The sequence below is a fragment of the Bufo bufo genome, chromosome 7, assembly GCF_905171765.1.
Source record: "Bufo bufo chromosome 7, aBufBuf1.1, whole genome shotgun sequence".
In the NCBI taxonomy this organism is placed as follows: Eukaryota; Metazoa; Chordata; class Amphibia; order Anura; family Bufonidae; genus Bufo; species Bufo bufo.
In genome coordinates this window covers 26,449,639-26,521,727 of record NC_053395.1, presented here as the reverse complement: position 1 = coordinate 26,521,727, position 72,089 = coordinate 26,449,639, and the positions used below count along the sequence as shown (strand labels likewise).

At 45.5% G+C, this 72,089-nt stretch overlaps 1 protein-coding gene and 1 long non-coding RNA gene across 4 annotated transcripts; one reads left to right on the top strand and one right to left on the bottom strand.

Moving 5' to 3' along the window:
- Window positions 1-24,419: 24,419 nt before the first annotated feature.
- On the bottom strand, window positions 24,420-62,530 carry RBBP6 (RB binding protein 6, ubiquitin ligase). 3 transcript variants are annotated; one of them, XM_040440705.1, is made up of 18 exons: window positions 61,734-62,530; window positions 53,658-53,757; window positions 52,072-52,108; window positions 41,747-41,791; window positions 37,976-38,064; window positions 37,774-37,870; window positions 37,490-37,629; window positions 36,578-36,750; window positions 35,358-35,461; window positions 34,605-34,942; window positions 34,220-34,322; window positions 34,072-34,132; window positions 32,096-32,159; window positions 31,489-31,857; window positions 30,547-30,648; window positions 28,836-29,902; window positions 28,112-28,805; window positions 24,420-27,238 (listed from the first exon to the last, which is right to left on the bottom strand). In XM_040440705.1, the coding sequence occupies exons 1-18, from the start codon at window positions 61,897-61,899 to the stop codon at window positions 25,546-25,548; spliced, it is 5,442 nt and encodes a 1,813-aa protein (XP_040296639.1). In that variant the 5' UTR covers window positions 61,900-62,530; the 3' UTR covers window positions 24,420-25,545. The 3 variants fall into 3 exon arrangements, with proteins under 3 accessions (XP_040296639.1, XP_040296637.1, XP_040296640.1); XM_040440703.1 differs by having other exon boundaries at window positions 28,112-29,902; XM_040440706.1 differs by lacking the exon at window positions 30,547-30,648 and having other exon boundaries at window positions 28,112-29,902.
- LOC121008266 lies at window positions 55,277-58,518 on the top strand. Its single transcript, XR_005780543.1, has 2 exons — window positions 55,277-56,262; window positions 56,311-58,518. It is a non-coding gene; the product is annotated as an uncharacterized LOC121008266 (long non-coding RNA).
- Window positions 62,531-72,089: the final 9,559 nt, after the last annotated feature.

Below are 72,089 nucleotides of genomic sequence, written 5' to 3'. Positions count from 1 at the left end.
GGAAATGAAAAACGCTAGTGTGAAGTACCCTAAAATATTAAGTTTAAATCCCCCCCTTTCCCAATTTTACATATAAAATATATAAACAATAAATAAACATATTACATAGCGCTGCGTCTGAAAAGTCCAAACTATTAAATTATTAAAAAATATCTCCTATGCGGTGAGCATTCGCCATTTTTAGTCACCTTGTCACCCCAAAAAATAGGATAGGACTGTTCTATTATGGGCCGAACGTTTCATACATTGCACGGTATTGAGTATCGCAATACTTTTTTATGGTGACGAAAGCGAATCAAAACTTTGGTATCGAAACAACCCTACGCCAATCTGATCGGCGTAGCGTTGTCACGATACCAAAATTTTGATTCAGTTTTGATTTGGCGACTAAAAATGTAATTTGGCTCCTAAATTTTTCAGTTCAGGAGCCAATGGCTACTAGGTATTTTTTTTAGTCTGGAGCACTGTGCCCAGCACCCCGATTCCGAATGTTATGCTGGCCTGGTAATGGCAGCGGGGCCCGGTGCAGTCACTGTATTCTATTACACCGGGCCTCGCTCACTGTAATACTAATATTCCGATGTGAACAACTTGAAATCCTCTCCCTCTCCCTCTCTGTACTCACAACCTCAGTAGCAGGCCAGGCGGCAGCGCAACTCACTGACGTCACGCGCCTGCTCCTCCCACTTTATGAATGAAGCAGGAGGAGCAGGCGCGTGACGTCAGTGAGTTGCGCTGCCGCCCGGCCTGCTACTGAGTTTGTGAGTGCAGAGAGGTAGAGGATCGCAGAGGATTTCAAGTTGTTCACATATGAATATTAGTATTACAGTGAGCGAGGCCCGGTGTAATAGAATACAGTGACTGCACCGGGCCCCGCTGCCATTACAGCATCAGATGCCGGCCCCCAGACCCTGTATTGGGGATCATTCACTCACAGGGACACTGTTATGGGGGGGATCTGTGGATGACACATATATAGCATTAGGTGCTATATATGTGTCACCCACAGATCCCCCCCCCCCCACAACTGTGTCACCCACAGACCCCCCCCCCACAACAGTGCCACCCACAGAGCCCCCACAACAGTGCCACCCACAGAGCCCCCACAACAGTGCCACCCACAGAGCCCCCACAACAGTGCCACCCACAGAGCCCCCACAACAGTGCCACCCACAGTGCCACCCACAGATCCCCCCACAACAGTGCCACCCACAGAGCCCCCACAACAGTGCCACCCACAGAGCCCCCACAACAATGCCACCCACAGAGCCCCCACAACAGTGCCACCCACAGAGCCCCCATAACAGTGCCATCCACAGAGCCCCCATAACAGTGCCATCCACAGAGCCCCCATAACACCTTTTGGTTCAAAATATTTTTTTATTTGGCTATTCCCCACCCCTCTTGTAATTGTTCCGCTACTTGTGGGCTGCGCGGGAATGAGTTCAGTCACTTCGGTGCGCAATCCCGTCCTGCAGCGCGTGATCCCGCGAGACCTGCCGCTGTAGGTCACGGGTCTCGTGGGATCACGTGCCGCAGGATGGGATTGCGCACCGAAGTGACTGACATTGAATCAATGCTTTCCTATGGGGAAAAATCTGTCCCTGGAGGTCATCATGCAGAGTGTGAGGACTTCCAGCGTCAGATACCGGACCAAAGGTCTGTTTTACTCCAGGAAGCCCTCAGGTGGCTGCCAGCGACTAGAGGCTGACTTATTGCTGGAACGTAAACAATGCAGTTTCTCTAGAACATTGGAGCTCGATTTGCAAAAGGGACACTGTACCCAGACCACGTCAATGAGCTGAAGTGGTCTGGGTGCCTTTTGTGTCACTTTAACTTTGAAATCTTATTAAAGATTGTGTAGGGTGTGGCTGGAGGCGGGGCATGGAGGCGGGACAAGGGTGGGGCTTGCAGCAGAACATGGGTGGGGCCTGTAAGGGGGGCCCTTGATTTATTTTGCCCGGGGGCCCTGAGGGTTCTCAGTCCGCCCCTGGCCCTATATGTCAAAGTGGGAGGAGGACATCCATTGCTCAATGTCTATTGCTAAGGCTATGTTCACATCAGCATTCAGCCTTTCCGTTCTCCTGCTCCGTTATAGGAGCAGGAAAACGGAAAGGACGGATTCGGCTCATAACTGAGCCGAACGGAGCCTACGGACCTCATAGACCCCCATAGACTATAATGGGGTCCGTTAGGTTTCCGCTCAAGAGATGATTTTGGAGCGGAGACAAAGGTCCTGCATGCAGGACTTTTGTCTCCGCTCCAAAATCATCTTCTGAGCGGAAACCTAACGGACCCCATTATAGTCTATGGGGGTCTATGAGATCCGTAGGCTCCGTTCGGCTCAGTTATGAGCCGAATCCGTCCTTTCCGCTTTCCTGCTCCTATAACGGAGCAGGAGAACGGAAAGGCTGAATGCTGATGTGAACAAGGCCTAAATGGCATGCGTGTTGTGAAACTGTCACCAGGGGCAGTTGGCCAGTATCCCTGGTGGAGACTTCTCTCAAAGGGAACCTGTCACCTCTACTATGCTACCCTCACTGAGCATTTCTAAATGTTCATTGTGTTACCCTAAACATATAAATTACACTTTCAACCACTTCCCATCTGGGCCATTTGCCCCCTTCCTGACCAGGCCTAATTTTGCAAATCTGACATATCTCACTTTATGTGGTAATAACTTTGGAACGCCTTTAAGTCATTCAGAGATTGTTTTCTCGTTACACATTGTACGTCATAAATTAGAGTCAATATATTTCACCTTTATATATGAAAAAATCCCAAATTTACCCCAAATTTTGAAAAATTCGCAATTTTCTAAATTTTAATTTCTCTGCTTTTAAAACAGAAAGTGATACCTCATAAAATATTTATTACTTAACATTCCTCATATGTCTACTTTATGTTGGCATCATTTTGGAAATGTCATTTTTTTTTTTTTTAGGACGTTAGAAGGCTTAGAAGTTTAGAAGCAATTCTTCAAATTTTTAAGAAAATTGCCAAAACCCACTTTTTAAGGACCAGTTCAGGTCTGAAGTCACTTTGTGGGGCCTACATAGTGGATACCCCCATAAATGACCCCATTGTAGAAACGACACCCCCTCAAGTTACTTAAAACCGATTTTACTAACTTTGTTAACCCTTTAGGCATTCCACAAAAATTAAAGGAAAATGGAGATCACATTTTTAAATTTCACTTTTTTGGCAGATTTTCCATTTTAATCCAATTTTTTCTTTAACACATCGATGGTTAACAGCCAAACAAAACTCAATATTTATTACCCAGATTCTGCGGTTTACAGAAACACCCCACATGTAGTCATAAACTGCTGTATGGGCACACGGCAGGGCGCATTAGAAAAGGAACTCCACATGGTTTTTAGATGCCATGTCCCATTTGAAGCCCCCTGATGCACCCTTACAGTAGAAACTCCCAAGAAGTGACCCAATTTTGGAAACTAAGGGATAAGGTGCCAGTTTTATAGGTACTATTTTTGGGTACATATGATTTTTTGATTATTCATTATAACACTTTATGAGGCAAGGCGACCAAAAAATTGGTTGTTTTAGCACATTTATTTATTTCTTTTTACAGCGTTTACCTGAGGGGTTCGGTCAAGTGACATTTTTATAGAGCAGATCGTTACGGACGTGGCGATACCTAATATGTATACTTTTTCTTATTTATTTAAGTTTTACACTAATAGCATTTTTGAAACAAAAAAATTATGTTTTAATGGGTCCATGTTCTGACAGCTATAGTTTTTATATTTTTTGAGAGATTTTGTTATGTAGGGGCTAATTTTTTGCGGGATGAGGTGATGGTTTTATTGGTACCATTTTGTGGGACATACGCCTTTTTGATCACTTGGTGTTGCACTTTTTGTGATGTAAGGTGACAAAAATTGCTTGTTTTAACACCGTTTCATATATTTTTTTTGTTACGGTGTTCACCCGAGGGGTTAGGTCATGTGATATTTTTATAGAGCTGGTTGTTACGGACGCGGCAATAACTAATATGTATACTTTTTTTATTTATTTCACTTTAACACAATAATAGCATTTTTGAAACAAAAAAAAATTATGTTTTAGTGTCTCCATGTTCTGAGAGCTATAGTTTTTTTTATTTTTTGAGAGATTTTCTTATGTAGGGGCTCATTTTTTGAGGGATGAGGTGACGGTTTTATTGGTACCATTTTGTGGCTTTTTTTGACAGTTATTTTATTTAATTTTTATGGTGTTTATCGGACTGGGTCGATCATGTGATATATTTATAGAGCCGACCGTCACGGACGCGGCAATACCAAATATGTCTATTTTATTTTATTTTTTCTATTTTTAACATTTTTTTTTATTCCTTACTTGGGGAATTTTTTTTTTTGATGTGAAACCTTTCTATTATTATTTTTTTTTAACACTTTATTTTTATATTTTTTTATTTTACACTTTTCGTCCCCCATAAGGTCATACAAGACCTCTGGGGGACATTTACTTCACTTTTTTTTCTTTTTTTTTCACTGTTGATTTCTCCTGTAACTGGGGCTGTGTATGCAGCGATCCAGAAGGCAGGGACACCTGGGCACTGTCCTTGCCTTCTCTCTGGGTTGCCCTGCTGTCACTGACAGCGGGCAACCCGATCAGCAGCTGCACGATTAGCGTGCAGCTGCAGTTTCTGAATGGACGTTCTGGAACGTCCATTCAAAAATAGAGAACCACCTCCCGGACGTTTTTAGTCTATGGGCAGACGGGAGGTGGTTAATTTAATTTGCAGATTAACATAAAAGAGTCATATCTTACTTGTGTGACAAGAGAAGAGTCATATTTTCAAGCTCTGACTCATCTCAGATTAATTTGCATATGTAACAAATCGTTTTTTTTTACACAATAAAAGCACACAGAGCTATGGGGACTGGGTATTGCGGATGTGCTAGCGGCCATCTAGCAACCCATATCCTCAGCTCTATACCCAAAATCCAGGTGACAGTTTCCCTTTAAGGTCCTCCATAGGGCCTATTTAGTACCCGACAGGCTACATCGTATCTATCCATTGGTTTCACCCCTTTGTTTTCGGGGCTGCAGTGCTATTGGATCAATGTACCATATATTGTGGGCATGCCCTGTAGCAAGCTCTTTTTGGTCAGGAGTATGCGCAATCTTATCAAATGTTCTGGGCACCACTTTTCATAAAGACCCCATCGGTTTGTCTCCTTGGAGATAAGCCTGTAAGCTTAAAATACGTCCCATTTAAGTTGGCCCAATACTTTTTGCTTGTGGCACGTATACACATCGCGGCTAAATGGCGATCCAACGCCCTTGGTCTTGCTGAGGTTGTGCAACGGATGGATAGAATGGCCATATATGAAAAGATTACAGCTACTATGGGAGATACGGTCAAATCATACTTAAAACTCTGGCAGCCGTGGCTGGCCTCCTCCCACACTTCCCATAGGATACCCTACTTGTCAATGTAACTTTGGTGAGAGGTTATTGGCTTCTTCTACAGTCTATTTCGGGATGCATGAGACAGTCTATGTCCGTAACACCTGCCCTCTACCTTTATCTGAGAAATCCAAAGCTTTGCACTCATAGGGATACCATGTTTTTGTTCCTTGATGTATATGAATTTTTTTCTTTTACTTGCTTGTTGGCTACTTTCACACTAGCGTTTTAAACGGATCCGTCAATAAACTGACTAAACGGAGACAAACGGAAGCTATTCAGACGGATCCGTTCAAACGGATCCGTCTGTTTTGCGGATCCGTTTGTCACGTTCGTTTCCGTTTTGCCATCCGTTTAGCGGATCCGTTTTGGAATAAGTAGCATCTCTAGGTTCCATCTTCATGTATTCAGAACCCCAGGGTTGACATACTCCTATATTTCTCCAGGGCTATCTTGTTGAAATTCAAAGTTGGTCCGGCTTTGATAATGGACCACACCTTTCGGACTCTTGCACACGACTACATGACCTTAAAGATGTATAGTGTTCGTTAGTGGGCAATATGTCCCTGATCGTCCTTGATCGTGCGTACGGGAGTACCGAGCATCATGATGCTGATCATGTTGTGCCGCAAACTATATCCCCGCGGGCGGCTCGACTTGCACAGAATCATTGTACACTATGATGCTGTGTACTCTTGTGCGCACGATCAATGCTACTACGGGACATATGGCCCGCTCAGGGACCGTATGTCTCTTGGGGCATACAGTCGTGTGCAAGAGGCTTTAAAGGGGTTTTCTGATATCATACAATGGGGGCATACCACAAAAATATGCCCACATTGTCTTATAGGTGCGGGTCCCACTGCTGGTTAGCTCACATATATTGAGAACGGAACCAAGAAAGTGGGTGAGGTCGCACTGCGCCGCCGCCCTCCATTCATTTCTATGGGAGAGGCGGGGATTAGCGCTTGGTGGTGGACGTACCACGGGAAATTTGTTGTCGTCCAGCCACAGTACTCCCCGCTCCGTTCTCGATATAGGTGCGGGTCCTACCAATGTTACCCACACCTATCAGACAATGGGGGCATATTCAAGCGAAATCCCCCCATTGTCTATGTGAATACCCCTTTTAAAAACTGTATGTCCCTTGCGTGTCCCTTAATCACACTAGTTATATTAGAGCGTCATCGGGAAATCATTAAACGGTAAAATTACAATTTATTAATGAATTCCTGATGATGCTGATGGACCGTGACTCCCACAAGGGCTCATATGAAAGGGCACAAGATTGAACAATGAACAAGCATTTGCTTGTTCATGTGCCAATCATAGGGTCTACGATCAATAAAGAGCCAAAAGATAGCTCAATATTGATGGTCATGTTAATTACAACATCGGCACTAAAGCTGTTTTGATATAAAAACTACCAAGGGTGTTATAATAAACGCACACAGTAGTTTTTATTTCAACACAGCTGTAGTGCCAAGGTTACTGTACAGGACAATAAAAAGACAGACACAGTTTGTATAGTAAAAAATAAATAAAGTTTTATTTTTTTAACAATAAAAATCTAAAATAAATATAAACAAAAAATCTATAATTGTTGAAAATGGTGAGGGGAGGTGGACTGTCGTGGCCTTGATGGTCTGGGGCTGGCGATGGTAGCCCCCCTGTCCTGGCGATCTACCGAGGTGAAACTACGGGCCACAGGAAAGGATGCAGGGCGTAATTGTGGGGTGTGGAGAAAGGAAGGGTCTGAGGAGGAGGGGACCCGAGCATGTGTAGAGGTGGAGGGAGTTTGAAAAGAAGTAGGAGGAAAATACTGAGAAGGAGAAGAATAAGAAACAGAAGGTAACACATGCTCGGGGGGGTGGGAAGGGAAAAGTTGGCGGTACTGTCCACTGGAGTGGGATGGGGAATAGGTGTGGGGTGTGGGGTGTGGGATGGGGGTGGGGGTGGGGGTTGGGGGCGGTGCATAATTTCCCATGACCCGTTCTCTAGCATGATCTTGAACTCATGTAACTGCTCGGGCGTCATTGAGTCCATCAAACTGATCATGCTTAGCCCATAATGGTAGTTTGGGCTTCGTTGAAACGCCGACTCCGCCCCCTCCCAGCGGCGAATCAAGTCAGCACCAAACTCCATCTGATCTTGGGCAAAACCTTCTAGAGCGTCGGAAACGACCTCTACAAGGTTTGCATAATCAGCTCGATTTGGCACACCGGATCTCTGCCTGCTCACCAGGGCTCTCAAATTTTGCCGAAAACCTAAGAGCCTCTGATGAGCGGAGGGATTCGGTAGGGGACCCGGATTATCCTGAGCCGATACATGAGGGACAGGAGGGCTGGCGCTGGTGATCTGTTCCGGTTCCGTCTCAGGAGGTTGTTCAGGCTCCCGAGTGACGGTGGCAGTTCTGTAGGAAAAAAATAAGGAAAGTTAGAAATTGTTCTTTAAATAAAACATCCATGTTCTATGCTATGTCTACCGTATACCATAGGGGACTGGCCAAAACAGGGGAGCCAAACACTCCGCTGTCTCAGACAGCCCCTTTACAAAAAAATGTTTAACAGTTGTTAAAAATATTTACCTTCTTGGTGCCATCGCCCTTCGTAGGAACCCCAGGGCCGCCGTATGGATGTATGGGGTCCCTGAGGTTCCTCCGGAGACACCCGGGGCCTGAACCTCCTTGTTATAATCCCTCCTGAAGCGGTCCCGGATAGATCGCCAACGCGTTGTAACCTGTTTGACTTTAGAAAAAAAACATAAAAAATTAAATCAGCATGATGAAAGGAAAAGAACAATATTAATGTATTAAAATACATATTGCTTTACTTACCATATTTTTCCTGAGCCGCCGCATTTAGATCCCCCCAGGTCTCAAAAACTTCCGCACAGATGTCCCTCCAGAGCCGCTGGGTATGATGATGATCAGCGTGGTGGCGGTCGGAGTGGTCCCATAATGCTGGACGCGCCTCCACCAGTTGGATGAGGAGCAGGTTATCTATGGTCGGAACCCCGAACTCCTCATCTTCCCTGGTGGAGCCTACGGAACCCTGAAAAAAAGGAAATACAAAATTAAATGTAAATCCTAATACAAAATGCAAATTAAAATTACTTAATTCAAGACTTACACGTCTACGACCGCCACGCTCATTCCCGCGGACTCTGGAGGCGACTGGGGGATCCTCGCTGGCGGCTCTAGGTGCAGATTGATGAAACAAACATTATTTTTTATTTAATTAAATATTTTTAACTAACTAAAAAAAAAATTATATATATATATATATACTTACTTCTTGACAGCCCCGGTCCGGGCTTGGTCCACCTCCCCTGGACGCTGGTGATGCAGCTGCAGCAGGTGAGCCGGCCCCAGCAGGTGAGCCGGCCACAGATGGAGAGCCCGCACAGATGATGATGAAGAAATCTATAATAAGAGCACATACTGATTAATGCAACGAATCAAACAGTACAAACTCCAAGCGTTGATTTTATACTTACCGGCCACTCAATACACCGGCGCCTTCTGGGTGGGTTTTTCCAATTAATTTTGGTCTTCTTTGATGACATCTGTACGCAACAGAATACCAGACAAAATGCAGATAACGTTAAAGGAACTTGTTTAGAGCACTATTTCCACATATATCAACATTTATTTTTTATTTTTTTTATAATACTTACTTTTTAAAATATGGTTTGGTGCTTGCCCACCGCAGAACTTTCTATTTCCAATGAAATTTTTTTTGGAACGACCCTAATAATAAAATGATTTAAAAAATTAATCCGACAGGAGCCATAATCCCCCCGAGTGCCAAAAACACCCCCAAAGACAGCAGCCCCGCATAGTGCCAGCAGCCCCCCCATGGTGCCAGCAGCCCCCCACAGTGACATCAGCCCCCAAGTTCCAAACAACCTTCCCACAGTGCCCTCAGCCCCGCCAATGCCAGCAGCCCCCACAGTTCCAGCTACACATACCCCCGCCAGTGCCGGAAGCACCGCACAGTTCCAGCCACAAACACCCCTGCAGTGCCAGCAGACCCCCTAATTCCAGCCACACACACCCCCGCAATGCCAGCAGCAACCACAGTTTCAGCCACATAAACCCTGCCAGTGACAGACGCACCGCACAGTTCCAGCCACAAACACCCCTGCAGTGCCAGAAGCACTGCATGCACAGTTCCAGCCACAAACACCCCTGCAGTGCCAGAAGCACTGCATGCACAGTTCCAGCCACAAACACCCCTGCAGTGCCAGCAGACCCCCCAATTCCAGCCACACACACCCCCGCAGTGCCAGCAGCAACCACAGTTCCAGCCACATAAACCTCGCCAGTGCCAGAAGCACCGCACAGTTCCAGCCATAAACATAATCGCAGTGCCAGCAGACCCCCCCAGTTCCAGCCACCCCCCCCCCAGTGCCATCAGCCCCCCCAGTGCCAGAAGCCCCCCATAAAGGCAGCCCCCACCACCAGTGCCAGCAGCCCCCACTGTTCCAGACACACACACCCCTTGCCAAGTGCCAGCAGCCCCCCCCCCTAGAAATGGATAGATAGATAGATATATAGATAGATAGATAAAAAAGAAAGATAGACAAACAGACAAAACTTCACTTACCAGTCTCACCAAGTCGACAATCCAAAATGGCCGACGATGAGGGGAGGGACAGGAAGTTACTGGGCATGTGCAGAGACGTGAACGGTTTCTAACGGATCCGTGTCAAAGCGGAGCCAAGACAAACCGATCCGTCCCCATCGGTGTCCGCTTGCTGAGCGGAGCGGAGGCTGAACACCGCCAGACTGATGCATTCTGAGCGGATCCGCATCCACTCAGAATGCATTGGGGCCGGACGGATGTGTTCGGGGCCGCTTGTGAGAGCCTTCAAACGGAGCTCACAAGCGGAACCCCGAACGCAAGTGTGAAAGTAGCCTTATAGAGGTTACATTCATTAAACTGTGTATCTATCATTAACCACCTCCTGCGTGAGGTGCACTTCTATAATAATGTTTTTGGTTTCTGTAACCTTGCCTTATTATATGCCTTAAGAAAACTAACTATTTCAAACTATAAAAGGTCAACCCTAACAACAATATACATATAATTAAAAACTGCTGTTCTGATCTATGCATTATGGGAGACCAGATAACTGCAGAAAAAAAAAACCCTGCATCAAGAAGTTGTTGGAATGAAACTTTCTACAGGTGAAACTCAAAAAATTTGAATATCGTGCAAAAGTTCTTTTATTTCAGTAATGCAACTTAAAAGGTGAAACTACTATATGAGACTCATTACAGGCAAAGCGAGATATTTCAAGCATTTATTTGTCATAATTTTGATGATTATGGCTTACAGCTTATGAAACCCCAAAGTCACAATCTCAGAAAATTAGAATATTACATGAAATCAATAAAAAAAAAAAAAAGGATGCTAAATAGAAAAATGTAGGACCTCTGAAAAGTATAATCATGCACATGTACTCAGCACTTGGTTTGGGCCCCTCAATGCGGCGTGGCATGTATGCTGTCAGTGTATGGCACTGCTGAGGTGTTATGGAAGACCAGGATGCTTCAGCCTTCAGCTCTTCTGCATTGTTCGGTCTCATGTCTCATCTTTCTCTTGGCAATGCCCCATTCTCTATGGGGTTCAGGTCAGGCGAGTTTGCGGGCCAATCAAGCACAGTAATCGCATGGTCATTGAACCAGGTTTTGGTACTTTTGGCAGTGTGGGCAGGTGCCAAGTCCTGCTGGAAAATGAAGTCACCATCTCCATAAAGCTCGTCTGCAGAAGGAAGCATAAAGTGCTCCAGAATCTCCTGGTAGACGGCTGCGTTGACTCTGGACTTAATTAAGCACCAACACCAGCAGAAGACATGGCTCCCCAAATCAACACAGACTGTGGAAACTTCACACTGGACTTCAAGCATCTTGCATTGTGCGCCTCTCCATTCTTCCTCCAGACTCTGGGTCCTTGGTTTCCAAATGAGATGCAAAAGTTGCTCTCATCAGAAAAGAGGACATTGGACCACTGAGCAACAGACCAGTTCTTTTTTTCTTTAGCCCAGGTAAGACACTTCTGACGTTCATTTTTCAGGAGAGGTTTGACAAGAGGAATACGACATTTGAAGCCCATGTCCAGGATCCGGCTGTGATGCACTAACTCCAACCTCAGTCCACTCCTGGTGAAAGTCCCCAACACTTTTGAATGGCCTTTTCCTGACAGTCCTCTCCAGGCTGCGGTCATCCCTGCTGCTTGTGCACCTTTTTCTTCCACACTTGTCCCTTCCACATAACTTTCTATTAATGTGCTTTGATACAGCACTTTGGGAACATTCAACTTCTTTTGCAATTACCGTATTTTTCGCCCCATAAGACGCACCCCCCTCCCCTTCCCCCCAAAGTGGAGGAAAAATGTTAATGCATCTTACGGGCAGAATACAGTGCATGGGGGGAAAAAATGGCCAGTGCACTGCATGTTGCCTGCACATCGCAGGCTGTGCAGTATAGGGATAGCAGCCTTCGATGTATTGGACATCCGTCTTTTCACTGACTTTAGGGCTCTTTCACACCTGCGTTCTTTTCTTCCGGCATAGAGTTCCGTCGTCGGGGCTCTATGCCGGAAGAATCCTGATCAGTTTTATCCTAATGCATTCTGAATGGAGAGAAATCTGTTCAGGATGCATCAGGATGTCTTCAGTTCCGGACCGGAACGTTTTTTGGCCGGAGAAAATACTGCAGCATGCTGCGCTTTTTGCTCCGGTCAAAAATCCTGAACACTTGCCGCAAGGCCGGATCCGGGATTAATGCCCACTGAAAGGCATTGATCCGGATCCGGCCTTAAGCTAAACGTTGTTTCGGCGCATTGCCGGATCCGACATTTAGCTTTTTCAGAGTGGTTACCATGGCTGCCGGGACGCTAAAGTCCTGGCAGCCATGGTAAAGTGTAGCGGGGAGCGGGGGAGCAGTGTACTTACCGTCCGTGCGGCTCCCCGGGCGCTCCAGAGTGACGTCAGGGCGCCCCAAGCGCATGGATCATGTGATCGCATGGATCACGTCATCCATGCGCATGGGGCACTCTGACGTCATTCTGGAGCGCTCCGGGAGCCGCACAGACGGTAAGTATACCGCTCCCCCGCTCCCCGCTACTACTATGGCAGCCAGGACTTTAATAGCGTCCTGGCTGCAATAGTAACACTGAACGCATTTTGAAGACTGATCCGTCTTCAAATGCTTTCAGTTCACTTGCGTTTTTCCGGATCCGGCGGGCACCTCCGGCAAATGGAGTACACGCCGGATCCGGACAACGCAAGTGTGAAAGAGCCCTTACTCTGCAGAGTGAATGCGGTGGGAGGCTGGAGGAATGTGCTGCTGGAGAGCCCGGCGGGGGTGGGGGGTATGGCTGAAGGAATGTGCTGCGCTGGAAGTAGGAGAGCATGTGTGTGAGCCGGCAGATGCACAGTAGCAGGGAGACCAGGGGCTGGTGCGCTGGAGCAGGCAGACGATGGGCGGGAGCAGCCTTTCCTGTCACACACGGCTGCTCTGCCCTTACGTCTTCCTACGTGCCTGGCTCCTGTGTACCTGTGTCCCCTGGTGACTGTGCTGCTGTCTGGAGTGCAGCTAAACTACTGGCAAAAGGTACCTACAATGTCCCCCTAATAAAGTGTCCCCCAAAAGCCTATCACTGGACATCCCCCTCCCACAAGTGTGTCAGCAGCAGATCCCCCCCCCCGCCAAAACAGTGCCTCACAGCAGATCCCATCATAACAGTGCGCCACAGCAGATCCCCTAATAACAGTGCGCCACAGCAGATCCCCTAATAACAGTGCGCCACAGCAGATTCCCTCCCATAACAGTACATCACAGCAGATTCCTCCCATAACAGTGCGCCACAGCAGATCGCCTCATAAGTGCGCTACAGCTGATCCCCCCCCCCATAACAGTATGTCACAGCAGATCCCCCCCCCCCCCCATAATGTGTCAACATTATTTTAACTAGGGTTGAGCGTACCGAACTTTAGGATTTTTGGACCCCGAACATTTTCGTAAAAGTTCGGGTTCATTGTTCGGCACTTTTTTTTTGGCGCTTTTTGAAAGGCTGCACAGCACCCAATCAACAAGCGTCATACTACTTGCCCCAAGAGGCCATCACAGCCATGCCTACTAATGGCATGGCTGTGATTGGCCAGAGCAGCATGTGACCCAGCCACTATAAAAGCTTGGGTCACGTAGCGCTGCACGTCACTCTGCTGATACAAGTGTAGGGAGAGGATGCTTCTGGACTTGTGATTTCAGGGAGAGAATAGGAGAGAATCTAACTCAGCGATCTACAGACAAATAGTTGTGTGGGTGCAGGGCACTATCGTTTTACCCTGCCCTGAGCTCATTGACCAAAAATACTAACTTTTATAATTCTGTTAGTTAGGTGGGTGGCGGCGGCTATTTTATGCATGCTCAGTGCACCAGCACTGCATCTGAGCTTTTGGGACATTGCAAATCACCATTTTTTTGGGGCAAACTACAACATCTGGATTAGTCAGTGTGCAATATAAGGTAGAAATACACCCATCATTTTCTGGGGTTTGAAAAAGACATTTTTTTTCTTCAAAAAACAGTATTTGCCAGATCTGCAAGTGTTAAATTCAAGTTTAATATATACAGCATTCATATTCTGTTAGCAAAAAAAGACTTTTTGTGCAATCTACAACATCTATATTAGTCAGTGTGCAATTTAAGCTAGAAATACACCCATCATTTTCTGGGGTTTGAAAAACACACTTATTTGACAAAAAACACTATTTAGGCCTTGCAGCATCAGCACATGTGAAATTACAGGCTTATATACTGCTGTCAAATTCAGTTGTTAAACAAACAGTTGTTTGGGCGCCAAAAATGTAGTTGGCAGCCTTTGATGCAGATGTCATTGTGAGATACACCCTTAATACATTTGGGTTACATTCAGAGATTTAAAATACCGCCATTTGGTGCACCAATATTGAATTCAGGCCTACACTGGTTCAGGCCCTGTGAGATACACCCTCTACATACAGGGGTTTGAATCAGGCATTTGAAATACAGCCTTTTTGTGCAAAGATATATTTACTTCAGGCCTACAGAGGTTCAGACCGTGTGAGATACTCCCTCTACATACAGGGGTTTGAATTAGGCATTTGAAATACAGCCTTTTTGTGCAAAGAAATCTTTACTTCAGGCCTACACTGATTCAGGGCGTGTGAGATCCCCTCTATACATACAGGGGTTTGAATTAGGCATTTTGAAATACAGCCATTTGAAATACAGCCGTTTTGTGCAAAGATATATTTACTTCAGGCCTACACAGGTTCAGACCGTGTGAGATACCCCCTCTACATACAGGGGTTTGAATCAGGCATTTGAAATACAGCCATTTAAAATACAGCCATTTTGTGAAAAGAAATCTTTAATTGAGGCCTAGTCTGGTTCAGGCCGTGTGAGATGCACCCTTTACATACTGTCGTTCTTTTTTACTATTAATTAAACACCCATTTAGGGCAAGATCCTAAATTCAAAAAATATGAGGAAAGCGTCAAATAAGGGACGTGGCCCAGGTCGTGGTGCTGCTGGTGGAGCTCCTGTTGCAGGGAGAGGACGTGGTCGATCTGTGCCAGCTACAAGCAAAAGTGAAACCCCTTTCTCAGGTGCGAGTAGGCGACAAAACCTGCAGCGGTATTTGGTCGGGCCTAATGCTGCTCTATGAATGGTGAGGCCTGAACAAGTACAGGCGATAGTAGATTGGGTTGCTGACAGTGGATCCAGTTCCTTCACACTGTCTCCCACCCAGTCTCCTGCTGAAAGACCACAGTTGGCACCTGCAGCCGATGTCCATCAGTCTTTCACCTCACCCCCTTGCAAATCAGCCAAGCCGTCTGAGCCCCAAGTCATGCAGCAGTCTCTTCTGCTTTTTGATGACTCTGTTAGCAGGGTTTCCCAGGGCCATCCACCTAGCCCTGCTCCAGAAGTGGAAGAGATTGAGCGCACCGATGCCCAACCACTTATTTTTCAAGATGAGTACATGGGAGGACCATCGCAGCACGTCTCGGATGATGACGAAACACAGGTGCCAACTGCTGGGGCTTTCGAAAGCGTGCAGACCGACAAGGAAGTCAGGGGTGAAGACTGGGTGGAAGATGATGTGAAGGATGATGAGGTCCTCGACCCCACATGGAATCAAGGTCATGCGAGTGACCGATGTAGTTCGGAGGAAGAGGCGGTGGTCGCACAGAACCACCAGCAGAAGAGGGAGCAGGGTGCAAAAGCGGAACGGCCATCCTCTAGACAGTACGCCTCCTACTGCCCACTGCAGCACGGGACCGAGCACACCAAAGCCAGCTCTAAGGAGTTCCCTGGCGTGGCAGTTCTTCAGACAATGTGCTGACGACAAGACACGCGTGGTTTGCACGCTGTGCAATCAGAGCCTGAAGCGAGGCATAAACGTTCTCAACCTGAGCACAACCTGCATGACCAGGCATTTAAGTGCAAAGCACGAGCTGCAGTGGAGTAGACACCTCAAAAACCAAGAAAGGTCTCTGGCTCCTCCTGCTTCCTCTTCTGCTGCAGTCGCGGCCTCTTCATCCACCTCTGGAGTGACAGTGCCACCTGCCACCCCGCAAACAGAGGATCTGCCAGCAACACTACCACCTGGGTCACCAAGCATCTCCACAATGTCCCACGGAAGCGTTCAGCTCTCCATATCCCAAACGCTGGAGAGGAAGAGGAAGTAACCCCCTACCCACCCGCGATCCCTATCCCTGAATGCCAGCATTTCTAAATTATTGGCCTTTGAAATGTTGTCATTCCGTCTGGTGGAGACGGATAGTTTTAAAGGCCTTATGGCGGTGGCTGTCCCACAGTACGTCGTGCCCAGCCGCCACTACTTTTCCAGGTGAGCCATCCCTTCCCTTCACAACCAAGTAGGGGACAAAATCAGGTGTGCACTGCGCAACGCCATCTGTGGCAAGGTGCACCTGACTACGGATACGTGGACCAGTAAGCACAGTTAGGGCCGTTATATATCTCCATAACAGCACACTGGGTAAATGCAGTGGCGGCTGGGCCTGAGGCGGATAGCAGTTTGGCGCATGTCCTTCCACCACCGAGGATTGCAGGGCGCTTCAGTTTGCCTCCTGTTGCTTCCTCCTCCTACTCTGCTTCCTCATCCTCTACCAGCTCCTCATCCGGTCAGCGTAACACCTTCACCACCAACTTCAGCACAGCCAGGGGTAAACGATAGCAAGCAGTTTTAAAACTTATCTGTTTGGGGGACAAACCCCACACTGCGCAGGAGCTGTGGACGGGCCTTGAACAACAGACCGATGAGTGGTTTGTGCCAGTCAGCCTCAAGCCCGGCCTGATGGTGTGCGATAATGGGCGAAATCTTGTAGCAGCTCTGGGACTAGCCGGTTTCACGCACATCCCTTGCCTGGCGCATGTGCTGAATTTGGTGGTGCAGAGATTCCTTAAAAAGTACCCCGACATGTCAGAGCTTCTGCATAAAGTGCGGGCCGTCTGTGCGCGCTTTCGGCGTTCTCACCCTGCTGCTGCTCGCCTGTCAGCGCTGCAGCGTAACTTCGGCCTTCCCGCTCACCGCCTCATATGCGACATGCCTACAAGGTGGAACTCCACCTTGTACATGCTGGCCAGACTGTGCGAGCAGCAGCAGGCGATAGTGGAGTTTCAGCTGCAGCACGCACGGGTGAGTCGCTCGGCGGAACAGCACCACTTCACCACCAATGACTGGGCCTCCATGCGAGACCTGTGTTCCTTGTTGCGCTGTATCGAGTACTCCACCAACATGGCCAGTGCCGATAACGCCGTTCTCAGCGTTACTATCCCACTTCTATGCCTCCTTGAAAAAACGCTCATGGCGATGATGGAAGAGGATGTGGCACAGGAGGAGGAAGAGGGATCATTTCGTAGGGTTTCCGGCCAGTCATTCCCAAGTGGCTCCGAGGGTGGGTTCCTGCACCCACAAACCCAAGGTACACAATTGTCCAGCCAGGGCACAGTTCTGGAGGAGATGGAGGAGGAGGAACCATATTCACAGCAGGGTGGCAGCCAGACCAGCTCATGGCCATCACTGGTGCGTGGATGGGGGGGAAACAGAGGACACAGATGATACACCTCCCACAGAGGACAGCTTTTCGTTGCCTCTGGGCAGCCTTGCACACATGAGCGATTACATGCTGCAGTGTCTCCGCAACGACCGCAGAGTTGCCCACATTCTAACTTGTGCTGATTACTGGGTGGCCACGCTGCTGGATCCCCGTTACAAGGACAACGTACCGTCCTTATTTCAGTCACTGGAGCGTGATCGTAAGATGCGCGAGTACAAGCGCACGCTGGTAGACGCGCTGCTGGTGGCATTCCCACCTGACAGCGGGGGCACAGTGGAAGCACAGGGCGAAGACAGAGGAAGAGGTGACCAATGCAGCTGGGGCACCGCCAGCACCTCAGAAGGCAAGGTTAGCATGGCCGAAATGTGTAAAAGCTTTGTCAGCACGCCACAACAACCAGCACCACCAGCTGATATGGAATGTCTTAGCAGGAGGCAGCATTTCACCAACATGGTGGAGCAGTATGTGTGCACACGCCTACACCTACTGAATGACGGGTCTGCCCCCTTCAACTTCTGGGTCTCCAAATTGGGCACATGGCCTGAGCTTGCCCTTTACGCCTTAAAGGTGCTGGCCTGCCCTGCAGCCGGTGTATTATCTGAATGTGTGTTTAGCACGGCAGGGGGCGTCATCACAGACAAGCTCACGTTCATTAAAATGAACCAGACTTGTCTGTACCTTGTGCAGAATAGACATTTACTCCACCATCAAACATACATTCTTGTACTCAAGTCAAGTGCAATGATTCTTTGTTTTCTTTTTGTCACAATATTTTGGGGGCTACCTAAATAATAAATAAAAAAAACATTGTTGGCTACCTCCTCCTCCATTGCTGCGCCTCCTTAACCTCCGACTCCATATCCACCTCCTTCTCTGAGTTGCAGGTTAATAATTTGTAATTTTTAGTTATTTTATTTTAAGTTAGGGTACTTTCACACTTGCGGCAGAGAGATCCGGCAAGCAGTTCAGTCGCCGGAACTGCCTGCCGGATCAGGCAAAACGTATGCCAACTGATGGCATTAGTAAGACTAATCTTAAGTCTTAAAAATGCCTGATCAGTCGAAAAAATGCTTTGAAATGCCGGATTCGTCTTTCCGGTGTCATCCAGCAAAAAAACGGATCCGGCATTTATTTATTTTTTCAGTCTGCGCATGCGCAGACCGGAAGGACGGATCCGGCATTCTAAATGCCGGACCCGACACTAATACATTCCTATGGGAAAAATGCCGGATCCGGCATTCAGGCAAGTCTCCAGTTTTTTTCGCTGGAGATAAAACCGTAGCATGCTGCTGTTTTCTCTTTTGCCTGATCAGTCAAAATGACTTAACTGAAGACATCCTGAACGGAATACTCTCCTTTCAGAATGCATGGGGATAAAACTGATCAGTTCTTTTCCGGTATAGAGCCCCTGTGACGGAACTCTATGCTGGAAAAGAAAAATGCAAGTGTGAAAGTAGCCTTATTTCCCTTTCCACATTTGTTTGCAGAGCAGTTGCCATGCTCTTAAGCACATTTTACTGCCTTTTACATCCCTCTAGCCCTTTCAAGGACTATTTTATAGCCATTTTAATGCAAAAAAGTGCCAATTTTAGTGCCCTAAATTGAAAAAATTCTTATTTTCAATTGTCGGGTGACATTTTACCATTTTTGGCATATACAAACCCCTGCTGTGTCTGGGTGACAGGGGCCTAAATCTCTCAAAATCCTCTGTTCTATTGCAGGGTGACATGAACCCCTGCTCTGCATTGCTGACAGGGAACTGAATTTAGTGAAAACATCTGTTACTGATCGGAAGATGCGCGACTGCAAGCGCACGCTGATGATAGCATTCCCACCTGACAGCGGGGGCACAGTGGAAGCACAAAGCGAAGGCAGAGGAAGAGGTCGCCAACGCAGCTGGGGCACCACCAGCACCTGAGAAGGCAGGGTTAGTATGGCCCAAATGTGGAAAAGCTTTGTCAGCCTTGGAGGTGCTGACCTGCACTGCAGCCAGTGTATAGTGTGAACGTGTGTTTAGCACGGCAGAGAGCATTATCACAGGCCGCAGCCAATGTGGACAAGCTTACGTTTATTAAAATGAACCAGTCATGGATCCCACAGGACTTGTCCGTAGCTTGTGCAGAATAGACAGTTATACCAGCCTCAACCATCCATTCTTGTACTCAAGTGCACTTATTCTGTGTTTTATTTTGTTATATGTCCCAATATTTTTGGGGATACACCAATTAAAAAAAAAAAAAAAAAAATACACAAATCAGTGTTGGCTACCTAGTCCACCTACACCGCCACGTCAACCCATCCACCACCTCCTCAACCTCCTACTCCTAGATCCAGATTGTTATTTTTAATTTTTCTGTATTTTGTTATTTTAAGTCATTTCCCCATCCATATTTGTTTGCAGAACAGTTGCCATGCTCTTAAGCACATTTGTATGCCTTTTGCAGCCCTCTAGCACTTTCCAGGACAATTTTAGAGCCATTTTAGTGCCCAAAAGTTCGGGTCCCCATTGACTTCAATGGGGTTCGGGGTCAAGTTCAGGACCCGAACGCGAACTTTTTTTTTCAATTTCGGTCGAACCTGAACATCTAGATGTCCGCTCAACTCAAATTTTAACACCTTTGGTTAAAAAAAAATATAATTCTTATTTTCCTCCTCGGTGCATCTTATGGGCAGGTGCGTCTTATAGGGCGAAAAAATACAGTACCTTTTGAGGCTTTCCCTCCTTATGGAGGGTGTCAATGATGGTTTTCTGCACAGGTCAGCAGTCTTTCCCATGATTGTGATTCCTACTGAACCAGACAATTTAAAGGCTCAGGAACCCTTTGCAGGTGTTATGGATTAGTTAGCTGACTAGAGTGTGACACTTTGAGCCGAGAATATTGAACCTTTTCACAATATTCAAATTTTTTGAGATTGTGGATTTGGGGTTTTCACCATAATCATCCAAATTAACAAATAAAGGCTTGAATATCTCGCTTAGTCTATGTCATATATTAGTTTCACCTTTTAAGTTGCATTAGGGTACTTTCACACTAGCGTTTTTCTTTTCCGGCACTGAGTTCCGTCCCAGGGGCTCAATACCGGAAAAGAACTGATCAGTTTTATCCCCATGCATTCTGAATAGAGAAAAATTCAGGATGCATCAGAATGTCTTCAGTTCAGTCACTGAACGGCGTTTTGGACGGAGGAAATAACGTGACCAAAACTCGGGATAAGTTGCCGGAATCGGCATTAATTTACATTGAAATGCATTAAAAATACCGCAATGCCGGATCTGTCCTTCCGGTCTGCGCATGCGCAGACCGGTAAAAATGTGAAAAAAAAACATATAGAACGGATCCGTTTCTCCGGATGACATGCGGAGAGATGGATCCGTTCTTGCAATGCATTTGTAAGACGGATCCGCATCAGGATCAGTCTACAAATGCTGTCTGTTTGCAGCGCCGCAAGTGTGAAAGTACCGTTTACTGAAATAAATTAACTTTTGCACGATATTCTAATTTTTCAAGTTTCACCTGTATATGCGGATGTAATGCGTTATGGAAGTGATTACAATATTAGAGCAAATAGAGAAGTTTATTGGTGGAAACTGGACAATTTGAAGGAGGCCCCTAGACCCTGTTGGGCCGTCTCTAGCCTGGATACAGGATGGGATAACGGCCCCCAGCCTGGATACAGGATGGGATAACGGCCTCCAGCCTGGATACAGGATGGGATAACGGCCTCCAGCCTGGATACAGGATGGGATAACGGCCTCCAGCCTGGATACAGGATGGGATAACGGCCTCCAGCCTGGATACAGGATGGGATAACGGCCTCCAGCCTGGATACAGGATGGGATAACGGCCTCCAGCCTGGATACAGGATGGGATAACGGCCTCCAGCCTGGATACAGGATGGGATAACGGCCTCCAGCCTGGATACAGGATGGGATAACGGCCTCCAGCCTGGATACAGGATGGGATAACGGCCTCCAGCCTGATAAATCTGGGGACCGGGCAGCCAAGGAAGTGTAATCTGGAGGAGACATTCCTGGGAAACCCTTGCTGTGTGTGGGCGAGCATTATCCTGCTGAAGAATACCAGTTGTCAGCCCGGCCATGAGAGGAACACATGTGGAGGCAGGACGTCCTGCACATATCGCTGAGCTGTTAGTGTCCCTCGTATCACTACTAGGGTTGATCGGCTGTCATATGTAATGGCTTCCCAGATCACCACATCAGCAGTGTGTCACTCCACATCAGAGACTGGATTGAAGCGCTAACCACAAGGCCTCTATACTCGCATCCCAAACAGAACCTGGATTGGTCACTAAAGAGGATACGGTTCCAGTCTGTATGAGTCCAGGTTCACTACACATCGGCTGGCTGTCAATGGCAGGATATGTAATGAGTGCCATGACACCACATTTCCCTCTGCTAAGCGCCCTGGGCAAAGACAGGGGTGTATAATGAAAGTGGACAACAAAACTGTGGGAGCTGCTCGTGCTTGTCGGTAAATCAAACGATCCTCTACTAATGGTCTGTCAGGAGCCCGTTCGCCATGTGTGTCCTCACGTAACCACTGCTCCCAACATCTCCTAACAGCTAGGCAGGGCGTTAAAACATATTGGACTGGCACTCATATGGAATATGAACATGGTTTATTAAATAAAATGAATTAGGGATATTGTCACCTGTCACAAATAAATTTTCAATAAAATACAATATTAATACAATAAATCATATATTAAAATCTTAAAACATCAAAAATATCCAATGGTGCAGGAGCCGATGGCACTTGATGTCTCTGGACCTGTGAGGTCCTGGCTGTTAAATTCAGTAGACAATAGTGCCGTCGGTTTCTGCAGCCCTGAATGGTATTCCCTTTAAACAACAATTTCCATGTGCTACTCCAACACTCGCTGATTGGAGTCCCGTATATTGGAAATATCCCAGATCCACAGAATTCAGTGCTTTCAATGCGCTGATGTTTTTAATAAAGCAACTTTCACCTGTGGGGAAACATACAGGAGGTGTAATATCCCTCTATAAAAAGTGAAACCGATCACGGCAATTACTGCTGTTGTTACATGAGGAATGAACTGAGTTATCAACTTTTATATGGCAGTACACTTGTGTGCAACAACACACAGTGAATTAGCGGTTAGCCCTCTATTAAGAACTTACTTTGCCGGCAATTACAAACAGCAGACAACTAGTCTGCAACAGTGTTAACTGCGGACATAGTTACACTGTCCTATTGGAAAGTCGCTTTGGAGGAATTATTGGTCTATTCAAAGCGCTGATTATTAACATTGGTTTGCAACAGTGTTAAGATATTGTGGACAAAGATACACTGCCTTATTGAAAGTTGCTTTATTAAAAACATCAGCGCATTGAAAGCACTGAATTCTGTGGATCCGGGATATTTCCAATATACGGGACTCCAATCAGCGAGTGTTGGAGTAGCACATGGAAATTGTTGTTTAAAGGGAATACCATTCAGGGCTGCAGAAACCGACGGCACTATTGTCTACTGAATTTAACAGCCAGGACCTCACAGGTCCAGAGACATCAAGTGCCATCGGCTCCTGCACCATTGGATATTTTTGATGTTTTAAGATTTTAATATATGATTTATTGTATTAATATTGTATTTTATTTTAAATTTATTTGTGACAGGTGACAATATCCCTAATTCATTTTATTTAATAAACCATGTTCATATTCCATATATGAGTGCCAGTCCATTACATTTTACCATTTAGACTTTTCTTTCAGGGGTGTCTCAATTTCTGGACTAGAGCACCTACCTTGAGGGGACAGTGGTGAGCGGGTCCCTTTCTTGATCTATTTTAGGGCGTTAAAACAACCTCAGTTGTCCTATAATGTGCCTTCTCTCAAAGTCTGTCAACTGGGCAAAATGTTTTCAAGTGCGTCATAGAGGCATGTCTAAGTCAGCAATCCCTCATCAGGAGGTACACTACCCAAAAGTAGCCCCTGAAAGCATTTGTATATGGCAGCAGGGGAAGCACTTTTACACCCTCTTGTGGCAAGACCCAGTGTATAATCAGACGACACCTGTAATCATTTACATACCTGTCGGAGGTATAACTGCATGCTGGGTTTTCTATCTGGGTGCAGTATTTTTCTGTCAATGAACGCATATTCAACAGGCTGCACCACCGAAGTGAATATACTGTAGAGCCCTGCTGGTCAGCCTACAATTCAGTGAAATCAGGAGGCTGACCACTCACAGATGAAAAATGCAGACGATTGGCATGGATAATGTTAAATTCATTGTCATTTATTCACAGAAGAAAAAAAAAATTATTTTACACGGCTTTATCTGAGGTAGGGTCGCTCATTCTCTAGTTTACAAATCGTTTCAAACAAGGGGACATCACATTTCTTTACCTTCCCTGCATAGTGCCAGTTCTTATGAGGATTAAAAAAAAGGAAAATGCACAAGATAGTAAAAAAAATCAAACCAAAAGCTGTACAGCTGGTAAAAAGTGCAAAGAAAGCCATGGATAGCAGCGCCCGCAGGGTTAGATATAAGGACTTGTCCCTTGGTCTGTAAAGTAAAATCCAATTTACTGTTTCTTCCACATTCATGATATGATCCCTGCATCGTGCAGCGGTCACTTTGAAATAAAGACATTGCCCTAAATCTGTTACCAGCCTATCTCCACCTGGTACCTATGCCTAATGCACTATGCAGGAGATACTGATTAAATTGCCCTGTGTAGTAGGGCCCCTGTCATTATAAAGTGTTTATGTGCAACCACAGGAAGATTACCCTGCAGTAAAACGGACGCCGCTAACAAGCCGATTAGAAGGAAATAGGCACTAATTTTTATTACTTTACAGTAGATGGTATTATAACGTATCCTTCAAGTGTAGTTTGCATAAAGTGTTGCTTTTACTCATTTTGTGTCCTATTTTGATTTTCTTTGCCATTTACATCCAAAGCCTCATTCCGAATTCTCAGGGTGTTGCGCGAGCTCTGATGACGGATAGACTCAAGCAGCCAGGTCACACGCAACTCAAAATCAGCACAAAGTATGTCATTTCAGCAAACAAACTTTTTATGTATATTAAAAATAAAAGTCGAGGTTAAAAAATAAAAAATAAAAAAAAAAAGTGGGCAAACCATAGTGAATGTCCTTTAACACAATGACATGCCCACGTCTGCACGGATGAAAAAAAAATAAATTCTCCCATAGACTGCTTTGTTGATCGCTCTTAGAACAGATTAGGAAATGTATAAAAAAAATTGGAATCACTATATACAGTACAGATTTGGGGAGAGGTCACGTCACACTCCTTCCCACTCATGCCCAGGAGGGTAAAGTTACTAAAGTGCAGACTCATGCTTTGGAATTGACAGCAGTCCTTGCTCCTAATTTGTAAAGTGTAGTAACATATGGTTTGGGCCATACAGGCAGAGTTCAGGAGACTGGCGCCTGTAGTCGTTTGCCATGTTAACCCACCAAGGCAGGCAAGTGGTATCTGTGGTTACCTAAAAAAAAAAAAAAAGAAACAGAAGCAGGCAAGTGGTATCTGGACTAAACCTCAAGAACATCTGGGGCAGGCAAGTGGTATCTGGGGTGACCTTAAAAAAAAAACTTAAAAAAAAAAAACATTGGGGCCAATCCTGTCATCTAATGGCATCCCAAGCTGCTGATCTTGCAGGGCAGATATTGAGGCTCAGGCTACATTGGCACAGCTCGCCCCAAGCTCACAGCACCCTCATTTTCATCTAATTCATGGCTAAATGCCTAGTAGATAAATAATATAAAAAAAGAACCAAAGTATTTGCAATATGGTCACAAGACACAGATTTCTGTACAAATATTTCCTTTATAAAGCTCTGATGTAAAAGTCAAAGAATCAATATATTAGGTGTGGCACAGTTTTCAGTTATTTACACTGCAAGATAGCTTACAAATGAATACAGGAGACGAAGGGCAGGCGAGCTGTCACTACGAGGTCGCAGGAGGTTTGGCTTTAGTGTCCTCCTTTTCAGTCTCTTTGTCTTTACTTTTCTTGGATTTCTTTTTTTTGTGTTTGTGTTTCTGGCCCTTCTCAGTCTCTGACTCATTGCCCGTGTGCTTCTTATGCTTCTTGTGTTTTTTATGCTTCTTGTGTTTCTTTTTCTCCTTCTTCCTTTTCTTTTTGTCTGGGCTGCCTGTGGAGCTGACGCTGCTGCTGCGACTGCCGGAGTCGCCAGGGCTGTGGCTGCCGGCTGGACTGTTTGGGCCAGTGGCAGGCAAGTTACCACTACCCGTATCTGTAGCTTGTGTGTGTTCATCGTCCTTGTTTTTAGTTTCCTGAGGGTCTTCTTGTTTGACAGAGGCCTCACTATCACTTTCATTGTAATCAGGCACAAATGAAGCTTCATCCGTGTCTTTGGTCAAGTCTGTGGAGAGCCGTGTAGAACGGCTTTGAGGACCCTTGGTCTTGTCAGAGGCTTCCTTGTCCGTTTTTACTTCTGGTGAGGGACGTTTAGGGTGTGATGATCTTTTATCGCTCGTGTCTTCTGAAGTTTTTGATTTAGATGGGACTTTCTCTTTCCCTCTTTCACTGCTTCTGTCAGATGACACTTGATCAGTATTGCTTTGTCGCTTTGAGTCTGACGACTTTTGTTCAGCCCTTGGCCTGCGCTCTTGACCAGGACTGTGACTGCCACTCTTAGAGTCTCTCGGAACTTTCTTAGGTTCTCTAGAGTCGTCTCTGGGTTTTACTTTTTGGGAGTTGGACGATGAATCTTTGTTCCTGAGAGGAGATTCCTTTCGTCGCTCATCTCTTCTCCTGGAACCACTCTGATCCCGACTGTCATGATCTGACTTTTTATCACCGTCTGGCCTCTTTACCTTGTCATCGTGCTCAGACCTTCTCTCTCGCTCTCGGCTTTCATGTTCTTGTTTTCTATCCCGTTCTTTGCCGTCATGTTCTTGCCTCCTTTCCCGATCTTTACTGTCGTGTTCAGGCTTTCTGTCACGGGAATCGTGGTCTTGCCTCTTGTCATGATCATTCTTTTTGTCTCTATCTCTGCTCTCATGTTCGGTCTTTCGGTCTCGGTCATGTTCCTTCTTATCCCTCTCTTTGTTCTCATGTTCTTGTTTTCTATCTCTGCTGTCTCCACGATCAGACTTCTTCTCGCGAGTTGGAGTAACGTCTTTGTTGGAACTGCCACGTCCCGATTCCTGTTTTTCAGATGACTTCTCTTTTGAGGACTGTTGGTTGCTGTCATTTTGGGAACTTCCTTTTCTTTTATCGGAAGAGTCCTTGTCAATTGCAGGACTATTTTTATCTTTTGATCTGTTCTTGGTTTGGGAAACATTGGTTTCCTTGGTGGATCTGGCATCTTGTGGCGTTCCATCACTTCCCTGCTTCACTTCTTTCTCTGGTAAAATTACAGTAGATGCTGGTTTGGATACAACACTCATTGGTTTCCCGGAATTCGATGTTCCTTGCGAGTCCTTAGCATCGTCATCTTCAGACTCAAATTCATCCTTGTCCCATTTTGACGGTGGAACTTGAATCATTATGATGACATCTTCTGCTGGTTCCATACTATCATTGGTATACTCCTCTAAGGTCTTAATAACCGTTCTTTTGTTGTCTTGCTTTTCTTCTGCTTTCCGGAGAGGACTCCCACCTGTGGAGCTTGTGCTGTTAAAAAAAAAAAATGTAATAAATTAGTACAAACGAAATAAATAGAACTAGCACAGTGTGAAGACGTATACCCAAATGCAATAAATACAAATCATTAATCGCCAACATATAGGTAGCAAGTTTGCACTTCTGAACAAGTCTAATTGGATCTGCCTGGGTTTCATTTGCAGAAATAAGGGAGAAATTTATCAAAACAGGTGTAAAAGAAAACTGGCTTAGTTGCCCCTAGCAACCAATCAGATTCCACCTTTCATTTTACAAAGAAGGTCTGAAAAATGAAATCTGGTTGGTTGCTATGGGCAACTAAGCCAATTTTCTTTATCAGTTTTCATAAATGTCACCCACAATTTATATTTCTATATAGTAACCCCATGATTATGTGCGTCTTCGTAGCAGCTACCTGGCATTGGTTGCTAGAGTTTTACACAACCATATACATACAGAGCTGACATTTATAGTCACATATTTCTTTATACTTATTCACAATAACATGTAAGGCTAGTTTCACATCTCCGTCTGTCTTCTCCGGCAGGCTGTTCTGGCATAGAGTTCCCCACATTGCAAACATGCCGGGATCTGGACAAACACCGCTGCACGCAGCGGTTTTTTGTCCGTCCAGTTCCCAGCATTCTATGCCAGAACAGTCCGAGAGGACATAAGATGTGAAAATAGCCTAATATTTCTTTATTTGAATCTACCAGTTCCTCTAAATGTCCTCTACTGTGCCTACTTTAAGAATACTTCACAATTAATTTCTAAGTACCCAGTATGATCCTACAAAGGCACAAATTATATATGTCAGCAATCCAAGGAACTCCTTTATGATCAAAAAAATACCCCCTTCCGATATATGCTATCAATCATTCCTACCTGGTATAGTCGACCAAGGTGGATCCAGATCCATCAGGAGCAAGTACCTTCTTTCGTACTTTTCCCTTAACACGTTCTGCCTTCGGTTTGGCCGGGGCTGTTGGCTCGTTTTTGTCTTGTGCTTCTTCTGTTCCAGCAGCAGCAGTTTCCGTGTTTGTTATTTTTTTCCCAGTCTCACGGTTCAGTTTAATCTTTTTCACAGTTGTTGCTTTGTCCTTCTCGGGAATCTTCTCGGGTTTGACAACCTCTGCCTCAGATTTTAGTCTAGAAGCAGGAGGTTTTGGAGCCTCAGGAGTCTCAACTTTTATATTCTTAGCTGTTTTTTCCTGTTCCTTTTCTGCAGATTTGTCATCAACTTTTCTCTTGCGTTTTTCAGGTTTGGACTCAGCTGTTCTTGGTTTCTCTGCTGCCTTTTTAGACTTTTCTTCCTTAATTGTTGGCTTGTCCATCTTTGTGTCTTTTGTGTGGTCCTTTTTGCTCTTCTCCTCTTTCGACTGTTTTTCCTGATTTTCTTTTATTACCTTGAGATGGACTTTACGAGGCAACATAGTCTTGTCGTCTTTTTGGCTAGACACATGTTTTGAATTGTCGTTCTTCTGCAGTTCATCTTTGATCTTCTTCGGTGGTGGCTCAACACTCGCTGGTTTAGCTTTCTCTCCGTCCCCTGCTTTTGGTTTAGCTTTCTCTCCGTCCCCTGCTTTTGGTTTAGCTTTCTCTCCGTCCCCTGCTTTTTCAATCCGGATTACCTTGGATAAAGTTTCTTTCTTGGGCTGGTTAACCTCAGCTCTACGTTTAGTTTTATCGACTTTCACTCTTGGTTTTTCTCGTTTGTCCTTATCAGAAAGAGGTTTCAACGCAATAGACTCGGCATCCATGGGCTCATCTCTAACTGGGGTGGCATCATCTTTGCTGGTGGGCACAAACATATGTTCGTTTCTTTTGCCATCATCCCCATGTGGGTCTCTGTGCTTTCTCGATCCATCAGTTCCAGTCTTAGACAAACTTTCGCTTTCTTCTTTCCGTCTCTTGCGATGTTTCTTATGTTTGTTTGCCCTCGAGTCGCCAGATTGGATAAAAGGTTCTCTTTCCTTAGATTTTCTAGTGTCCTTTATGTGTGCATCACGTGGCAGTAGTTTTTCCTGATATCCACCAACTAAAGGTGGGCGCAGCCGGGGTAGTAAAGGTGCAGGATAATTTTCTCTATGGCCACGATAAGGCGAATGTTCTCTTCGAGTCTGTGGTGGAAGAAGAAATCTGTTTTCTGGGAAATTTTCCCTACCGATTGGTGACCTCTGTCTTGGAATGGCATTCAATGCACATCCTTTATAATACTTTTCAAACCATTCCCTGTAAGTACGTTCCCACTCTCTGTACGCTTCCTTTTCATAAGGATCTCTCATATCCGGCTGACGGCCATACATCGCTTTGAGATCATAGGGTGGCAATTCACGATAGCGGTTTGCATAATCTCGTTCCCCTTCAACTTGCTGAAGAAGTCTCTTATTAGCAGGAGAAGGTGGTCTGTAGGGTGGGGATCTAGATCGAGAATGGAATCTCCTGTATGGTGATCTTGACCTGGACCGAGGATATCCATGAGACCTGGACCTGGAGCGGTAAGTACGCCCCTTTCCATGGGCTTTCCTCTGGTATGAAGGAGATCTTGAAAAAGACCGAGAACGCGATCGACTAAAAGACCGAGAATATGAGCGTGACCTTGAAGAACCAGATCTTGATTTAGAGTAAGAGTACGAACTTTTAGAGTATGATGATCCAGAGTAAGGAGATTTAGACCTATCAAAGGTAAGAGAAAAACATGAAAAGAGCAAGAGCATGTATTTCTTTTATGGTTCATTTTAAGTGACTCCTCACACTTAGAGTACTTTCACACTAGCGGCAGGCTGTTCCGGCGGGTGATCCGTCCTGCCGCTAGTTCACGTGTGCCCCCGGACTGCAGCTCCGTCCCCATTGACTATAATAGGGGCGGAGATCCGGTGGCAGCACGGCGAGAGGCAGCCGGACTAAAAGTTCTGCATGTCGTACTTTAAGCCCGGCTGCCCCTCGCCGTGCGCTGCCGCAGGAACTCCAACCCCATTATAGTCAATGGGGACGGAGCGGCAGTCCGGGGGCACACGTGAACTAGCGGCAGGACGGATCCCACAGGCTGTTCAACCGCCAGAACAGCCTGCCGCTAGTGTGAAACTAGCCTTAGAAATACAATTTTTACACTATTAAAGCATGCAAATGGTATTCCTAGAAAAGGTCAGGTACATGCAGTTGCACTAAATACAGAGTGGGGGTATGGATAATTAATGTTTTTTGGCAGTGATAGACAAAATCCTGAAAATGTACACACAAAACGCAAGGGATGACAAAATTGCAATACACCCCAACAAAAAAATTAGTAAAATACAGGTCATGCTATATTCTTTTCTCACCTGGAATAAGAACGCTTCCGCTCTTTTTGAATTTTCTTGTATTCAAGCAGCTCTTTCGCAAAATCATTTGCAAATTCTTCAAGTTTCGATTTCTTCTTCTCTCTGAAGGAAAACGTAGGATTACAAGAAAAGGAGAAAAAAAAAAAAAAAAATGGAAAAAAAAGTCAACATGCAAGTTGCTGTCTTTATGATAGAAAAGAGAGCTATATGCATAGTTGTCTCAAGTGTTCGGTTTCAGGATCTTGTCTTATCACAGAATCATCAGTAATACAATATGATTTATAATTATCTTTTCTCATTTCACACACACTTTAATGTAAAAGAGCCCAAATATCTTCAACGGAGGTTGGGTGTGCGCTTGTTCAGCCGACAACTATTCCTCCTGACTCCGCTATATAAATATGCTGGGCTCAACTGAGTGTGCATGTGTTCCCAATGGAGAGAATGTAATAAGCCTCAACCAGACACCCCTGGTGGTGGCTTACCGCCCTGAGAACTAAGATTTGGGTGTGCTGAAATATATGAATTCTTCCATCAGGGAAGAGTCAGCACACGGTCACACATATAAGTTAGTTGGTCCTGCTGTGGAAATTTTCTGTGCAGATACGGACTCTCTTTTTGCGCTGCCTTACAGCTAAAAACCGCATGCAGATTTGCAGTGGATTTTTCTGCTGCATGTGATTGTACTGTTTCGTCTTTAGTAATGCGGAGTAAGAGGCAATATAGACAGTGCAATATACTACATTTTTGTATGATACCATCTGTACCCTATAACTTTACCTCACTGTGCAGTTTACCTAATTCAATTACAAATAGGCATTAAGTTGAATTCATTAACTACCATGAAATATATTACTTTAACCCAATAGTTCACTTTTTTAAAAATTTGTAAATCTAAAAATTCTTATAAATGAACTTAAAAAAAAAAAAAAACACACTTACTCGTCCTTTAGTCGTCTCTGTTCTCTATAGAACTCTTCTTTAGAGAGAGGTGGTGCCAGGGACTGTGCAGGAAGGGCATTGGCATGTGCTCCCTGAACTGCTGGATTGGCCCATGGGGCAGACACTGTAGCAGGTGCTGAGGGGAAGCCTGGGGGTGGTACGTTGTAGCCAGCAGCAGGAGGTTGTCCAGGTGGGAACTGTGGTGGAAACTGAGGTGGTGGTACGCCAGGAGGTAACTGAAGACCATGCGGTGGCGGCGGAGGGAACAGAGGTGTCGGAGGTGGAACATATACAGGACCCGACGATGTCAAAGACGGCACTTGGTTTCTTGGTGGGCGGTCATTGTGAGGGTGACGGCCACGGCTATGACTAGAGAAAAGAAAAATGAAAATTTTTTGAAAAACGTAATCACACTGAGTGACGAGTAAAGTAGTGAACCTTCTAAAGGAATAGTTTTGCCTTTATTTCCACCCACATATACAATTTCTGTAAAGCTACAGCTCCAAAAATATTATATTCATATGCTTTATGAAGCCACATGCAGAAAATGTAAGGCTAAAATTAATGAGGCTAAAGTATTCATATTAAATTAGTATTCAATACTAACCCATCCCATCCTATATGCGGTCTTGGTCCAGAAGGTCTTGGTATATTGGCTCTCATCAGTGGAGCTGTGAAATAAAAAAGTACATTTTTTTGAAAACTAGATATTAGACCAGCAAAACAGACACAGCAGTAGGCCAGGAACTACATACATGCATCCTTTATGTTCATTAATAACTTGCTAGCTAAGGCCTGTTTCACACTGCCGCCACAGTCTTCCAACAGGCTGTTCCGGCATAGGAAGCTGGATTAAGGCTGGGTCACCGCCGGACCCCATTATAGGTAATGGACGGCATTCAGGCTGGGTCAGGCAGGCTGTTCCTGGCCGGAACAACCTGCCGGATCAGTAAATGCTAGTGTGGGACCCCATTATAGGTAATGGACGGCATTCAGGCTGGGTCAGGCAGGCTGTTCCTGGCCGGAACAACCTGCCGGATCAGTAAATGCTAGTGTGCAACTAGCCTAAGTTTTGTTTGCTTAAATGAAGTCGGTCACTATGGTCAGGTCTGCTGCATTTGGTGCACACAGCTCCCCCCTTCATCAGTGCCACCGGCTCTGAAATCTGAGGGACTGTCAAAGAAGAGGGGGAGGCACTGTGCAGCATTATAATGGAGGTAACGGTGCTTCAAACAGAGCGGCCTGCCCACGGTGCGCTGAAAACCCTATTTGCATAAAAATATAAAGCCATTTCTTGGGATCAGTGGACTGCATTTTAACAAGAAAGGTATAATTATGTTTTAGGGCACCTACCTCACATAATGGTATGCTTACTTATTTAGTAGGAGACAGACCCCCCTTTAAAAGGGATATGCCATAAATGTCTGGTCGATGTGAATCCCCTGACCTCCAACCTGCCAGGTCCATTTACCTCTATGGAAACAGCCAAGCAAGCATACGTACATACATACGCAGTAAGGATAAGTGAATGTTCGTACAAATTGAATCATTCATTTAAACAAATTTTAAGTCAGTGTGGGAGTGTCCCTCTACAGACAGACAACTAATGTGCCAGCAGATGAACATGGTCGCACATCTCGTGCATGTGCCGTTACTGCGAGTAGTGGTGCATGCACAAATGATAACTAAATTTGTTCAGTGGCGCATGCAAATTCGTTGACGCCGATTTGTTTAAACATCACAGCGCACAAGCAGATACTTACAGTAAGTGCGCACGCACAAGATTAACAAGACCGTGGCATATGAGCAGCCATATTAATCTGCCGGCAGGGGGAGCGTCCTGAGCTGTGGGGGTATTCCTTAAAAAGTGTCAAATAATCTGGATAAATTAGTTGATTGAACGAATTGATTCAGTCATCACTAATGTGCAGCCACTAGTGTTGAGTGAACTTCTGTTTTAAGTTCGGCGTCTAAAGTTCGGCTTCCGGTTAGCGGAGAATCCCGATATGGATTCCGAATTCCGTTGTGGTCCGTGGCAGCGGAATCAATAATCGGCCATTATTGATTCCGCTACCATGGACCACAACGGAATTCGGAATCCATATAGGGATTCTCCGCTAACCGGAAGCCGAACTTTAGACGCCGAACTTAAAACAGAAGTTCGCTCAACACTAGCAGCCACCTGTCCATTCCTTATCTGCCTGGACCAGAAAGCTGCCTCACCAGGCAGGATACGGGTTGGGGGACCCTCGTGAAAGCGATAGGTGCAGGTCCCTTGATGTGGAACCGGTGTCTCAGACATTTATGGCATAAATCCTCGGGATATACCATAAACATCTAAGGTGGGGAAAACGTTTTCATTTTGGGCAGCCAGTTGAAGTTCCCATTGAGCCCTCCCCAGACCTCCTATGAAGATCTAAGTCCATTTAAACCCAAAGGACCTCAGTTTGCCTGTAATATGGACACAAGTAGGAAAGTTACACACCCATTTTCATACACCTGGTAATAAGATCATAAAACCAGAAAATACAAGCTTGGTGTCACTAGGTCTTCATTATTCACAGCTTTCCAACCAGTACTTACTTGGAGGAGGAAGGTGGTGAGTAGAAGGTGGCATTTGCCCAAGCACTGGAACGTGGAAGCCCTAAAACAAATGCAAAAAGTTTAGAACTATTTTTGAAACTCCAGTTTAAAATAAAGCTGGCTCCGGTGCAGTGATATAAAGACTTACTTTGTCTCCTAAGTGGAGGCTGTTGGGCAATGGCAAGCTGCTCGCCGATGTGACAGGAGCAGAAGGTGTGGAAGAGGATCGAGATCCTTCACGCTTTTCATGACTAACAAAAGATAATAAAGACCATTAGAAAACGTATCTATAGGTAAAACAGACACGGGTATGTCCAACTGGTGACTCATAGAATTCACTGGGGAGTTAATAATTCTTTCAGTTCATACACTAGTTTTTTTTCCAGGAGTAATTAAAATATTGGAATCTAATAATGTCATAATTTCAGTGCCGACCAAAAGAATCCCTAGCCCCAAAAATCTTCCCTCTGTTAGACACTATGTACGCTACTAAAGTTTTCATAATGCACAGCAATTTTCCAGCACAGACTTACTGAAAAGTAGGCTCTGGTTTCTCTCGCTCCTTTTGGACAGGTACAGGCAAGGCAGGCTCTGTAGAGGGCGCCGCAGGCTGGGTCTGTGCACTGGTTTGTGCAGGGCTGTGCGCAGTAGATGTGGTAGGAGCAGTGCTTTGAGGAGCAGTAGTTGGAGTAGGAGCTGCAGTAGTGGGAGCTATAAGAGGATCTTGCTGGCGAGACTGCGTTGGACGTGTTGGCTGCGGGGTGCTACGCTGTGGTTGTGCCGCTTGCTGTTGCTGGCGCTGCTGGGAGGCAGACTGTTGCTTACGAATACTCTTTGTATAACCGGTTTCATTCTTAAAGTTATTCACAGCCTAAAAACAGTGAAATAGCGAATGAGTAACGAGGAAAGTCAAATGCAGCAATTACATGTGAAAAAAAAAAATACTCTATATAGCCTGTGGAAAGCATATAGAAATGAGCAGGTGAATTCTACAGACCACCGATAGTCATAAAAGGAAAAAAATCTTGCTTCTTGGGCTGATCACTAGACAGAATGTTGCCCAATTTAAAGGGGTTGTCCATAATTAGAAAAAAAAAAATGGCTGCTTCCAAAAGCAACACCACCTCTATAGTTGTGTGTGGCAACGCAGCTCAGCTCCACTGAAATAGTGGTCCTGTTTTTGGAAGAAAGTAATTTTTCTAATCTTGTACAACTCCTTTAATTGTATTGTAAATGCTGGACAGAAGGATACCCTCGGGCATTCATCCGTATAGTTGTTGTAGTACCTGACGTAGGAATTTATTGGCAATTAAGTTATCAGGAGAGACGTCCGACTGATGACATGTAGGGCACATGTGATCCTCCGATTCCAGTAGTGAAGTGCGGATACCTAGAAGTGGGTTTAAAAATAAATTAATTTATAAAAACACCACAGATCTCCTTAAAGGGGTTGTCTGGACTCTAGATATTGATGACCTATCCATCTGGGCTCTAGATATTGATGACCTATCCTCAGGATCAGCCATCAGTGCTACATTGGTGAGGACCCTGCACCCGGCACCACCACCAGAAATAACACAATGGATGGAGCTGGAAGCAGTAGGCTCCTAATGCGCCATGTAGTGGCTGTGCGGAGTACTGCAGCTCAGCTCCCATTTACTTCAATACGGAAGTACCCCAGAATGGCCATTACACAGTGAATGGAACGCTAAATGTCGGACCCCCACCGATCTGATGAGGACCGATCCTAAGAAAAAAGTCATTAGTATTTAGAGCCTGGACACCTCCATTAATACAAGCAATTACACTCAACCTTGTGTTATGCTAATGAACACATTATGAACCATCAAGACATGAAACCGTTAAGGGTAATGGCAACATATGTAAGTCTTACCCCGTGGATCTCTCAGTGAATCTACACCAAAATCCAAGTGTGAATTAGGCCTCATGCACACGACCGTTGTTTGGGTCCATTCATTTCAATGGGGCCGCAAATGATGCGGACGGCCCCGCTAAAAAAAAATATAACATGTCCTATTCTTGTCCACGCTTTGCGGACAAGAATAGGCATTCATATTGCCGGCGCCTGTTCCGTAAATTGTGGAAGGCAACACGGGCACCTTGCGGTTTGCGGACCGCAAAAAACAGCACGGTCGTGTGCATGAGGCCTTAGGCTGTGGATTCACTCCTATACCTAGCAAATCAGCTGTAAAAATGTATGGCATTTCTGCATCATCAAGAGCATGTTGCCGATTTTAAAATCCGAGGAATACTTATTTCTCTGCTACATGTGAACATCGTTTTTAAAACCCCAGACATATATTGTCCTGTAATATGCTGTGGCCACGTCTAAACATGGTGTCCTAAGGCAGCATAGGATAGGGCACAAGGCCCTCTGACTCACCTAGTGATTAGAGTTAATTCACTTGACAAAATGTCTATCCCCCTTGAGAGAAGGCAAAGAAACGCTGTGAAGGTGCAGTGTAATACACGCCGCTATACTCACATTCATCACAGTAGCTGTTTCCACAGCAAGGAATAACAACTGCATCACTCATCATATCTTTACAAATCATGCACAGCAGCTCGTCAGGGACGGGGTCTTCCTCCTCGGAAGAGGACGACTGAGTCTCAGGTAGAAATGGAGGCTTTTCTTTCTTGCCCATAGCATATGCCACACTGCAATATAAGAAGAATGGGTTAATAAAAGCAATGTTTGGTTCTCTTTAAAGGGGTAGCTACATCTTATCGATATCAAACTGATGGTACATTGCTAGGATATGTTATATCACTTTGTCTTCATGGGTGCCTGACCTCTGGGACCCCCACAGATCAGCAGTAGGGCCAGGACTGGTGTCCTGATGCAGCCCTTACATTTTTCCCAGCTATGCAGGGAAATGCTGGCCCATTGACACGTTAATGACAGGGTGGGTGGCCAGGGCACAGACATACAGGGAAAGTCAGTAAAGAGATCACAGCGCTAAATCAGCCATATAACCCCTTCATTCTCAGGACCCCGGAGATCCTAGATGTTGGACCCGCACCCATCATCACTTCAATTCCAGATTTGACCCATGTACAAGTTTGGTGCCATTTCTGGTGGGTAAATAAGGCTACATGCACACAAATGTGGTTTGTTTCTGTTCCTTTTTTTTTGTGCTGTCCGCATCAATAAGCCTGTTCCGTAGCCCCACAAAAAAAAAAATAGAACATGTCCTATTCTTGTCCGTTTTAGGTATTGTTACAATGGATCTGCAAAATGAAAAAAACGGATGGCATTTTTTTATTTTATTTTTTTGCGGATCCGCAATTTGCGGACCACAAAACACATACGGTCGTGTGCGTGTAGGCTAAAGCAAACATTTTCTTCAAATCCCGGTCAAACCATTAAGTTTACATCAGGTACAGGGAAACTTACGCATCAATGGTTGGTATGGCATATTTTCCAGTGTTTGTAAGCATAGCCCCCTTCATATTGGGATCTTCCACCTCCACCATAAAGCTGCGAGGAATCCCAGTGCTCTTCTTTATCCTGGGAGCAGACTCAAAACTTTTGTCCTGCAGAGGAAAAATATATAGTTTCAATAGAAAGCACAAGAAGGATCTAAGACAAGGCAGAGGTGAGCCATACGAGGGCTGGAATAGGATCTATAGATCAGGGTGCGCCGGGACTTAGAGCCTTCTTTGCTGCTGTAGACTTACCCCATTTGTCGGACAGTTCTTGATGTAATGACCGGGTTTTAAACATCGAAAGCAAGTGTACGTTGGAGGCGGCGGTCCCAGAGGCTTCTTCATGTAGCTAAGGAAATTGTAAGGAGAAACCCATGGTTATCTCAACCCACCAGAACACGGTCAGAACAGAGATCTCAGAGATCTGCGGAGAGCATGGCTGCTGTGGACTTACTTGCTAGGGTCATATTCATGGCCAGACTGAGACATCATTGCTCTGATTTTATCCTCTTCAGAAGCATTGGCTTCAGCCAGATTGGCGGTCTGTTTAACAGGCAATTGTTTGGGAGGAGAAAAAATTAGTCAAAACCGAAAAGAGGACGCAGAAGGCCCAAGCACAACCAGGCACGCACACATTCAACGCCGTCATATGCCCCTCAGTCCGAGGTGAGATGTGGGACACCATTAGACTTCTATACGCCATGACTATCAGCATTAGAAAGGTTAATACCTACACTGCAGAAGGGAACATGACAAATAAATGGGTACAGCAAACCAGATAGAAGGCAGTTTCCCAAGTATTGATCAAGGCATTAAAGTGTGGTCAAATTGTAAACCTAGAAACTCTAGAATGAGCACCCTAAAGCCACGCCAGTCCTAAGGAGTCATAGTTCCTTAAAGTGAATGTCCACCTTTCACCGGTGTGTCGTTCTTAGGTCCCCCAGGATTACCGTCATATCTTTAGGGCATACAATGAATTTATTATGATAACGGTATGTAGTGAGGGTATGGCCACACCTTCTGAAGCAAAAAATATATAAGACGTAGCATCTGTCTTCAATACAATCTCTCCTGATTTTGGCTTTAAAAACGGCATCTAAAAACCTGAACATGTGTCCGCGACTATTAGCAGGCAGGATTTTAACAATTAAAGGTCATCTGTCAGCAGATGTGTTGGTTCCATGTCCATATGTGCTCACATTGATACTAAGATAATTTAAGTTTTAATATATGCAAACGAGCCTCTAGGAGCAATGGGGGCGTTGTCATTACACCTAGAGGCATGCACCCGCCATGTTCTCTCAACTTTGATTGACAGGATCAGGTGTGATCACATTTACACTGCCTGGTCCTGTGAAAGTGCAGAGGGCACTGCAGTTGCAGAGAGAGCAGAGCCTCTAGGAGTAACGGCAACGCCCCCATTGCTCCTAGAGGCTCATTTGCATATAATAAAACTTCATTTTTCTCAGCAATGCGGACACACATGTGAACATGGGGCCAACAAAGATGTCTTCACCGGCCAAGCGCACATGCAACAGGTCAGCCGGTGTCATAGGTACAAATCTTCTGACAGATGCCGTTTAACTGTATATAAAAAAAAAAAAGTTCCTGCCATGATAAAGATATATTAGGAAATTAAATCAGCACAGACTAAAAGGTGGAAATTCACAATCTCTAATTAATATGAACATGCTCTGAAGTATTTGAAGTGCACCTTCACCTTAGAAGACCATTCTCATGTCTACAATGTTAACACTCCTCCTATACTCCTCTACATTTACCCAGAGAGGTCTTCAGATTTCTCTACGATGGTCTTCAGCTCCTGGTAACAGCTGCAGGTTTGGCACTCTGCATTCTGGGACAGGTAGACCACAGACACTGTAGACTAGACTCATAGGAATAAACCTACAGTCTGCCAGAATGCACTGCAACAAAGGCTAGTGATAATCGGCAACAGCGCAATACTGACCAACCTGAAGAATTCTGAATACATCGATAAACTTTTTTTTTTTGCATCCTAAGTATATGCAATTCTGCTTAACTTTTTATATCAATCAGAACAAAAGTAAACTACGAAAAATGATGTTCAAAGGTATCCCAGCAAAATGATACAAGTCCTGTGCTGCTGCAGAGACCACAAAAAACCCTTAAAGATAGTCACGTGTGAACTGAAAACCTAGAGCCACTTTCAAGAAGACATTAGTGAGTTGGGCTAGCTATACATGATACCCATCAGCACACGGCGGCCTCTCCCAATCCGGCCATACACATGTATGCTTGGTCCAACACTAAGGGGAGTTTAATGCATGTGGTTTACATTGAAAAGCTCCGTCTAGGGAGCAAGAATTCTATCATGTCACTTCTACAGCTACACAGGGCGTATGAAAAAAAAATCTAAGCTCATATCCCTACAGAGATATATTGACCAGGTTGTGCCAAGTTCTAAAGTTATCCCCTATACACTGAGGTCAGGACCTCACCGATCACGAGGGTCCTGTTCCCCCGCTGCCACTCCTTTCATTCTCAATGGGATTGGCAGAGACAGGCAATCGCTGTAGTCTGCCATCTTGGACAATCCCATAGAAGTGAATGGTATGACAGCAGCCATGCGCAACCTGCTGCTCTATATAAGACCCCCATTCTCATGGTCATTGAGGATCTCCGTAGTCAGACCCTACCGATCAGACGGTTATCCCCTATCCTGAGGATTGGGGATCACTTTAGAACATGACACAACCCCTTTAAGAAACACATTAGCACAAAACTGTGCTCAGAGATGGACATACACTTTAAGGCTATGGCCACACGGGTTTGGTACATTTCTCTGCAGCGTACATCCACGGCATGTAAACTTACCCAATAATAAATTCTGCAAAGTGGCTCTAAAGACAGAACTAAGCAAGCAATTACTTCTGTGGACTGCGCAGACATGCATGCTTATAAGGCTTCTTTCACATCTGCGTTTTTTTTTTTTTGCTGGAACCATCATGGATTCAGCAAAACCGCATCCGGTATATAATACAACCGTCTGCATCCGTACAGAACGGATCCGGTTGTATTATATCCCAGACGAACAAGATGGATCTGTCACTAAATCCATTGTAAGTCAGTGGGAGCCAGATCCATTTTTTTTTCTCCAGTGTCCGAAAAAACGGATCCGTCACCGTTGACTTACATTGTGTTTTATGATGGATCCGTCTTGATCAGTTTCCAGTTACGCGATTGGAGCGGAATGCATTCTGGTGCACTCTGTTCAGTTTAGTTCTGTCCCCATTGACCATGAATGGGGACAAAACTGAAGCCTATTCCCCCGCTTTTGAGATCCTCTGCCGGGTCTCAATACTGGAAAGGAAAGCGCAGGTGTGAAAGTAGCCTCATTAGCAGCGCCCTCTCCATATCATAATGGTTGTACCAATTTTCCTTGATCTTAAATTTTCTATTTTTTTTTCAAAGCAGGTATAAACATGGACTAGATCACAGCGACATGAGGTGACTATCTCGCCAGTCATGGCCCGTGGCTACAGATGGGTGAGTACGGCTCGTTCAATTGTCTCCAACATTAACCAGCGCACAGTGGATGGGCTCTGCACTCACTCACAGACCAGGCAAACTGTTCAATTGTTTTTATTACAATGAATATTCATTTTACATGAATTGATATCAACTTTCAACATCAGGCCATTTCTTATGCATCATCATACAAATTACCACCATTTGTAAAACCGTAGGCATAATACAAGTATCACATCAATAAGTGCATGGACCAAATTAAGTACAAAAATAAGATGGAGATTGATGCCAGAGTATTTCAGCATTGAGGATTGACAAGGATAACGCTCCAAAGTAACACGTGAGGCGCCAGGATGTCAAGTGCCATCAAAACGCATTACAAGAAAGGTTAAAGTCCAACGCAAACACTTAACCGTATTTTCTTCCATAGGTTTAAGTCTTCAAAATATATTTAAAAAAAAAGGGTATCAAAAATTTCAAAAACTTTGAAAATCAAATGTCTTCAACACCATAGTTTCTTCTCCTTGAGAACTGGTTGGTGTGTGGAGGCATACTGTGCTCGGCAAATATCCCTTTTCAAAACGTTTTTTTTGTTTGTTTTGTTTTTAAGTAAAAATCCCTGCACTAAGGAAATATCATAGATCACAAAAAAAATTAAATACTAGAATGGCAGAAAGCTGCAAAATGAATGGAACAGTAATATGTATACATATACCTTAGCAAGCTTGGCCATAGATATAGATGCAGAAGCGTCATCAATCTGTTCATGGAAAATTAAATAAATACGTTCAAGTATTAAAAACCAAAAAAAAGTGCAATAAAGCAAAAGTTCTACAGTAATGACACAAATGCAATGACAGTTATTTCCATACATCAGAATCGTAACTATTTCATCAGACAAGACATTTTGGAACAGTTTGCAATGGCAATTAATCTTTCACTGAGATATTTCTATCCATTGTACATTGTGAAGAAATCACTGCATGTGTATGTATTATGGGCATACGGAGGTTTACATTTGGCTCCTTTATTTTCTGTTGCTGTGCACTTTGTGTGAATAATTCACATGTATTTAGGGGAAGGGAAGGTTAAAAAAATAAATTAAAAAAAATTAGAAAGAATAAAACCCACAAAAAAAAAAGGTTCACCTGGCAAGGTTCACTGTATATTAAAGGAAGGCAAGTTTGCAGACTATATTAGGGTAGTGATGAAACAGCCATTCACCATTGTGACCCATAGAAAAGATCCCATTAGTAGCAGCAAAGACGATTACTTTGGGAACGGTTTTACCATTGAACTCCAGGCGATGTATATTTGACCTGTATCATTATGAGCCAATGGAATTCACCAAAAATCCCCTTTTAAAAATGTAATTACGCAAATGTTTCCTAATGGTCAGAAAAGATCTTATAGTAGGATGTTAAAAAAAAAAAAAAATATGAGATAGATCTCTCTCTCTCTCTCCGTATATTAACTACACACACATTATATACACCCACTACAAGTTTTTTTCTGACCATTGGGACCATTTGCCATATAAATACATTTTAAAATAGATTTTTGGCGAATTCGGTTAATTGGGTTAGGTCATTCAGGAAATGACATTTATGCACCTGCCCCAATATAGTCAGCCGAGTGGAGTTCCACAACCAATCCTGCGATATTTGTAGCAGTGGTCCTCTTAAAAGTCAAGTTTCCCCTAAAAATGGCCACACGTTAGTGATTAAGAACTTAAACCACCAATTTGGCCTTTTCTTCGAGATACTGTATAATTTTTTATTTTTTTTTAAAGGGGGGGGCAGACATTTTCTGAAAGCAGTGCCTTTTTTCAGAAATATTAGATTTGAGGGGGAAAAATGCTAAGACATCTGTGCATGAAACAAATGGATCCAAGTGATTTACTATCATATGGACTTTTTGGGTATCCTGTGCAGTGGCTAGTAAGGAGGCAGATTCACCGGCACATTTTTAGGGTAAGACCTAAAAGACTATTGACTTGTGGCCAACACTTCTTTCAGTGGAACCTCCGAAAAGGACTGCAGAGTTAGAGGCAGTGCACCAATGCCCCGGACCCAGAATGGTTGTCAATGGAAATGACAGTAACAGAAGCAAAGTGTGCCCCGGATTTAGGGTCTATATAGGTGTTTCTTTTCTTTTTTATTACATGTATATTTTGACCAAATACGTCTAGGCTATGTGACCACCTTTACACCAAACTCAAGTTGCCCAATTCTGTGCTTAACCCCATCACTAGGGGAGAACTGAACCATCTGCTAGCACAAGTCCTCCTGCTGCAAAAACTAGTGCATAAGGCCAGGCTAATCCAAACTATGGGTCCTCAGTAGGGTCAGTTCTGCTAATGAGCGTTTATTATGTAATTGCTTCATTATATGGTCAGGGCTCAAGCAGATGGCCATAGTGCAGCTCCAGGCATAAGCAGATCTGAGAGAGAAGGGAAAACTTTTTTGGAACAGTCTTTCAAAATCTACGGCATGCAATGAAGTGTAATGTGCTCATATGCAAGAGCCCCGAGGATCTGAAACCATCTATACTGCATGATGCTCCCATTTATTAACACACATACATGAAAATCCGTACTAAAATCAGACAAGTCACATAGATTTGTGCGTTGTGAAGAGTCACTCATGCTGGTGGAGGCTGCAGCCTGCACTTCATACCCAAGCTGACAGGCAGGATTAACCGGGTAAGGATCTGTTCACATTTGTCATATGACAGACACCAGCTTCATCAGTCAGACTCCATGGACTAGTAGCTCATGCACACGACCATATGTATTTTGCGGTCCGTGCATCCCTTTGAGGTCCGTGTTGCATCCGTTTTTTTTGTAGATCCATTGTAACAATGCCTGTCCTTGTCCGCAAAATGGAAAAGAACAGGACAGGTTCTATATTTTTTTTGTGGAATAGACATGTTGACACAGAGTCATTTGCTTTTTTCAAGCCCCACTGAAATGAATGGTTCTCCATACAGACCCATAAGGAAACGGAATAAACATACGTTCGTGTGCATGAGCCCTTATAGTGAGGTCAGTCAGGTTGCAACAAGGAGCCTATCTTTTGAAAGAAAAAACGAGTGTTGCATGCAATGACATTCTGCAATGCAGATGTGAACAGAGCCCAAGATCACCTTCACCTTACAACAAACAAAAGTTGTTGTAAATGTGATTATAGCGCATTTCCAGCTGAACAATAATCATGCGTAGGAAGTGCAGGAGAGGTCCCGGCCTACCCCAAGACAGCAGTCCAAGTTTAATTGCCCTTTTAAATATATCTTAAAGGGAACTTGTTACATTGAACATGTCTGATCTGTAGGTGATACAGCAGGAGGAGCTGAGCAGATTGATGGAGTGTTTTGTGGGAAAAGATTAATAAAAGGTTATATCATTTATTGGTGTAAATCCCAGCTCTCTTCAGGAGTCCAGTGGACGGTCCTATAGTGACTGACCTCCATTTCTGTACACAGTCATACATGGAAGGCTGTTTGACGTCAATAAATTGAGTTTTGCGGACAAGGTTCAGTATATCATTTATTGATGCAAAATGGCCTTCCATGTCTGACTGTACTTACAGAAACAGAGGTCAGTCACTTATAGGACCGTAAAGAACAGGTTCAGACCAATAAATGACGTTCGATATCAATCTGCTCCGCTCCTCCTGTTCTGTAACCTGCTGATCACACGCCTCGTTCAATGTGACAAGTTCCAGTTAAAGATGACTCCAGCACCTCCCTGACATAGGATTTAAAAGTGATTTTCTAACTATTTTAGAGAAATTAAACCAGGCAGACTCTTAGGCTAGGTTCACATCTGTTGTGGAGAGAGAAAGAAAAAAAAAGAAAAAGAAGCTACATGCAGTGGAATTTTGTCCAGCAAAATGCCAGTGTTCATGCTGAAGACCCCCACGGACCCCACTACAGTGAATGGGACCCATTGTGCACTGGCAGTGTCCTGCATATGCTGGAACAGAATACTGGAATCTGGCCACAAATGTGAACCTAGCCTTACAGGTTTGGCATGTCTGATGCACTAATGGATGTATTATGTCGTGTGGCACCCATAGAAGTCTATGAGCCCGCACAACATTTCTGCATCAGATTTCATAATGGAGATTTTTCTTCTGGTTGATACTTGTGGGAACAGAAAATTTAAGGAAAAAAAAAAAAAGCCATATTACGGATGTATAAACCTTGCTTTTCAGGAAAAATATCTCCATAATATGGTACTGTACAGAATCACTATATGGCGGCATATGTCTGTGCACAAGGTTCTGCCGAACACACGAGGCCAGGCAGCAACATTATGCACTTAAACATGGTTAAAAAGGTTTTCCAAGATTTTTTTTTCCGGATGACCTGTCCTCTAGGGCTGGTCCAACCTCCGCGCCCCCCACTAATCAGCTGTTTTGAGCTGAGAGCGCCGCTGCCTTCTCGCAGCTTACCAAGCACAGCACCGTCCATTGTATAGCGGCCGTGCTTTGTATTGTGCTCAGCCCCATTCATTTCAATGCTCCTAGGGCACATGACCGATGAACGTGACGTCACATGGCCTAGGAGAAGCAGCGAGAAGGCAGTGGCGCTACTGTGATACCACTGCCTTCTCAAACAGCTGATCGGCGGAGTTCCCAGGTGTCGGACCCCACTGATCAGATACTGATGACCTATCCTGAAGATAGGTCATCAATGAGAAAACCTTGGAAAACCCCTTTAAAGACGTACAATACAATGTTTAGCTACAGAAGGTACTATTTAGCAGAACGTATGACTGACATGTATGATAGTCCCTTTGCCGATTGGCGATGTACCCGATTTGGTTTTTACAGCTCAAAATTATTGTGAATCAACAGCAGAAATTATTTAACAAATACAGAAAAACTGCAGAATTACTTTCAAATGCAAGACATTCCAAGGAACACAAATGGCTAAAAAAATTGTAATTTTATTTTATAAAACATGTGACTCATTTATACACATGCTAACAAAAATAAAACTCAAATTAAAGTAGGGAACAGGACTGCATAGGAACCGTCAAATACTTGCACAGTGAATGCAAATACAATAGCCACTCAGGTCAACAGGTAAAATCGGCGTTAAAATTTGGGACAAAAAGATACAGATAACTTTTCTTAATACTATATAATAAAAGCAATACAAATAAAGACTTGTATTGTGTGGACACCAGGCAGTGAGGTAAATCATCTAGAAATAGAATGAAACATACACAAGAGGCATCAGTCATAAATGTGCGGAAACCAAAGAATGACGGATGACAACTGCTCAGTAAGCATTGAAAACCATCCACAGACGTGTAGACGCTGGTTCAGATAACCTGGGGCATTGATGGTGTGTACTGGGTGATGGGTGTATTATATCTGATGTAAGCCACAGAGCCCAATACTACTGCACTAATGCGTGGACTGACCACCAGGCAGGGGTTACCTTTAGATTGGGGCACCCGGGTCACTGTCACAAGTCATTATGGGACAATAAGAAGCTCTTCTGCCTGACATAGTACTATTCCTAAGGCCTCATGCACACAACTGTATTTTTGGTCCACATCCAATGCACATTTTATTGTGGTCCAGATGTGGACCCATTCTGGCCCACCAGAGGATCCTTCGGTGGGCCTAGGCTGACACCATAAAGGACCCCAAAGATCCAGGAGAAAAAAAAAACAAAAACAAACACATTTGGCTGTCTTTGGAGACAATCACTTACCACTAGGGTCTATATGTCAGATTCAAAACCTGTTAAACTTTATTGATGATATATGGGTTGGGGCTCAAGGATAATTTCCTCTGTTGGGCCCCAGACAGTGTGGCAGCACTTGGTTCTGCCAGATGAATTCGAACATTCACAAAGTCTACTGTAGGCATCGTCTCCTAATGGCCTGCTCTGTAACAGCCCCTTTAAGGCTGGGCTCACATATCAGTAATGGACACAACTGATGTATGTGCTGGTCAATGACCGGCAGAAATATTCTGCATGCACTGGATGCCAGGAACGATCCCATAAAAAAAAGGATCAGTACCGGCATCAGTTTCTCTCCAGCATTTCTGTAGTACGCCCGAGGAAAACTACTACAGTTGACCAGACATACGTGACCCAAGCCTTATGGGGCCCTGGGGCACCACTGTCCCCTCTAGCCCAATAAAAGGGTGACCAACCCTCTTCAGAGCTAGAAAGCAATACAGACCTACAGGGAGAAGATCTAGAGTTTTGGGATATATCTTCGCTTCAGTGTCAGGCTTGGGATTGTCCAGGAACCTTTTTAAACTTTTAGGGCTCTTTCACACAAGCGGATGCAGTGCAGGTAATCTGCTGCGTGAAAGAGAGCCAAGCCCCGTTCCGGACAGCAGAGACACAGAGCAGTAACATGACTGATAATACTCTGTGCCTCTCTGTGATCTTTTTACTACAAAATCAGGGTGACAACTTTATCTCACTGTGATTTTGTAGTAAAAAGGTCACAGAGAGGCACGGAGCATTATCAGTCATGTTTCTGCTACGTGTCTCTGCTGTCCGGAACGGGGCTTAACTCTCTTTCACGCAGCAGATTACCCGCACGGCATCTGCTCGTGTGAAAGAGCCCTTAGATGAAGGACTCAAACTATAATGGCAGGTTGGTGTACAGAATGATGCGCTCAAAACCAAGAGGATTTAACAGAGAAATTAGCCATTTGTTCCATAAGAACAAAGGCAGCAAGAACTTTACATCTCAATCCGGTTTATACGGTATATCAGTCCATGCCTTTATACACCTGTTTATCAGGTGCCAAACAGAAAATAAATTGAAAAAAAAAAGTGCAGCGCAGAGAAAGACAGATAAAGGGGTGGACAAAAAAAGGTCAGAGTCAGTTCTAGGAACAAAGACCCATGAGAACAGCAGGGTTCAGTGTATTACAGGCCGCATTCACATGTGGATTGTGTCAAATCAAGGAAGATCTGTATCCCATGGGGTTTCTGAAAAACTGGTCACATGCTACGGAAAAACGTCAGCGTGGATTTCTGGCTGTGCCACAGAAAAAAAAAAAAAATTAAAGCCACTGCAAAAATGAGTAGCATGCTACTTATTTCCACAGATGCTGCACACAAAAAACAACAAGGACTAACCCCACTGAATGACAACAGTATAGGTTCATAATGTGCTGGATTATGTGAGCACACCATTTAAGTGCCTTTACACAGGATGACGATCTAGCAGATTGACAATCTTCTGATCGCTAGTGGAGGACACCGGTGCATTAAATGCAGCGATCTCCTCCAGAGTATGGGGAGGAGCGATCACCCATGCCATCTCGTTGTTTCCCGGCAGCAGGATCTGCCACTGGAAAGTGATGTTTTGTGCTGCACAAAAGATACAATTACTCAAACAAGCGTTTTGCTAGTTTATCCGGTAATCGTTGATGCGTTACACCGCAAGATCATCGCTAACCGGAGTTACTAGCAACACTGGTTAGCGATGATAGTTTCACTTGTCTGCCCATGTAAAGGGCCCATTAGACATAGTCTGCCTACATTCTTACATAATGTGATATTTTTAATTTTAGCAACACTATAACTCTGTAGAGAATCTTTAAAGTAAATTTGCAAGGTTACATTTATGTATAACTGGAGTAATTAAAATGGAATTTGGTGCTCAAAGAGCCCCTTCACTTAAAATACCAGGCCAGCAGGTGCCCAGCTGTGTGCCCCTTCCTACCAATCTTCCAAAGATGATCCAGACAGGGCATGTCCTGTCATCTGAGGGTCCCAGCCACGGGTACAGTGGCTCAGCCAGGCTTGGGAGTGGCAGAAAAAAAAAAATCTCTAAATGTTCTAGCTGCCAGTCTGAGGTATACATTGGGAGGCTCTGACATATGCTACTGTATAGGCGCCCCTAAAGCTTCCATGTAAAAACAGTGTGGTCATGTACCAGCCCATCAAAGGCCATCGGGTGAATGGGTGCCTATACCAACTGGTGGTGTATGCTCCAGTGCATATGCCAAACATGTTCCCAACACAATAGGGGGAATCATTCCCCCCCCCCATGCCACTTTTTTGGCATAAAGAGTTGCAAACCATGTGTTTCTGAACACCATTGTGACAGCTTTGTTGCAAGTGGGGTTTCTACACTGCCCTCCCCACTGAAAATCTCCAATGTGTACAGAGCTTTAGAAACTTTGTTTTGGTTTTCCCTGCAGCCAGTTTCCCCAAATCATGAATGTAGCCCTCATGTCTTCCACAGCAAGAGGAGGTGTTAACTCTGTATATTATACCAAGACATATGGAAAAGAAGAAGTTGTCTTAAAGGAAACCTGGCATGTTCTACATGCAAATATAGGGGGGGGGGGGGGGTCATTTACTATCCAGAAATGTGTATATTAGGCATAGTTCTGGCACAGATTGAAGCACAAAAGGTTATTTGCACTGCAATCCCTGCTCACGCCAAGTCTACAAAGTGGGTGGGGAGATGGGAAGTCTCATTCATCATTTTCTACACCCGTTTTAAGCATAGAAAATGGTCTAAAATCAATGCTAGCAAGGGAGCTGGCATCGATTTAGAAGCGGCGGTAGTTCCGCCAAAGTTATGTAGAGGCTGGCGCCTCTACATAACTTTGGCAGAACCACCGCCAGCGTAGGGCTTTATTAAGGCTTTAAAGGGGTTCTGCAGTTTTTTTTAAAGATCAGCATCTGATCGGCGGGGGTCCGACACCCAGGACCCCTGCCGATCAGCTGTTTGAGAAGGCAGCGGCGCTGGCAGTAGCGCCACGGCCTTCTCGCCGTTTACCGCAGGCCTAGTGACGTCACGACCAGCATCAATGGCCTGGGCGCGGCTAAGCTCTGTTCACTTGAATGGAGCTTAGCCACACCCAGGCCAGTGATACTAGTCGTGACGTCACTGGGCCTGTAGTAAACAGCGAGAAGGCCGTGGCGCTACTGCCAGCGCCGCTGCCTTCTCAAACAGCTGATCGGCAGGGGTCCTGGGTGTCAGACCCCCGCTGATCAGATGCTGATGATCTATCCAGAGCATAGCTCATCAGTTTAAAAAAACTGCATAACCCCTTTGATAAATGACCTCGCTAGCTTTTATGGGGAAATATTCAGCATAACCTGTATTTCATTAATTTAAACCCTGTTCCTATATGTGCACAGAAAGAGAGCAGTCAGATGTACAGCAGTCCGCTCAGCGGCTTCTCTATACAGTGCTGTCTGCCTCTCGGATCCCATGTTCAGTGTGAATGTTCTCTTAAAGGGAACCTGTCACCTGGATTTTGGGTATAGAGCTGAGGACATGGGTTGCTAGATGGCCACTAGCACATCCGCAATACCCAGTCCCCATAGCTCTGTGTGCTTTTATTGTGTATAAATACCGATTTGATACATATGCAAATTAACCTGAGATGAGTCAGAGCTTGAAAATATGACTCTTCTCTGGTCACACAAGTAAGATATGACTCTTATGTTAATTTGCATTTTTATCAAATCGATTTTTTTACACAATAAAAGCACACAGAGCTATGGGGACTGGGTATTGCGGATGTGCTAGCGGCCATCTAGCAGCCCATGTCCTCAGTTCTATACCCAAAATCCAGGTGACAGGTTCCCTTTAAACCAAAGACCACCTTTAAACAGGTTGTCCCATCCCACCATTTCCAGGGCAAGATGGGACCAAGAGCCAACCTCAGGTGGCTGGGATTCCGGAAACTGCAGAGACAGCCGGCACTCCGCTGTTTCTGTAGTTCCCATTGCAGTGAATAGGAGCTGCGTAAATGGCATAGTATAGAAAGCTAGGCCGTTTTTAGCAACCCGAGTTACAGAAGTAGCATAGCTTGTTCTAAAAACGGTGAGAGTGGACATCCCTTTTAAAGATACATGTAGTCAGTGAATGGACCTCCAAAAGGAGGCCACCACAAACCTACAAAAATAGCTGTCCATAAACAGAGCATTTACTGTGAAGCTTCACTTTTATCTAGGGAGAAATTAATACTAAATAATTGACTAATTGCCATATCTACAGATCTACCAAGAGGGAGGAAGCAATAAATGACAGATTGCTCTCCTCCACAGGCCCCGTGCATGTTCAGAATACTGATCAGATAGGCAGCGCAAGAACAAAGCCAACTAGATCTGGAAGATATTAGGATGCGACATTGCCGAAGTACATCGGGTCAAATACTGACCCGCAGTCGTGGCCTGGTTTATCTGGAATCCTTAGGTACAACAGGCTGCTGTGTTATAAACTCTAAATGCAATTAACACAAGCATCTCTTCCTCCGCTACTGTACACGGGCTGTGGGTGGAAGGCTGGTTTGTCCTTGGCAGAAAGGTTTAGCCTACACAAAGGAGGCCTTGTTTCTGACAAGTTCATAGCAAAAATTCTTGGGCTGGTCCCTATAGATTTATATGTACATGTAAAAAGTATAATGGTGTTTGACCCATCATGTGACACTAAAGCAATGCTGCAGTCCAGCGTGAAAAGGGTGTAATGAGAACAGGTCATCTGAAAACTCAATATAGCTTATAGTTACACAAGACACCGCAATAAGAACATTTCATTTAGAAAAGGGCAATTCAAGAGCATGAACCATTAAAAAAATAAAAATAATTTAAATAAATACAAATGTGAAAACACAATGTCAGGCAGAAGAACAAACATTCCTTGGCAAAAAAAGTCATTTTATACTCTGCAAAAAACTACAAATCACATGGAATACTTTATTGCAGTAAACAGTACAAATATGGCAGTAAGAACACAACAGAACATGACATCATGTTCACAGAAGTGACCGGTCATACAGGCGGTACGAGGTCCTGTGTGACAGGAGAGAGCTCAGCATTCAATATGAAATACAGTGGCAGAGGGAGCACCCACTTTCACACAAAGTGCTCGTCATTGGCAGTGTGGAAAATACACAGTATTCACATAGGGCAAATCGAACAGAACCACAATGGGTTAAAAAAAAGGGCAGGTCAGTGCTTGCAGCTTAAAACGGCTGGAGAAAAAGAGGTATAAGGAAAAAGGGTGATTGTGGGGTTACATACTGATTTCGACGGTCCACTCACTGGCTCAGCGCGACTTCTGGAAAGCAAAGAAAGAAAGAAAACAAATCAGCATTTCTGTAGGAGCGCTCTGCACGACATACTCCTCTTATTACTGGACTCCTCTGTAATGAAGCGCAGTCTATTCCATGCATTGAAGAAATGGGGCCCCCAGGCAGGACACCTGTCAGTACAACAGGGGTCTTTGCACGATACCCCGGTGCACACACATTGCACTGTAATTTTTTGCAGTATGTTTTTTTTTTTTTTAATAGCTTGAAGAGTCAGATCGTATTTATTTCTAAACAGAATGTGTACCAGTTTAGTCAAGACCGACCCCGCTGACTAAGGGCTCTTTCACACCTGCGGTCTTTTCTTCCGGCATAGAGTTCAGTCGTCGGGGCTCAATGCCGGAAGAATCCTGATCAGTTTTATCCTAATGCATTCTGAATGGAGAGAAATCCATTCAGGATGCATCAGGACGTCTTCAGTTCCGGAACGGAAAGTTTTTTGGCCGGAGAAAATACCGCAGCATGCTGCGCTTTTTGCTCCGGCCAAAAATCCTGAAGACTTGCCGCAAGGCCGGATCCAGAATTAATGCCCATTGAAAGGCATTGATCCGGACTTAAGCTAAACGTCGTTTCGGCGCATTGCCGGACCCGACGTTTAGCTTTTTCTGAATGGTTACCATGGCTGCCGGGACGCTTAAGTCCTGGCAGCCATGGTAAAGTGTAGCAGGGAGCGGGGGAGCAGTATACTTACCGTCCGTGCGGCTCCCCGGGCGCCCCACGCGCATGGATGACGTGATCACATGGATCACGTCATCCATGCGTATGGGGCGCTCTGACGTCATTCTGGAGCGCCCCGGGAGCCGCACGGACTGTAAGTATACCGCTCCTACTATGGCAGCCAGGACTTTAATAGCGTCCTGGGTGCCATAGTAACACTGAACGCATTTTGAAGACGGCTCCGTCTTCAAATGCTTTTAGTACACTTGCGTTTTTCCGGATCCGGCGTGTAATTCCGGCAAGTGGAGTACACGCCGGATCCGGACAACGCAAGTGTGAAAGAGGCCTTAGGCTACTTTCACACTAGCGTTTTTTGCTGGATCAGCAAAAACTTTTCCAGCATGATAATACAACCGCCTGCATCCGTTATATACGGATCGGGTTGTATTCTCTCTAAAATGGCCATGTTGGATCCATCACAAACCATTTTAAGTCAATGGGGGAGTGATCTGTTTTCTTTTGCGTCTAGAGAAAACGGATCCGTCACCATTGTGTGTCATGCTGGATCGATCCATCATGCTCCGCATCCCACAACGCTTGACAATGAATGGGGACAAAACTGAAGAGTTTTCCTACGGTATTGAGATCCTATGACGGATCTCAATAGCGGAAAGGAAAAACGCTGGTGTGAAAGTAGCCTTATAATGGGGGCCAGTCAGTTTTCTGACAGCAAGAATAGCACAAAACGCTGCACCATTCTTGAAGGAAACCTTATCAACATTCATCACAATATAAAGCTACATAAATAAGGCAATACTAAAAAGAACGAGTAGTTAGATAGCATATTACAGGAGAACTTACATGACATATGTCTTGGTTGTAGTTTTCACTCCTCCAATAGGGATTCTCCGAACTATGACAGATGAATTCTTGGGAATAAGCGCCGCCTCGTCCGTGTACTCTACAGTGGGTGGATAGGAGACGTCAGACATGGAGGGACACAAATATACACTGTTCTGCAGAAGCCTCACCACAGCAGTACACACAAAGTCAGACAAAATAGCACAGCGTGCAGCTTTATGCCGGCCAGCTTTTTGGTTTACCAGAACATAAGAGGCTTCTTCACACAACGCAGATCTGACCACCGCCTAATGGCTCATTTTCACTAACTGTCGGGCAGATAATCGGCTCCTTCCCAATCTGCCCGTGTAAAGGCGCCTCAATGAAACATCTTTCCTGTGGGCACCTCATTGTTTCAGGAAAGCACTCTGCTGCCCAGAAATAATGTAGTTGTATGAGGACGACCTACAGTGGAAGTGATGGCTGTTTGTAAATGCAACTCTTCTTCTCCACTGACGAGCAGGGCCGCTTCCATCCCGATAATTGTCTGCTTGTCGGTGCGGTGTAAATGCACTTTAAAGGGGGATAAGAAACTGGACCTGCCGTTTTCCTACTGTGGGAGCAAACAGTGCTCAGATTAAAGGGTTTTTTCAGGACCTATCCATATAATAGGTCATCAATATCTGATAGGTGATGGTCTGACACCCCCCATCAGTCAGTGGCAGCCACTGTATACAGGTAAAGTGTAAGGAGCTGGAATACCACTGCCCTGTACGCTATGCAGCAGCTCGTCTATTCAGGTTAATGTGAGCCAAGCTGCAGTTTTCCACTGTGAACCAGCCATCCATGGGAGCCCCAGTTACATGTGAAAACAGCCCCGTCATGACAATTGATGCCATCGCTATCCTGTGTGCAGGAGAGTTAATGCAGTGTCCCCAAAATGAAGACACTCAAGACCTGCCCATCAGATAACTCCTGTAGTAATTCAGACTCAAATCTAAGGCCTCGTGCACACAGACCCACTCATTTCTATGGGTCTGCTTTTTTTGGCCCTTGTTCAAACTGCATTTTTTTGCAGATCGCACAGTAACCCATTCATTGCTATGGGTCCACAAGAAAAAAAACAAAAACATAAAAACGATCACTCATGTGATGTCTGCATCCATGTCGCCAGGCTGCAAATTATAGAACCTGTCCTATTCTTGTCCATTTTGTGGGTCTATATAGTGGGTCTCAAAAACCGCAGGATGCACACGGAGAGCATCCCTATTTTGCAGACCCACAATTTGCAGACTGCAAAACAATAGATACAGTCGTGTGCAGGAGGGCCTTAAAGGGAACCTGTCACCGGGATTTTGTGCATAGAGCTGAGGACATGGGTTGCTAGATGGCCGCTAGCACATCTACAATATCCAGTCCGCATAGCTCTGTGCTGTTAATGTCAAAAAACCGATTTGATACATATGCAAATTAACCTGAGATGAGTCCTGTACGCGACTCCTCTCAGGTTAATTTGCATATGTATCAAATCAGGTTTTTTACACAATAAAAGCACACAGAGCTATGGGGACTGGATATTGCGGATGTGCTAGCGGCCATCTAGCAACCCATGTCCTCAGCTCTATGCACAAAATCCCGGTGACAGGTTCCCTTTAATAGAAGGATTTTTTTTTTTATATTAAAACACACTACCAGGTTACCCAGTGAGAAAACATAACATATGTACACATAAGGCTGAGCTCATCTGGGCGGTATCTGTTACTCCCCTGAGATCAGTGTTCTATAACACGCTGCAATTACACTGAAGTACGAGCACACCTTTTTCCATTCGTCCACACGGCACTATACCGAATGCTAGAGACATTTTATTAGACAGAAAAACTCCAGAAGTGTGCACCGCAGGGGCTTAGCATCTCAATGGTCAGTGGTGAGCCCAAACTGGCCAGGGCTGCAACATCCAATCAGAAATCCTATCATCAATGACCTGTTATTGATAATTGGATTTCTTATTAGGTGTTGCAGCCTTGGACGGTTTGGGCTCAACACTGACAGGTCAATAGTCAATGACAGCAAACCCAAGGGAGCGACACAAACCAAAATACAGATCTCTCTGGTCTGGGACAAGCCAAAGAAAAACCAGCAGGTCTAGTATTTCCACCAAAATTTTTCAAGTTATAATCTTCCATATGGATGAACAGCCATCTTAGAAATAGTAAGCCCACGACCAAAAATAGGACATGATTTTGTCTCATTTGACTGGGCAAAAGCATAAGATATGACATGTCACTTTTTACACATTGCCGATTTCAAATCCGCAGTGGAGAAATTCTGGAGTGGGCGACCTACTGTACTGATCACACCGAAACCAATGGCAGGTGTGAACACGCCCTAAGAGCATAGATCTCCCAACAACAGAAGGATTGTTTCATAACCGGTGGCCGTCCCCCAAAGCAAGAAATACATTTTTTTAATTCAGGACAACACCACCTGTGCTGTGACCCAAAGCCATATCCACAATCCTACATGGTATGTGACAATATCACCCAAAGTGCACGCATTTATATATGAGGGGTGGGGGCTGCAGATAGCCGTCCGTTTCACAGAAAATCTGATCTACACGGCTGTGGTGGCAGTAGGTATGGCCCACTATCTATGCTCTATAGGACTGCCAGAGTTAGAGGAGTACAGCACACAGATCTATGCAAGTCTCAGAGGTCAATGGAGCCGCAGCGACAAATGAGACGCCATTCAAATAGGGAACATGGGGCCCCCAGTGCTTGGCCCCCGCCAATCACTTAGCCAGTTTTCTGTGGATAGGGTATAAGTGTGTTTGCTTGTCAGACAGCCGGGGGGGGGGGGGGCTATGTATAGGGCGCTCCCGACTCCTCATGTTGAAGGGAAGGAGAATGGGGCATGTTGGATTTCAACACCCAATCCTTTTGTTTTTCTGAGAGATAAGCTGCCAGAGAAGTCTGAAACCTGCCTACTCCTCTCCCCCCCCCCATTAAAAAACAACAGATGTCCCGCTGACAATGTTGGGAGGGATAACATTTGGTTGGCAGAAACAAAACATAAATGGGCACCTATACTCCTTTCTCCGCATTCAGAATACATGATGCACACCAGGCCGGGGTAGTCGGGAGAGAGCGCAGTTGGGACAAACAAGCCTTTGCCTGACAGCTTATAAAACGTACGGTCAACTCTTTAAAGCATTATTCCCATCTTGGACATTGGGGTATATCTAGGGGCTAGGATATAAGCCCCCGTGTCTGATAGGTGCGCGTCCCAGAGGTGGGAGCCTGCAAAGTGCCAGAGGGCACACTGCGCATGCATTGCCTCCCTCCATTCATTTCTAGCGTACAGACGAAAATAGAGTGCCTTGCGCGACCATTTTCTGAAGTCCCATGAGTGAATGGTAAGCGCACCACACAAGCGCCGCCACCGTTCCATTCACTTCTATGGAAGCTCACGGAAATAGTGCTCATAAGTCCCATAGAAATGAATGAATGGAGTGGTGCCGCGTATGCGCGGTGACACTTTGCAGGCTCCATTCTAAGTATAGGTGCGGGACCCACACCCATCAGACTTTGGGGGCATATCGCTAGATGGGAATACCCTTTTAAGAGTACACCCCCATACAGAAGAAATGTCTGCAACAGATAATCAGTTCCATTCATTATAATAGGACTTTAAAAAAAAAAAAAAAAAAAGAACACGTGCTTGCTGCCAAAACAACCCCATTCAGATGTGTGGAACAGGTTTTCAGGTGCAGACATTTCTGCCACATTATCCGCCGCGCGAGAAAGAATCTAATGCATTTCAAAGACTCAACAACAAGGACGGCTGCTCTGCGGTCAAAGCATCCAAATCCTGGATTACTCAGCGCCCACAATTACAAAACACAGGAATGGTGTAAACCTGCAGTCAAACACATGAACTAATCACACTGAATCATCAGACTGATGACATCACTCAGCTAGACGAGCCACAGCACGTCACAGGCGGCTGCAGTCCACGCCCGATCCTCAAATACCTCAAGACACTTGTCAGCCCACAGCTATTCCTCCCGACTCCACAGACACATTTGCCTGAGCATGAAGGTTGTCAGTGGGCAGAGGGGAAAAAGCCGCAGCCAGGCTCCACTGTCCACAGCCTACCCCCTGCGAGAACAAAGGATCGGATCCTTTCCCCTCCCCCGACATAACAGGGGGCAGTTGGGGGATCCACCTTCATTACAGTCTATAGGACTCTGTGGTCTGACGGCCCATAGACTTTGAATGCAGTGGCAGGGCGCACATTACAACTGCTCCATGAAGTTCTTCAGGGTGAAGAGGAACTGGGACCATTCTAGTGAACGCAGGGCTCCAGCCATCATACATCTATGCTATGGATAGGTGATAAATGCTTTTTGTTTTAATGGGCGAGGGGGGTCTACAATTCAGGGGCTCTATTCAGACTTAAGACGGGCTGCACAGCAATCTTGGGCTGATCAAGGATTGCAGTGCCGCCATAGAAATGAGTGAGGTCTCAGCGCAACTTACAAGTTGGAAGCAACTGCAAACCCAGAATCGCAAAAGCTGCTGGATTTTTTTAAGACTCTGGGGTCGCTTCAAACTTGTGAGTCGCACTGCGACCAAACTCGTATCCACGGCAACAATGCTACACTGTAATCCTTGATCGCCCCCCAAGATTGCCGTGTAGCCCCCCGTGTAGCATTCACACTTTGCGGAAATTTCTGCCACAAAAGCTGCAAGGAAAACTTGGTTCCATCCACCTGAATGAACCTTACAGAAATCCAAGTGCTTGCTGCCCCATCCAAATTAGGGCAGGCTCACATAACCGTTTCATGTTCCATTCTTCTGATCCGTCGCGCATGTTATTTTCCCCCGTCAAAAACAAAACTCAGACAAATGGCTCAAACGGATGCCAAATGTGCAAAACAGATGCACAGGATGCGGTTTTAATTTTTTTTACAGGATGCTGTTTTTTCTGTTCTGACTGATCAGAAGAACGGAAAATGAAACTGATGTGAACCCAGCCTTTAATGGAACTGATTTTTCAGTCACGGAAATTTCTTTAAGAAAATCTGCAGCGTGTGAAGGCATCCTAAAGAACTTATCAGAGACGAGATAGGGGGCACAGCTTTAATTAATAATTCAAGTGTGTACCCTTGTGCCACGCACACAGACCACGTGTAAACTGCAGTCCGTGGCCCATACACTCAGTATTCTAAGGCAGTGTTTCCCAGCCAGTGTGCCTCCAGCTGTTGCAAAACTACACCTCCCAGCATGCCCGCACAGCCAAATGCAGTCCGGGCATGCTGGGAGTTGTAGTTTTGCAACAGCTGGAGGCATGCTGGTTGGGAAACACTGGTCTAAGGGCTCGTGCACACGACCATTGGGTGTTTTGCGGTCCACAAATTCCCAAAACCCGGATGACGTCCGTGTGCATTTTGCAGAATGGATGTCCCCTAATAATAGAACAGTCCTATCCTTGTCCGTAATGCAGACAATAGGACTTTTTTTGCGGACCGGACATGCAGACATTGAATGCACATGGAGTCATTTCTGCATTTTCATTTCAGCCACATTGAAGTGAATGGTTCCGCATACCAGGTCACCAAAAAAAAAAAAAAAAAAGGACATTAGAAAAAAAATACGTTTGTGTGCATGAGCCCCAATACTTAACTCTCCCTTTGCATCAGTTGTAATAAATTTGCACCAAAGATCTATAAAGATCCAAACCGTTGCACAAGCCTCTACAGCGCCATGACACAAGCAGCTGCTTAGTGTCTGTCCCATAAGGACCTCATGTAATGCACAAGTTATTCCAATAATGCTGTACAGCCACTTATGTCCAAGTGGCATCAGACAAAAGAAATCCAACCTGTCCGGCTCCTGTGCCACTCAGAACTGGTGGCCCTCATGGACAACTGGAGGCACAATACAACGCTGAATTATCTCCTGCAATATAACAATTCCCAGATAAAACTATATAACGTCACAATCATAGAAGTCAAGAGGTTTTGAAGCAGTTTTGCATTGTAAGATTTTACTTTTGTTTGTTTTTTTAATCCGCTATTCAGTAGCTTTAAAAACTGCAACAAAATGGTGTGTGAACGCACTTGAGGTAAGAGGTGTCCGGCAACCTGACCCCCTGTAAATGAGAAGTTACTGTGTGGCACCGTATGCCACTGAGGCCTAGTGCACACTAACCAGGAGTGGAGCTACACAGATAAGACAGCTTGTTTCAGCTCACAATCACAGATCAAACCACTAAGTGTGAACTAGGCCGTACTTCAGGTGGCATTAGACGTTCAGCTTTCTTTTCCCTCTGCATCTCTTTTGCCCCCACTGATGTGACCAATGCTTAAAGGGGTTTTGCACCTTGTTTAAAGTTAAACTGATGATCTCTCTCATCCGCTTCTGATCGGCAGGGGTCCGACACCCGGGACCCCCGCCGATCAGCTATTTTGAGAAGGCAGCAGCGCTCCAGCAGCACCGCGGCCTTCTCACTGTTTACCGCAGGGCCAGTGACGTCGCGACTAGTATCAACTGGTCTGGGCTAAGCTCCGTTCAATTAAATGGAGCTTAGCCCCGCCCAGTGATACTAGTCGTGACGTCACTGGCCCTGCGTTACCGGCTCAGGAGCTGAGTGGGCGCCATAGCAGAGGGGTTTCTGTTTTACACATCAGACACCAGGAGGCAAAGTCCATGATCGGCAATAGCACTCATCATGGACTTTTAACCACTCAGACGCCTTGGTCAATTGCAACCATGGCATCTGAAAGGTATTTTTTCCAGGAGTCCTAGACCCCTGGTACCCAAACGGCTCCCTTGCACCAAGATGGAGGAGCAAGGCAGTCTCAAGGCCCTCTGAAGGATCCCAAGCCTACCACAGGTATGTTCCTATGGAGCCCTGTCTGTGGCAGAGCTCCAAAGGAGGACAGTGAATCTCCCTTAGGCCTCTTTCACGCAGCCGTAGTGCGGGCCGCATACAGTGGTTCCACAATACACGGGGCACCGGCCGAGTGCATTCTGCAATCCGGAGATGCAGTGCGGAACGGAACCACTACGGAGTGCTTCTGTGGGGCTCCAATACGTGCTTCCGTTCCGCAAAAAAAAAAAAAATAGAACAGGCTCTATCTTTTTGCGGAAAGGACAGATCCCGGACCCATTCAAGTTTGAACGGGCCTGGATCCGTTCCGGCCGCCGCACGGACGTTGAACGTGCATTGGGGACCTCAAATTGTGGTCCCCAATGCACGGAACGGAACCAATACGTTCGTGTGAAAGAGGCCTTAGACTGAAATGGTAATTCATCACAGACTATGGGAGAGGCTATCAGATGATGTTCACATGTTCAAGTCCAAGGGAGAGAAAAAAAATAATAAATAAGTTTTAAAAAAATGTTACAAATATATTAAAATTCAAATGCCCTAATTTTCCCATATTAAAAATAAAACAAAATAAAGATCATGGTCACTGCAGCATCTCAAAAGTTACAAACTATTAAAATAAAAGCATGTGAATGGCGTAAGAGAAAAAATAAAGTTTGTCTATAGGGCCTGCTTATAAAAGGGGAGTAAAGGAGCCAAGAGAGCAGGGACACCCCTAGAGTAAATGATTGTCAAAAAAATAAACAAACAATTACAATCTGACCAAACATTTTCAAAAGATGGATTTTTTGCCATCAACATCAGATTGCTGGGACACCACTGACGCCTAAAACCACGGGTCACATCACCCGCACCACCCCCAACCCCACTGAATGGAGCCACATAGTTCGGGGGTTGGGTGGTACCGGAGCCCAGGCCGCATGGTTCATGGCATCAGTGGGATCCCAGCAGTCAGGTTATGGCAGAAAGTTACCGTGATCACACAAAAAAGGACCATAAGGCTACGTTTACTTCTGCGTCGCCGATTCAGACAAAACAGCACCGCTGGGATTTGCCACCGGACCCCATTATAGGGAATGAGGTCCACCGGGTATCCCGTGACCGATCCAGCAATATATATTTTTTTTTCGTAACAACCAAAAAAGCCAGCGCAAATGCGAACATAGCCCGATTCACACTGTAGGACGGATATGGCATTACCTTCCTGGGTCTGTGCGTTGGTGATCTGCAGGTCGCAGTCGGCCGCCTTCAGCCTCTCCCGGCCCATGATCTGCTTCTTGAGGTCGGCCAGGGAGATGTGCAGCCCATCAAAGGTCACGGTGTCATAGTTGAGTTTGGAGGAGAACTTATAGTGCACACACGACATGTTATTATCATATATAGGGTTATGCAATGCAGAGAACACACACAGGCGGCACACACACAGCACACACACAGAGGCCTCAGCACATGGGGGAGGCCGGGGACACTGCACCAGGAGCCATGGGGGGCGCTCACTCCCCAGCACCCGGCCCGAGGCCCCCTCACTCGGTTACAGTCCTCCACACAGTCCCCTAGGAAGAGAGGAGCAACCCCAACAAAGGGGGGGAGAGAGGAAGAGGGGGGCCCGAGCGGCCAGTCCAGTCCTGTGTGACCCCCCGGGCAGAGCAGTTCGTAAGGATTCCCGTCAGAGTCCGTAACGGAGCCTCAGTCCTCACAAGTCCGTACAAGTCCCTTCCGGGGGCGAACAAGTGAATCCCTCTCGGGCCTCGAACACAATAGAAGGGGGGGTTGCGGCCTACTGCGGCTCCACCAGTCCCGCTCCGGGCAGCTCGGTCTCCACAGCCGCCTTCAAAGACAGGAGATAAACGAAGCGAACGGCAATCCCAATCCCGAGTCCTGCGGTCACCGGTAAACGCCTCCTCGTCGTCGTCGCCTTCTCGTTCTTCTTCTCCTCTTCCTCCTCCTCACGACAGCTAATGGCGAAATGACCGTGTCCCTCACACCTCACGGGGTTTCCAGGCAGAGTAGCGAGGGCGACGTTCCCACGTCAGAGCCGAATAGGGGCGGGGAAACGACGCGTCACGTGGTCCTTGGCGCAAACCTCACGGCGGCCATTTTGAAAGTTGGCAGTTACGGGCTTGTTTCAGTTCAGAATTGTGCAGTGGAGTCTGGAACAGTGTGGTGTGGGGTTTTGTGTGTATCAGGGGCTGCACGTGAGGAAACGGACAGATAAAGAGAGCGGTCCCAGGAGCACGACCTGCAAAGTATGGGCGCCTCTAAGTAATTCAGCACCTGTAGTGCTGGACCTGTCTAAAGCTATGAGTAGTCAGGACCCCACCCAATGGGAGTCCTACCTCCCAACTTTTTGGATGGTCAAAGAAGGACAATTTTGGTTCACAGTGTGAAAGATTAATTTTCCCTCCATATCTTTACGCTTCAATGGTTTTCTTTTACACAATAGCGCAAACATTATCTGAATATAGAAATGTATAAAATCCAAATTGCATCTAATAATGAAATAATATACAAGGCAGGCTCTAATATACAGAGAGGAACCAGACAAGCATTTTCTGGATCAATATTGTAGCTGTAATAATGCAAATCTATGCCTCAGATCAAAACTAGCTCCTTAAACCTCCAAACAGGGATGTCCTCTGCTGGTCCCTGTTTGGACATTTAAAGGGGTTATCCCACTTTGCATTTTCATACTTACCTGCTGCCTGTGCGCCGTTCACTTCCTGGATTCTGGCTGGGGGTGGGCTTCATCTTGATTGAAGTCTTCTCCGGGCCGCGCACTGGACTGAACGCGCATGCGCCATGTGACTTATTCCTGGCCAGTATATACAGAGCCGGCCTGCGCGTTCGCGGCTCTGTACTATTCTGGCCAGGAAGAAGTCACAATCGCGCGTGCGCGTTCAGGACAGCGAGCGGCCCGGCCGGGTGAAAAGAAGGAGTCTTCTGCGCAAGGGCGGCCACCGGGATTCCGGAGAAGAGCGGTGGCCATAACCAGGGGAGACCGAATGACAACAATGAGGTAAGTGGGGATGAATTTTCTCGTAAACGGTGAGAATGGGTTAATCAAATATATTTACAAAATTGATCATTATGATGGGATAACCCCTTTAAGGAGCAAAGAGGGATACTTGTGAGGTCTGGGTAAATGCCCAGGAACCATACGGTCAAAACCAATAACCTGTGCGGACCCAAGGCAAAATGCTAATCAAGCTAGCCAAAACACAGCGCAGCCAGGACCCCGGCCGAAACATTGAACAGCCATGTCTGTGACCTAAACTCAGCATCCAGGGCCCCGGACGAAACATTGAGCAACCAGGACCCCGGACGAAACATTGAGCATCCAGAACCCCGGACGAAACATTGAGCAACCAGGGCCCCGGACGAAACATTGAGCATCCAGAACCCCGGACGAAACATTGAGCAACCAGGGCCCCGGACGAAACATTGAGCATCCAGAACCCAGGACGAAACATTGAGCATCCAGGACCCAGGACGAAACATTGAGCATCCAGGACCCCAGAAGAAACATTGAGCAACCAGGGTCCGGACGAAACATTGAGCATCCAGAACCCCGGACGAAACATTGAGCATCCACGACCCCAGATGAAACATTGATCAACCAGGACCCCGGACGAAACATTGAGCAACCAGGACCCCAGATGAAACATTGATCAACCAGGGCCCCGGACGAAACATTGAGCTTCCAGGACCCCAGATGAAACATTGAGCAACCAGGACCCCGGACGAAACATTGAGCATCCAGGACCCCAGACGAAACATTGAGCATCCAGGACCCCAGACGAAACATTGAGCAACCAGGGCCCCGGACGAAACATTGAGCATCCAGGACCCCAGAAGAAACATTGAGCAACCAGGGTCCGGACGAAACATTGAGCATCCAGGACCCCAGACGAAACATTGATCAACCAGGGCCCCGGACGAAACATTGAGCAGTCAGGACTCTACCAAAACACTATGCAGCCATGATCAGACTAGCCCATCAGAGAATCACCCGTGGGCGGCCCATACTAAGAGACAGAACTGTTGCACTAATATGTGACAGCTCAAAGGGACCAGCAGAGGACATCCCTGTTTGGAGGTGACTTTGGAGACGATGACTTGTTACCATATGGTCTACTTTTTATGGGTTGACAAATAACATATTACACCTTATTAATGATTGGTCCTGTGCATACAAAGATACCAGAGACTACAGCGTGACTAATAGTGGTCATGTTCATCTTCTGTGATGGACCCCAGACCACCACAGTACTAATCGTGTCCCACCTGCTGTCCATGCTGTAGGTGTCAGGATTGGAGCTGGGAGATCCAACTACAGAGGTAGGGTAGCCAGATGGCCCCATTTTGAGAACTCCATATATTTGGGAGTTTGAAGGTGGTAGAAAATGGGGAGTTTGTAATCTAAATATGAGAGGCAAATAGGGGCAATTAAAGAGTTATCCCATGAAAAATATTACTGTGCGTGAACAGAACATTGCAAATGAAGTATTATTGCAAGATACATGCATAAAAAAAATTATATTTTTTTTTAAATGTACAAGCGAATGGGGTGAGCTGCAGTAAGAAGTACAGCCGCTATCCAACAAAGGGCATTGTGCTTGTTAGGGCGCCTTCACACACAGCAGATTTTGAGGCAGAAAATTCTGCGACTGAAAATCAGTTCCATTCACCTTAGTGGAGCTTGCAGAAATCCATGTGTTCGCTGCCCCATTCAAATTAATGGAACTGATTTTCAGGCACAAAATGTGCCACGTGTGAAGGCAACCTTAAAGGGGTTTTCCGGGAATTAAGAAAATTAAAATACTTAAATATTACTTAATTATAAATATATTCCCAAATACCTTACATTAGTTATAATGGCTCGTTTTGTCTGGGGAGCAATCATTAGGAGAAACAAAATGGCCGCTGTCCTATTAGTACACACAAAACCTATCCTAATCACACAGCAGGACAACTTACTTCACAACACTGAGGTAAAGAGCTGCCTCATCCTCCTCTCTGCTCTGTGTCATGCCCTGCTCAGGTTATGTGTGGAGGTCTGCCAGGTTAGCAGCACATGTGTAGGTTTTTGTTTTGGAGTTGAGCTGTATCCGCCTCCCTTCAGGTGCACTGGGTAGGGTCGTTTGTATGAGTTTAAATTACGCCCCTTCCCAGTGTCCTGTGCGGGTTATAGCTTCTATCTTGCTCAGTGGAAGGAAGGAAAGAAAGAAGGATTTGCTGTATCTTCTCTGTGACAAGATAAGTTGGTTTTGTTTTCTTGTGTGTGTTCTGTCTAGGCTGTTAGAGAGACGCCGGCCTCCTCCAGGTCTGAGGAAGCAAGCTGTCTCTTTCCCCCTGTCACCATCTTAGGGATTTTAGGGAATCTTCAGCCTTAGGCACGGGGGCACGTTTATTCCCACCTCTAGGGTCTGAACGTGGGCACAGAAGTCTAGGGAGAGCTGGTAGGGATTTGTAAGGAGGTGACCTTTATCCCCAGCTTCTGGCCTAGACACTTGTTTGTGGATTTCTGTTGTATCTTGTATCCTGTCCAGCGTGACATTATAACCCACCCAAAACCTAGACTGCCATTTCTCAGCAGCTTTGAGAGGGAGTCAATTGATTCGTTGGTTGATCGCATGCAGGATTTAACTTGGGAGGTAGCTGACCTCCGCAATGCAGTTTCACTTTGTCAGAATTTTCTGCTTCATGGCTCCGCTGGTGGGAGTCAGTCCAGCCTTGAACCTAAGGTTGCTCTCCCTGATCAGTTTTCTGGGGGTGTGGATGATTTTATCCGCTTTAGAGAGTAATGCAAATTGTATTTTCAGCTGCGGCCGTCTTCATCTGGCGATGAGAGTCAGAGAGTAGGGATAATCATTTCCCTGCTTAAAGGGGACGCGCAGTCCTGGGCCTTTTCTCTGCCGACCGGTTCTCTGGCCCTCCGGTCGGTGGATGAATTTTTTAAAGCCTTGGGAATAATCTATGATGACCCAGATCGGGTCTCGATGGCAGAATCTAAGTTGCGTACTTTATTACAAGGAGAACATTCTGCAGAGGTGTATTGTGTTGAGTTTAGGAGATGGGCTACGGAGTCTGGGTGGAATGACCCCGTGCTTCGTAGTCAGTTTTGTCAGGGGTTGTCTGAGAGATTAAAAGATGCCCTTGCTTTTCATGAGTATCCGGATACATTGGAGAATGCTATGTCTTTGGCAGTACGGTTAGATAGACGCATTAGAGAGAGGTGTAAGGTCCCCTCCACGCGAGGGATCCCTTCTGTGAGTGGTTTCGTCTCACCAGTTCCCCAGAGTATTATGACATGTAATTCTGGGGTAGGGGAGGAACCCATGCAGCTGAGTCAGGTGTTGTTCTGTTCTGGTAATAGGAACTTTAGGAGATTGCATAAGCTATGTTATTACTGTGGAGAACGTGGTCATTTTGTTTATGCTTGTCCTTTTGTTAAATTGCGTGTTGATGATAAAGAACTACAAAGAGGTTTACATAAAGAGAAAAAAAAAACATCCTTGACTCTTGGTAGTGTGAATAGACTGCCGGAGCAAGCAAGTATGCAATCTCCCTACAATACTCGTTTTCTCCTTCCTCAAGAAAATTTAATTTTGAAGTATTCCTTGATTGTGGTGCTGGGGTAAACCTTATTGATTATCTTTTTCTTCAAAATCTGGGCCTAAGTACTTGCACCTTAGAAAGAGAGATTCTGGTGTTCGCAATCGATTCTTCCCCTCTTTCTCAAAGGAGTCTCACTCATATTGCTCATGGTATTCAGTTAAGGGTGGGTGATTCACATGTTGAGATCATCTCTTGTTTTGTGATGAAGGACTTGCCCGCTCCTATAGTCTTAGGGTTACAGTGGTTGATAAAACATAACCCTACTATAGATTGGCAGGCAAGGCAAATCATTGGTTGGAGTGAATTTTGTTCGGACAATTGTCTTAGTACCTCTATCTCTGGGGTGTCTACTACGGTTTTACCCCAGTATCTCTCAGATTTTGCGGATGTATTTTCGGAAGGTGGGGCTCAGGAATTGCCTCCTCATCGTGAATATGATTGCCCGGTTAATCTCATCCCAGGGGCTAAGTTGCCAAAGTCTCGGCTATACAATCTTTCTCAACCCGAAAGAGAGGTCATGCAGAAGTATATTGCCGAGAGTTTGGCAAAGGGTCATATTAGGCCATCTAAATCTCCGGTCGCAGTTGGGTTATTCTTTGTTAAGAAAAAGGATGGATCGCTTAGACCCTGTTTGGATTTCCGGGAATTGAACCGCATTACGGTCCGTGATCCGTATCCCCTTCCCTTGATCTCTGACCTTTTTGATCAAATTGTTGGAGCCAAGGTGTTCTCCAAGTTAGATTTAAGAGGGGCCTACAATCTGATCAGAATCAAGGAGGGGGATGAGTGGAAAACGGCCTTCAACACACACGAGGGTCATTTCGAGAATCTGGTTATGCCTTTTGGGTTAACTAACGCGCCAGCAAAGTTTCAGCGATTTGTCAATGACATTTTCCAGCATTTTGTGGGAAGGTTCGTTGTAATTTACTTAGATGACATTCTAATTTACTCTCCTGATCTGAAGACTCATCAGGATCACGTGAGACAGGTTTTGTCGATCCTTCGGGAGAATAAATTGTATGCTAAATTGGAGAAATGTGTGTTTACTGTTCAGGAGCTTCCGTTTCTGGGTTACCTGCTTTCTGACTCTGGTTTTTGTATGGACCCTGAAAAGGTCCGGGCGGTTCTGGAATGGGACCAACCGGAGAATCAGAAAGCTTTGATGCGGTTTTTGGGGTTTACCAATTATTATAGAAAATGTATCTTGAACTACTCTACCATTGTAAGACCCTTGACCGATATGACTAAGAAAGGCGCCGACTTCTCTGTCTGGTCGGATGAGGCATTGCAGGCCTTTTCGGCTATTAAGGAATGTTTTGCGTCTGCTCCCATTCTGATGCAGCCCGATGTGTCTCATCCATTCGTGGTGGAGGTGGATGCATCAGAGGTTGGGGTTGGAGCAGTGTTGTCGCAGGGTTCATCTCCTGGCAAGTGGCGTCCGTGTGCTTTTTTTTCCAAGAACCTCTCGGTCGCCGAGAGGAATTATGATGTAGGAGATAGGGAATTGCTGGCCATCAAATTGGCCTTTGAGGAATGACGTCACTGGTTGGAGGGGGCGTCTCATCCCATTACGGTATATACTGATCATAAGAACTTGGCTTACCTGCAAACTGCCAAGCGTCTGAATCCTAGACAGGCTAGATGTTCACTGTTCTTTACTAGGTTCAACTTTGTGGTTACTTTTCGCCCGGGGGCTAAAAACGTCAAGGCGGATGCATTGTCTCGTAGTTTTCCTGGGGGAGGTGATTCAGAGGATCATGCTCCGATTTTGGCTGATGGGGTGGTTGTTTCCGCTCTGTACCCCGAGTTGGAGATGGAGGTATTGGGAGCCCAGGAGGAGGCTCCGGATTCTTGTCCCCCAGGTAGGTTGTTTGTTACTGCTGGATTGCGATACAAGGTATTCAAGGAACATCATGATACTGTCCTTGCAGGACATCCTGGTGGCAAGTCCACCTTTGATCTGATTTCCCGGAGGTTCTGGTGGCCCAGGTTATGTAAGAGTGTTGAGGATTACGTAGCAGCTCGTGAGACCTGTGCACGGGCAAAGGTTGTTCACACTCGACCTTCTGGTTCACTTCTTCCTTTGTCTATTCCATTTCGTCCTTGGACGCACTTGTCTATGGACTTTATTACTGATCTGCCGAGTTCCTCTGGGAAAACTGTGATTTTGGTGGTTGTTGACCGTTTTAGTAAAATGGCTCACTTTGTATCGTTAGCTAGTCTGCCCAATGCTAAGACTCTTGCTCAGGTTTTTGTGGATAACATCGTGAAATGACATGGCATTCCCTCAGATGTTTCTGATAGGGGCACGCAGTTTGTTTTCAGATTTTGGAGGGCGTTCTGCTCTCGTCTTGGTATCCAACTTTCGTTCTCTTCGGCTTTTCATCCGCAGTCGAATGGACAGACAGAGCATACTAATCAAAATTTGGAGACCTACTTAAGGTACTTTGTGGCTGAAAACCAGGAGGACTGGTCCTCATTCTTATCACTAGCAGAGTTTGCTTTGAATAACCGTAGGCAGGAATCCACGGGTAAGTCGCCATTTTTTGGCGCATACGGTTTTCATCCTCAGTTTGGTACTGTCACTACCAGAGCTTTGAGACATTCTCACAGCTCTGTTTCTCCACCCCTGTGATGATGTCACTACTAGAGCTTGGAGGAGTTCTCACTGCTCTGTTTCTCCGCCCCTGTGATGAGGTTTTTACTTTCTGTTTCCTTCCTCCCAGCTGTTCCTCCTGCGTTTGATTTCCCTGCCTTTAAATCACCCCTCCTCCTTTGTAGGGTGTGGATTATATTTCTCATTTGAGTTGTAGCTCTTGCTTGAGTATCTTCACTTGTAAGCTATCATTTCACTGGACCTGTGTTCTGCTGCAGCAAGTACTCCGGATATTGCCAGCTGTCTTTGGATCCGTCTTCTCTGCTGCTGCAGCTCCTTCAGCTAAGTGTGCAGACATTGTAGTGTATCTGTTTATTTTCTGACTGGATCTGAGGCGACCACGGTTCCCTCCATATACTGAGCAGGGCACCGGTGGCCGTGCCCCTTCCACTATTGTAGGGGTTACAGTGGTCATCAGTCTTAGGTACGCAGGCATGCCTCGTTCCACCATTTGGATCCGGGAATGTGCTTTAGCAGCATAGGGAGAGCTTTGAGGGTCTGACAGGGGTCACCCTTTATCCTCCCTAGTTTGGGTCTGGTCAGTAGCTCTATTTACTGTGTATGCTCTTGTTGCTCACATACAGCCGTGACATTATAATCCACCAAAACCGTCCTTTTTGACATGGATCCGCCTTCTGGCCTGGTTGACCGCATGCAGGGTCTTTCTTTGGAGGTAGCGGATCTCCGTCAATCTATGACTCAGCTTCAAGCATTGGGCTCTGCTCCGGCCCATGGAGTCTGTTGCGAGCCAAAGATCTCACTTCCGGAAACGTTCTCCGGGGGCAGTGAGAATTTTGTTCGCTTCAGAGAGGCATGCAAACTCCATTTTTGCTTGTGTCCCCACTCCTCTGGTAATGAGGAGCAGAGGGTGAGGATTGTCATCTCCCTGCTCAGGGGTAATGCTCAGACTTGGTCTTTTTCGCTGCCATCAGGGGATCCCTCCCTTCGATCCGTGGAAAGATTTTTTGTGGCCCTGGGGCAGATATATGATGACCCGGATCGTGTTGCTCTGGCCGAATCTAACTTACGTTTTTTATGCCAGAACAAACTGTCTGCGGAGCTTTATTGTTCTGAATTTCGGAGATGGGCAGCTGATTCAGGTTGGAATGATGCTGCACTCTGGAGTCAGTTCTGTCATGGTCTCTCAGAGAGATTGAAAGATGCGTTTGCTTTCCATGAGAGACCAACGTCCTTAGAGTCTGCCATGTCATTGGCGGTACGCCTTGACAGGCGTCTAAGAGAAAGAAACGAGACCTCTCTGTCCAGCCATTGTCAGTCTAGGGGCAGTGGTGCGGACTCATTCAGTGTGCAGGGGCCTCATCCTGTCTCGCTCCCCTCTGAGGAGGAGCCCATGCAGCTAGGTCGACTTGCCCCTGGTAAAAGAGGATTTAGTCCTCAGAGTATGGTGTGTTTTTGTTGTGGGGGCATAGGTCATTTGGCAAATGTTTGTCCGTCTAGGAGATTCTTAAACTGTACTAAGAGCAATAATAAGAGAAAAACCTCAAAAGGTAAATCATCAAATTCTGCTTCATCTGCTACTTTGGGCAAAGTTGATGTAGGATTTGATGCTTTTCCTCTGACCTGCAGTTCCCGTTTTCTCCTTTCTGCCAGGGTGGCGCTAGAGAGCAAAGTCATTTCTTGTTAGATTTTTGTCGATAGTGGAGCGGCCGTCAATCTTATTGACACTCAATTTGTAGCCATGCATGGTTTTCAGGTTTGCACATTAGAAAAGGATATACCGGTTTTTGCTATTGACTCTGCTCCACTCTCACAGAGATCTCTGAAGGGCATTGTTCACAATATCCGGCTAGCTGTAGGTGACACTCATGTGGAGGATATATCTTGTTTTGTCATTAACGGATTGCCTTCTCCTCTAGTTTTGGGGTTACCCTGGCTCACTAGACATAACCCCACTATTGATTGGCAAGGAAGGCAAATAAATGAGTGGAGTGACTTTTGTAGAGAGAATTGTCTCACAGCGACTTTTGCAGAGGTGTCTACTAAAACTGTGCCATCATTTCTCTCTGATTTCTCGGACGTGTTTTCCGAGAGCGGTGTTCAGGAGCTACCTCCTCACCGGGAGTTTGACTGTCCCATTAACCTCATTCCCGGCGCCAAGCTGCCAAAAGCACGCCTCTACAATCTCTCACAACCGGAAAGAATCGCAATGCGAACCTATATCTCCGAGAGTCTCGATAAGGGGCATATTCGTCCGTCAAAATCACCTGTTGCCGCAGGTTTTTTTTTTGTTAAAAAAAAAGATGGCTCTCTGAGACCTTGCC

What these genes read in the sequence shown, in the direction of transcription:
- RBBP6 (XM_040440703.1), bottom strand. Translation starts at nt 61,899, where the DNA reads ATGTCGTGTGTGCACTATAAGTTCTCCTCCAAACTCAACTATGACACC. An exon ending in TGAGTGGACCGTCGAAATCA is followed by an intron (nt 41,792 to 52,071) that starts GTATGTAACCCC and finishes TTCCATGAACAG; the next exon opens with ATTGATGACGCTTCTGCATC. An exon ending in AGAACTGTCCGACAAATGGG is followed by an intron (nt 37,630 to 37,773) that starts GTAAGTCTACAG and finishes TTTCCTCTGCAG; the next exon opens with GACAAAAGTTTTGAGTCTGC.